The sequence below is a fragment of the Chrysemys picta genome, chromosome 17 (assembly GCF_011386835.1).
Source record: "Chrysemys picta bellii isolate R12L10 chromosome 17, ASM1138683v2, whole genome shotgun sequence".
Classification (NCBI taxonomy): Eukaryota; Metazoa; Chordata; order Testudines; family Emydidae; genus Chrysemys; species Chrysemys picta.
In genome coordinates, this window is record NC_088807.1 from 13,434,278 (window position 1) to 13,505,260 (window position 70,983).

General features: G+C 51.8%; 2 long non-coding RNA genes across 2 annotated transcripts; both read right to left on the reverse strand.

The window, feature by feature from the left end:
* Positions 1–16,956: 16,956 nt before the first annotated feature.
* On the reverse strand, positions 16,957–31,201 carry LOC135976290 (uncharacterized). The gene is made up of 4 exons (XR_010593451.1): positions 30,988–31,201; positions 28,757–29,239; positions 27,704–27,748; positions 16,957–18,819 (listed from the first exon to the last, which is right to left on the reverse strand). It is a non-coding gene; the product is annotated as an uncharacterized LOC135976290 (long non-coding RNA).
* A 12,385-nt stretch (positions 31,202–43,586) lies between these two features.
* Positions 43,587–56,187, reverse strand: LOC135976297 (uncharacterized). The gene is made up of 3 exons (XR_010593457.1): positions 56,047–56,187; positions 46,128–46,242; positions 43,587–46,031 (listed from the first exon to the last, which is right to left on the reverse strand). It is a non-coding gene; the product is annotated as an uncharacterized LOC135976297 (long non-coding RNA).
* Between the last annotated feature and the right edge of the window lie 14,796 nt (positions 56,188–70,983).

Consider the following 70,983-nt stretch of genomic DNA (forward strand, 5'->3'; position numbering starts at 1 on the left):
ACCCTATATAGATGTGAGACATCCAAGGAGACATGAGCTATTCCAGTGGTGGGAAACGCCCCCACAACCACCCACAGATTAGCCCCCGTCACTGTTATCTGGCCTGTCATCCTGTGACTCCCCTGATGGGAATTTTACACTGATCTGAAAATAAACACCAAGGAAACTAACAAGAGAAACCCAAATAATTAACAGGAGATGGGACCTTTCACTCAGACACTCTGCACTCTCTGATTTAACATTTCCATTGTGGTAGCACCTAGAGACCAGCTGGGCGCTGTACAAAGAGAGCAAATGACAGCCCCTGCCCCAAAAAGCTCACAGTCTAATATCTGAATCCCAAGCATCCACTGGAGACAGAAGAATACCCAAGTCGGGTACTGTTGACCAATATATGCTGGCTAGCATCTGTATCTCTCATATTAATAACATGTATTATCCTCACCATATTGTGACGAAGTGGGACAGTTCTTAATGTTTCCTCTGAATACTGTTGGGTGCCTTAGTTTTCCCTATGCATTTTTTAAGTCTTTAGGTGGTGGGGAAAGGCCAGTGTGCATAAATTACTGACACTTTGTTTTCCTGGCAACAAATGGCCAGGGCCCCTTTTCCCCCTGCAAGTAAATAGCTAAAGGTGAACAAAGAGGTCAGGTGACCTCCTGGCCCAGGAAAGAGACAAAGCCGAGATATGGAGGGGCTGGAGGGGGTTGGAGTTTGGAGCTAGTTGGGGACTGGAAGGGAGGGCAGATGGGGGTTTGCCTCGCTGGGCCCCAGAATGGACGCGGCGGAGGGGTCCCGTTCGCTGGACCTACAAGCTCTGTTTTAGACCGTGTTCCTGTCGTCTAATAAACCTCTGTTTTACTGGCTGGCTGAGAGTCATGTCTGACTGCGAAGTGGGGGCTGCAGAACCCTTTGGCTTCCCCAGTACCCCGCCTGGGCGGACTCGCTGTAAGAAGCGCATGGAGGGGCTGTCATAACTATAAAGGGAAGGGTAACAGCTGTCCTGTGTACAGTACTATAAAATCCCTCCTGGCCAGAGACTCCAAAATCCTTTTCCCTGTAAAGGGTTAAGAAGCTCAGGTAACCTGGCTGGCATCTGACCTAAAGGACCAATAAGGGGACAAGATACTTTCAAATCTTGGGGGGGGAAGGCTGTTGTTTTGTGTTCTTTGTTTGGGAGTGTGTTCGTTCTCGGGACTGAGAGGGACCAGACATCAATCCAGGTTCTCCACATCTTTCTAAACAAGTCTCTCCTATTTTAAACTTGTAAGTAAATAGCCAGGCCAGGCGTGTTAGTTTTCCTTTGTTTTCTCAACTTGTAAATGTACCTTTTACTAGAGTGTTTATCTTTGTTTGCTGTACTTTGAACCTGAGACTACAGGGGAGTCCTCTGAGCTCTTTAAGTTTGATTACCCTGTAAGGTTAATTTCCATACTGATTTTACAGAGATGATTTTTACCTTTTTTTCTTTAATTAAAAGTTTTCTTTTTAGAACCTGATTGATTTTTCCTTGTTTTAAGATCCAAGGGGTTTGGATCTTGATTCACCAGGAGTTGGTGGGAGGAAGGAGGGGGGATGGTTAATTTCTCCCTGTTGTAGATCCCAGGGGGGTTGGAACTGGATTCACCAGGAGTTGGTGGGAGGAAGGAGGGGGAATGGTTCTCCTTGTTTTAAAATCCAAGGGGTTTGGATCTGTATTCACCAGGGAATTGGTGAAGGTTTTTCAAGGCTTCCCAGGGAGGGAAAATTGATGGTGGCAGCGGAACCAGAGCTAAGCTGGTAGTTAAACTTAGAAGTTTTCATGCAGGCCCCTACATTTGTACCCTAAAGTTCAAAGTGGGGATCCAGCCTTGACATGGTGGTAGAGCGGTGGGATCATTTTAAACCCAAAAGCCAGTGAGATTTTTTTTTCCTTCTAGCTGCTTGGAAAGCCGAGCTGGAGGTAGATAGATGCATATCTTATCTCTCCTTGCCTGAAGGCAGAGGTGTTAAGTTTTTTTTAACAGGTCCTTTGTTAAGAGAAGTGTTCAAATGAGCAAACTTGACTGGTAAAAGGAATTTACAAGCTGAATTGTTTTTTTTTTCTTTTTACATCCTCGGGAGTAGCTAGTTAGAAAGTCTCTGTTAACTCAGCAGCAGCCAGAGCTGAGAGCTTCCCAGTTTCAGTCAACTGCAGAGGGGGTGACCCAGCACAAGAAAACAGGAAAATGACTACAAAAGAAGAAAAAGCCAAAGAGGAGGCCCACAAGAGAGAGATGGAGCTAAAAGAATAAGAGATGAAGATGAAAGAAAAAGAGATGGAGATGAAAGAAAAAGAGATGGAGGAGAGAGAAAAAGAAAGGAAGCATGAACTGGAAGTAGCAAAGGCTAAGCAGGATGCACCAGCCAATGCTAACAACCCCCCTCCAGGTACCACTTCCCATCCCAGAAAATTCCCCACCTACAAGGCAGGCAATGATACTGAGGCCTTCTTAGAAAATTTTGAAAGGGCCTGCCTTGGATACAGCATCGCTGCAGACCAGTACATGGTAGAGCTGAGGCCGCAGCTCAGTGGACCCTTAGCAGAGGTGGCGGCTGAAATGCCTAAGGAACACATGAACAGTTATGAACTTTTTAAAAACAAGGCCAGACTCAGAATGGGGCTAACACCCGAGCATGCCCGTCGGCGGCTCAGAGCCCTAAAGTGGAAACCCGATGTGTCATTTACCCGGCATGCCTACCACATTGACAAAAATTGTGATGCCTGGGTGTCAGGAGCAAATGTTAAATCTCTGGAAGATCTGCTTTCCCTAGTAAAAATGGAGCAGTTTTTAGAGGGTGTTCCTGAAGAAATAGAAAGGTACATCCTAGATAGGAAGCCCAAAACTGTAACTGAGGCGGGGGAGATTGGAGCCCAATGGGTGGAGGTGGCAGAAAAGAAAAAAACTAGTAGCAGTTGGAGCGAATATCAGAAGGGGCAAGCCGAAACAAAACCTTACCACTGGGGACAACCCAAGGCCCCACCCACATCCCAAGGGAAACCCCAGACGCCTTCTCACCCCACCACACCAGTCTCCACCAACCAACATCGTCCCGGTGATACCTTAGCAGGGCGATGTTTTAAATGTAATGAACTGGGACATATAAAGGCTCACTGCCCCAAGAACCCCAACCGATTACAGTTCATTACACCCCAATCACACCAAAGATCCCCAAACCCAGATGCCTCTCTCATACCCTCGGAGCGAAGGGAAACCTTGAGAGTGGGCGGAAAGAAGGTTATCGCTTGGAGGGACACTGGGGCACAAGTGTCAACTATCCACCAATCCCTAGTGGACCCCAAACTCATCAACCCGGAGGCTACAGTGACAATTCAACCCTTCGTGTCACAGTCTGTAACCTTGCCTACAGCCACATTGCATGTCCAGTACAAAGGCTGGTCAGGAATGTGGACTTTTGCAGTCTATGACAATTATCCCATTCCCATGCTGCTGGGGGAAGATTTGGCCAACCATGTGAAGCTAGCCAAGAGGGTGGGAATAGTCACCCGCAGCCAGGCTAAGCAAGCTTTCACCCCCATCCCTGTTCCTGAGCCGTCCACCAGGGCCCCGTGTGTGTTACCAGAGACCCAGACAAAGGTGGTGGAACAGGATCCCCTGCCAACGACTGCAACAACCGTTGTGGACCCAATCCCAAAGACCCAGCCAAAGCCAGTCCCAGACCCGGAACTGGCAACGCAACCAGCACCAGAACCATTGCCAGCACTGAGTCCAGCGCTTGCAAACCCGTCTACAACTCCAACACCAGAGGGCACCAGCGAGCCTGAACTGGCAGAAGCAGCAGATAACCCTACCCAAGAGGCTCAGCCAGAGCCTGAGATACCACATAGTGCACCAGCGGACAGCGGTTCACAGTCAATGGAAACAGCCCCAGCACCTGCATCACTTCCAGAGGGACCAAGCCCCAGTCCACAGTCCAAGGAGGAACTGATGTCTCCAGCATCAAGGGAACAGTTCCAGGCTGATCAGGAAGCAGATGACAGCCTTCAGAAAGCTTGGGCGGTGGCGCGGAGCACCCCACCGCCTCTCAGCTCTTCTAACCGATCCCGGTTTGTTGTAGAACAAGGACTTTTATACAAGGAGACTCTTTCTGGTGGGCACCAGGAAGACTGGCATCCTCAAAGACAGTTGGTAGTTCCCACTAAGTATCGGGTAAAGCTCTTGGGCTTAGCCCATGATCATCCCAGTGGCCATTCTGGGGTGAACAGAACCAAAGACCGGTTGGGGAAGTCCTTCCACTGGGAGGGAATGGGCAAGGATGTTGCTAATTATGTCCGGTCTTGTGAGGTGTGCCAACGAGTGGGAAAGCCCCAAGACCAGGTTAAAGCCCCTCTCCAGCCACTACCCATAATTGAGGTCCCATTTCAGCGCGTAGCTGTGGATATTCTGGGTCCTTTCCCAAAGAAGACACCCAGAGGAAAGCAAGAATTAAACGTTTGCCAGTTTACAGCCCAGGAAACAGATGACGTGGAGTGGCCTGAAGGTGTCTACTACGAAGGAAAAAAGGATGGTGGCGTGGAAGAGGTGAACCTCTCCACGACCCTTGGACGTCTGCAGCGACAGCAGATCAAGGAGCTGTGCACAAGCTTTGCACCAATTTTCTCAGCCACTCCAGGACGGACCGAACGGGCATACCACTCCATTGACACAGGTAATGCTCACCCAATTAGAACCCCACCCTACCGGGAGTCACCTCATGCCAAAGCTGCTATACAAAGGGAGATCCAGGACATGCTACAGATGGGTATAATCCGCCCCTCTAATAGTGCATGGGCATCTCCAGTGGTTCTAGTTCCCAAACCAGATGGGGAAATACGCTTTTGCGTGGACTACCGTAAGCTAAATGCTGTAACTCGTCCTGACAACTATCCAATGCCACGCACAGATGAGCTATTGGAGAAATTGGGACATGCCCAATTCATCTCTACTTTAGACTTAACCAAGGGGTACTGGCAAGTACCACTGGATGAACCCGCTAAGGAAAGGTCAGCCTTCGTCACCCAGGCAGGGGTGTATGAATTCAATGTACTCCCTTTTGGGTTGCGAAATGCACCCGCCACCTTCCAAAGACTTGTAGATGGTCTCCTAGCGGGATTGGAAGAATCTGCAGTTGCCTACCTCGATGATGTGGCCATTTTTTCTGATTCATGGGCAGAGCACATGGAGCACCTGGAAAAAGTTTTCGAGCGCATCCAGCAGGCAGGACTAACTGTTAAGGCTAAAAAGTGTCAAATAGGCCAAAACAGAGTGACTTACCTGGGGCACCAGGTGGGTCAAGGAACTATAAATCCCCTACAGGCCAAAGTGGATGCTATCCAAAAGTGGCCGGTTCCAAAGTCTAAGAAACAGGTCCAATCCTTCTTAGGCTTGGCTGGATATTATGGGCGATTTGTACCCCACTACAGCCAAATCGCCGCCCCGCTGACAGACCTAACCAGAAAGAAACAGCCAAATGCAGTTCAGTGGACTGATGAGTGTCAAAAGGCCTTTAACCAGCTTAAGGCAACACTCATGTCTGACCCTGTGCTAAGGGCCCCAGACTTTGACAAACCGTTCCAAGTAACCACAGATGCGTCCGAGCGAGGCGTGGGAGCAGTTTTAATGCAGGAAGGACCGGATCAAGAATTCCATCCTGTCGTATTTCTCAGTAAGAAACTGTCTGAGAGGGAAAGCCATTGGTCAATCAGCGAAAAGGAATGCTATGCCATTGTGTACGTGCTGGAAAAGCTACGCCCATATGTTTGGGGACGGCGTTTCCAACTACAAACAGACCATGCTGCGCTACAGTGGCTTCATACCGCCAAGGAAAATAACAAAAAACTTCTTCGGTGGAGCTCTCCAAGATTTTGATTTTGAAATACAACACATTTCGGGAGCTTCTAACAAAGTGGCTGATGCACTCTCCCGGAAAAGTTTCCCAGAGTTAACTGATTAACAATTGTTCTTGAAATAAAACATATTGTTAGTTTTTATATAATCAGTAGTATGTCTAAAGGTACATGTGTCTTATTAACTCTGTTTTCTCCTAGAACTCCAGGAAGAAATCACAGCCAGTGTGGAACCGAACGTCCAACACTATCTGTGATTTGGGGGGCGTGTCATAACTATAAAGGGAAGGGTAACAGCTGTCCTGTGTACAGTACTATAAAATCCCTCCTGGCCAGAGACTCCAAAATCCTTTTCCCTGTAAAGGGTTAAGAAGCTCAGGTAATCTGGCTGGCATCTGACCTAAAGGACCAATAAGGGGACAAGATACTTTCAAATCTTGGGGGGGGAAGGCTGTTGTTTTGTGTTCTTTGTTTGGGAGTGTATTCGTTCTCGGGACTGAGAGGGACCAGACATCAATCCAGATTCTCCACATCTTTCTAAACAAGTCTCTCCTATTTCAAACTTGTAAGTAAATAGCCAGGCCAGGCGTGTTAGTTTTCCTTTGTTTTCTCAACTTGTAAATGTACCTTTTACTAGAGTGTTTATCTTTGTTTGCTGTACTTTGAACCTGAGACTACAGGGGAGTCCTCTGAGCTCTTTAAGTTTGATTACCCTGTAAGGTTAATTTCCATACTGATTTTACAGAGATGATTTTTACCTTTTTTTCTTTAATTAAAAGTTTTCTTTTTAGAACCTGATTGATTTTTCCTTGTTTTAAGATCCAAGGGGTTTGGATCTTGATTCACCAGGAGTTGGTGGGAGGAAGGAGGGGGGATGGTTAATTTCTCCCTGTTGTAGATCCCAGGGGGGTTGGAACTGTATTCACCAGGAGTTGGTGGGAGGAAGGAGGGGGAATGGTTAATTTCTCCTTGTTTTAAAATCCAAGGGGTTTGGATCTGTATTCACCAGGGAATTGGTGAAGGTTTTTCAAGGCTTCCCAGGGAGGGAAAATTGATGGTGGCAGTGGAACCAGAGCTAAGCTGGTAGTTAAGCTTAGAAGTTTTCATGCAGGCCACTACATTTGTACCCTAAAGTTCAAAATGGGGATCCAGCCTTGACAGGGGCATATGCTGAATGCTCCCAGGAGAGACCCAGGAGGTAAAGCCGTGTGAGCTTCTTGCCCTGAAGACAGTCTGCTCCAAGGGACAGGAGGCTCCCCAAAGTCCTAACAGGCTTTATGGGGAGCAGTTCCAGAGCATCGCCGGGGGACTCCGTGACACATATATATATGCATTAAACACAAATAGTATTAAGCACAAATATTAGAGCAATTATATAGCCTAAGTTGACCTACACCTTTATTATAGTCCTGTTCACTTGTGCTAAGTATCCGATCACATCTTGCATTTGCTGAAGTAAGCTTTGGCTTATAAATAGGAAAACTGTCAGGACCAGGACATGTGAGTGTTTTATCATAGCAACAGGTAGGGAGTTACTCTTACAGGTCTGTATTCAAATGTCAAAGGAAGAGAACAAGACATATGATTATTCCAGCCTAGTACAGACCTAGGTGTTGCCGTCACGCCCTTAAAGAAATAAGGGGTACACCATGGTACCAGAAAAACTTGGGGAGCACACATTTTGTGTAAGGGGAATGTAACAACGCTGCACAAGAGGGCTTCCCAGAGACTGGTATCGTATTGAACCTTTTCCCTATGTTTTATTATGGTTGTCTTAGAGCAATAAACCTGACTGATACTGGTTATTTGGGCTCCTGAATACATTTCATAATGAACCGAAGTGTGGTCAAGCCACTGACTTTACAATTTATCCACAGGACAGAATATCAAATCAGAAACAGAGACCTCGTTCCTTAGCTCCTGTCCACCGAGCCCCTTTCTGCAGTTTCCTGTGACTATATATGTTACAGCAGCACCTGGAGACCCCAGCCAAGGTCAGGCCCCTTTGTGCTGGGTGCTGCACAGACATTAACGGCTTCTGCATGGGAAATTGACCAGCAGAACTATGCTGCTTAGCTAAACCACTACAGCTATCCCAGGATAACTCCCGGTGGAGACACTCTTACTCCAGTGTATGAGGGTTTTTTCCCAGTTTACCTCATGGTGAAAATGGTGTAAATTAACCCTGACCAAGGCTCTCTAATTCCAGAATAAGGGTGTCCCCACAGGGGCTTATCCCGAGATAACTGCAGTGATTATTTACAGTATAGTTCTGCTGGTCAATTTCCTTGTGCAGACAAACCCTTAGTGAGAGACAGTTCCCGGCTGGAAGAGTTCACAGTCTAAGGGAGAATTTTCAAAAGCACCAGAGGGACTTAGGAGCACAAGGCAATGGGCACAGAGCATGATCATGCATTTTTGCCCCTAAATCCCTTAGGGGTTTTGAAAATTCTCCCCTGAGACAAGGCAGAATTATTGTCCCCATTTCACAGATGGGGAGCTGAGGCCCAGGGCGAGGAAGTTACAGGCCTAAGGATTCCATAGCAGAGCTGGGAATTGAACCTTAAACTTCTAGAAGTGCTAACTTGCTGCCTTAACCATTAGCTCATCCTCCTCCTCTAAATTTCCAGCCCCTCTGCAGGAGGGATTATGTGTACAGAAGGAAGGAACTGGTCTGGGCTGTCTGGCTGGGATAGTTCATGGCAGGGCTAAGATCTGACAGAGCTCGGCATGGCCCTGGCCTGGCTGGGAGTGAGCAGAGGTCTGCAGGCTGCAGGGCAGATGGTTGCCAATGCCAGGTGCCCAGTTATTCTCTGGAATGTCTGGTCTAAAAGGGGACCTAGCAGTGTCCAGTCAGGTGTATTGACCGACCCTGAAGGTCCAGTTACTGGGAGAGGGGGCGAAGTGCCAGGTCATCAACCCACACCAGTCCCTGCTTAGCCGGGGCTGCCTCCTACCTGCATAAGGAATGGATGTTGTCTGCATGCCAGCAAACACTGGGACCATACGCTGCCATACTTTGTTATGCAATGATTCCAGACTACGTGCTACTGGCCTGGCGTGGTAAAGTGTCCTACCATGGCGGACGGGATAAGGCAGCCCTCCCCAGAACCCTTTTGCAAAGGCTTTGGGAGTACATGAAGGAGAGCTTTCTGGAGATGTCCCTGGAGGATTTCCGCTCCATCCCCATACACATTAACAGACTTTTCCAGTAGCTGTACTGGCCGCGATTGCCAGGGCAAATTAATCATTAGTCATTAAACACACTTGCTTTTAAACCATGTGTAATATTTACAAAGGTACACTCACCAGAGGTCCCCTGTGTGCCCTCAAGGTCTGGGAGAACACCTTGGGTGAGTTTGGGGGTTACTGGTTCCAGGTCCAGGGTGATAAACATATCCTGGCTGTTGGGGAAACCGGTTTCTCCGCTTCCTTGCTGCTGTGAGCTATCTACATTATCTTCATCCTCATCTTCCTCGTACCCCGAACCCACTTCCCTGTTGTGTGTTTCTCCATTGACGGAGTCAAAGCACACAGTTGGGGTAGTGGTGGCTGCATCCCCTAGCATCGCATGAAGCTCCGCGTACAAGCGGCAAGTTTGCGGCTCTGCCCCGGACCTTCCGTTTGCCTCTCTGGCTTTGTGGTAGGCTTGTCTTAGCTCCTTAATTTTCATGCGGCACTGCTGTGCGTCCCTGTTATGGCCTCTGTCCTTCATGGCCTTTGAGACCTTTTCTAATATTTTGCCATTTCGTTTACTGCTACAGAGTTCAGCTAGCACTGATTCGTCTCCCCATATGGCGAGCAGATCCCATACCTCCCGTTCGGTCCATGCTGGAGCTCTTTTGCGATCCTGGGACTCCATCATGGTTACCTGTGCTGATGAGCTCTGCGTGGTCACCTGTGCTCTCCACGCTGGGCAAACAGGAAATGAAATTCAAAAGTTCGCGGGGCTTTTCCTGTCTACCTGGTCAGTGCATCTGAGTTGAGAGTGCTGTCCAGAGCGGTCACAATGAAGCACTGTGGGATAGCTCCCAGAGGCCAATAACGTCGAATTCCGTCCACACTACCCCAGTTCCGATCCGCAAAGGCCGATTTTAGCGCTAATCCCCTCATCGGAGGTGGAGTAAAGAAACTAGTTTAAAGGGCCCTTTAAGTCGAAAAAAAGGGCTTCGTCGTGTGAACGTGTCCAAGCTTAATTCGATTTAACGCTGCTAAATTCGACCTAAACTCGTAGTGTAGACCAGGCCTTAATAACCTCCAACAATGGGGATTCCACAACCTGCCTTGGAAGCCTGTTCCAGAGCTTAACTTCCCTTATCGTTAAAAAGTTATCAAATCTAAACTTCCCTTGCTGCAGATTAAGTCCATTACTTCTTGTCCTACCTTCAAAGGGCACTGAGAACATTTCATCACCATCCATCTCCTAGGGAGGGGAGAGGGCTGGCTCAGTGGTTTGAGCATTGGCCTGCTAAACCCAGGGTTGTGAACTCAATTCTTGAGGGGGCCATTTAGGGATCCCAAGCAAATATTTGTCAGGGACAGTACTTGGTCCTGCTGTGAAGTCAGGGGACTGGACTCAACTCCATGATATTTTAAGGTCCCTTCTAGTCCTACATTTTTTATTTTTTTTTAAGGTCAGTCTTCACAAAGCCCTGCCTGGGATTATTTAGTTGGGGATTGGTCCTGCTTTGAGCAGGGGGTTGGACTAGATGACCTCCTGAGGTCCCTTCCAACCCTGATAGTCTATGATTTTATGATATCATTAGTGTCGCCCTGGCAGATGTCAGTAGGTGGTGCTGTTGCACAAAGTTTTGCACAATCTTTTCCTTGTCCTGTGAGCAGTGCACACAGCCTTTCAGACATATCCTGTAGGGGTTGGTTACGGATGCAGACGCTTTGTGGGGAGCTGGCGCAAACAGCCAGGTTTGGGTTCTGCTAAGGTCCATTCCTGGGGCTTGGTTGCTGCCTGGGAACTGGGCACTGGTGCTGGGCTGAGATTCCTGAACAAGGGGTTTGCCCACATGCGGTTTCTGACACCTCTGTTCCAGGACTGGAGCATAGAGCGTAAATAACTAATTACACAGAGAGAAAGAACTTGTGACCCCAGGTGTGATGATGTGTCTGGTGCCTCCTGCCAGAACAACACCAAATACAGTGAGTGGAGAGGGAGAAAAAAATTTACTGACTGCCAGTTTAACAGAGGGAGGGTCAGTGAACTCCAGATGAAACTTGCCCATCAGAAGGGTTTTTGGATTCCCTCTTTGAATGAGCCATTTTCCTGCCCTGCAAAGATGTTGTCTGGCTCTGCAATGCTGGTTAAAGGCTGGGAGAGCTGCAGGGAGAGAGCGAGCACTAGATTGGAGGAGCCCATCACCCTCTTGCATCAGCGTGTGTTTCCTCTACGTCCATTGTCCTGGTGTTCACACTAAGACTGGGGGTTGCCCAGCCTAGGACTTGCCTTTCCCCAAATATAGTCCCCTGAATAAAGAAACACTTCAGAATTATTTACCTAGGGGGAGCAGGGAATCCCTGATACCACCACTGCTACTACCCAGGCAATAAATACATAAGAGACCAAAGCCAGACCACGGCCCCACTCCTGGCCCATAAAGAGGATGAGGAAAGGATCATTTGTTCTCCATGTCCACAGAAGTTAGGACAGGAAGTAATGGGCTTAATCTGCAGAATGGAAGAAATAGGTTAGATGTTGGGGAAAACTTTCTAGCGATAAGGGTAGTTAATCAGCGGAGCAGCTTCCAAGGCAGGTTGTGGACTCCCTGTCTTCAAAGGTTATTAAGAACAGGTTGTCAGGGACGGTCTAAGTTTACTTGGTCCTGCCTCAGCGCAGGGGTTGGACTTAATGACAACTTGAGGTCCCTTCCAGTGAGACCTACCTATGATGTCCCCGTTCCCCACCTGCCTGGGCTGGGCTGTTTGAGCTAAGAGGGGTGAAAATGGGGGGTGGAAGGTTCACTGTGACAAATTTAGAACAAAGATGTCATGTGAGAAATTTTTCATTTCAGATTTTGAAAATTGATGAATTTCAGTGTTTGAATTTTCAGGGGGTTGTTATTTAATTGTCTGTTCACTCCCCTTTCCCATGATGTTGATTGGCTGGACAGCACTGAGATGGGATACGGACACACACACATGGGGACACACTCACACACCTTACTGGAGACGCCGAGGTGCTGGGCAGGGCTGAGCTGGGATCTGGTCACCTAGTTCTTGCTGTCCTTGATCTCGTACCCACAGGAGTAATTCCCGGAGCTACCCTCAGACACCACATGGTCAAAGTTGTAGGTGAGCTTCCCCAATAAGTTCCTCTGGGACGAAACCTCCTCCCCGTCCTGACAGGAGAACATGGAGCACTGGAGTCGCACGGAGTCCCCTGGCCGGGCAGACATCTGGCTCAGGTACAGGGCGGGGGTAGGGAGTGAGCCTGGGAAGGGGAATGGGTCTGAGCTGTCAGTGGGGCATTGGTGGTGCCCAGCATTGTTGGTGGGGCAGGAGATGAACAGCGGGTGGGTCTGTGCTATGTCTGGACTGGAGGCTCTGATTCCAGCCCAGCTGGGCAGACGGGGGGACGAGCTTTATTCCCCGGGATCATTGGGGTTGCATAAGAGCCTAAGGGCTCAGCCGGGCTGGGTTCCCGTTGTCTGGGGCTGCACACTGTCCTGGAACAGGGGGCCCTGAGTGGGCACCCCACTGACCCAGCTGGGGCAGTACGGCCGGGAGAGAGGCGACCCCTCAACGAGGGCGGCCACTGGGGGCTGTGTAGGGCCTGGCCAACAACTTGGCCTGTTCGTTCAGCCCATGCAGTGAAGTCCAGTCACTGCCCCAGGGAGCTCATCAGCCAGCAGCCAAGGAGCTGTGTCCAGTCCCTAACCCCTCTGACATCCACTCTAACATCATAGAATCATAGAATATTAGGATTGGAAGGGACCTCAGGAGGTATCTAGTCCAACCCCCTGCTCAAAGCAGGACCAATCCCCAACTAAATCATACCAGCCAGGGCTTTGTCAACCCTGTCCCTCCCTGTCCTTGTACCCCTCCGCCCCCCCAGTTGGCACAGCGGGCACCGGGAACAATTCCAGGCCCAGGTTAAGGGAATGTCCCAGAGAAGTGGCAGGGAGCAGATCCACCTTCCCTGCCCCAGCGGTGCCACCTGCTGGTGCCTTGGCCGGCAGTATCCCCTGCCCCTGCTGCTCAGGCAGCTAGCAAAAAACTGTGGCCATGACCAAAAGCCAAATCCTGGCTCCACCAGCCCCTTCTGGACTGGGCACAGGGTCACTGGGCGTGGCTTACTAGCCCGGCTCATATGGGAGCACAGCCTGGGTGATCTAATGGTCTCTTTTGGCCAATCCCTCATCCTTGCTCTGCTGTTCACCTCAACTCACCTTCCTGGGATGCTGAGTTGCTGGGCAGGGGTGGGCTGGGATATGGTCAAACGCGCACACACACACACACACACACAAACACACTGGCCTTACTGGTGCCAATGAGGTGCTGGGGAGGGCTGATCTGGGATCTGATCACCTGGTTGTCACTGTCCTTGATCTTGTACCCACTGGAGTAATTCCCCTAGCTGCCCCCGGGTACTGCCTGGTCAGAGTCATAGGTAAGTTTCCCCAATAAGCCCCTCAGGGATGAAACCTCCTCCCCTTCCTGATAGACGATGATGCAGGTGGCCAGGAGCTGGGAGATCACGGAGCACTGGAGCTGCACGGAGTCCCCCAGCCAAGTGGATGTCTGGCTCAGGTAGAGGATGGGGGCAGGGAGAGCACCTGGGAAGGAAAATGGGTCACAGCTGTCAATGGGACAGGAAGAAAATGTCAGGTGTGAATGTGCCACCTTTTGGATGGACCATGGGAAGGTAAATCCCTTGGGGTCAGAGCCATGGAGTTCTCTGCTTTCCAGGGCCAGTGACCTGGGGATGGGATGGGCCATGGATGTGACTATGTGTCTGCATTTCACACTGGCCTCAGGTCACAGGAGAGACGCAGGGAGGGGTCGGCCGGGAGACCTGTGAGCCCTGCTTGGATCCCACACAGCCCTGTCCACCTTCCAGTACCATTGATGCTGCACTGAGCAGGGTGTGGCCCAAGGGGTCGTGGCTGGATGCCCTGGAAGGGTAAATGCCATGGGTAGATTGGGGACAGACAGACAGACGGACTTAGCACTGGGAACAGAAAGGTGATGTGCCCAGTTCTAGCCCCACCTGTAGCACCAGGGGCACACCCGCCTTCTCCATGAGGCTGTGCCAGGCATTGTGCAGAGCCCTGACCTCCGAGTCCCCACTGGGACAGTGACTCCAATGGGGGCGACCTGGAGGGTTCCCATGGCCCTGGGGGATCAGCACTGAGCGTCTCTGTACAGGGCTCTGCTAACAGCCTAGCAGCACCTATGTTCATCCCCAGACCCGTTAGCTGAGCTCAGCCCCTCACTTGCCCAGCAGAGCCTGCAGCAGGGAACACGCTATGGATAGACAGAGGGTCGGACCCAGACCTGACGCAGGTGTTTGAGAGATAGGCCCAAAGCAGAACCCTCGATCCCAACCCCGTCCGGTTGGTAACAGGGAGCCCTGGGACTGGACCCCAATAATCTCCCACAGTCCAATGACAACGGCCCTCCCTGCTCTCTCTGCTTCCAGGCTCAGCTGACACCCCATGAGCATCCTGCCCCGAGCCCAGCCTGTCCTGACTCCATGTGCCTGGCATGGGGAGCTGGGCCCAGTGACATACCAGGGGTTTGAATACAGTCAAATGCCAGGTCACAGCTCTCAACAAGGAACGCCGGCCAGACCTGCAGCCTGGGGCCTGGGCCAGGACAGCAGGGACCCGGGGAAGGATTTAGGGGCCCCAGGGGACAAGTAACTCAGCTTGAGCTCCTAGGACGCCATGGGGGCAGCAGGGCTGACCCGGCCTGTCCACCCCCACAGCCCCCCCCAGTGTCCCCTCAGACACACTCCAGCCCCTCCCCTATTGCACTCCCCAGCCTGTGGCCCCTCACAGACCTCCGGCCCCTACCCAGTTCTGCCCCCCAGCACCTCTGTCCTGTGCCCCCCACATCCTCCCCAGTAGCCATGACTGCCAACTCCCATTGCTCCCCAAGGGAAGGAAGCCCCCAGCTGCCCTCAGTTATGATGGCCGCCCTATCGCCCCCCTACAACCCTCACACACTGCTCCCTGGCTACGATGGACACCTCAGCTGGTGGGGGGGAGTTAACAATCCTGCTCCCCCAGACTGTCTAGAGGGGCAGGGAGAGGGGGATGGGTGACTGTGGGGTTGGGGACATTATGGGGCAGGGTATGTGGGGTAGGGGGGCTGTAGGAGGGAAACTGAGCAGATAGAAAACAAAATGGGGGACCCTGAGGCTGGGGGGTCTGGAGCTGAGGGGGGTGATGATGGGGGCAGTGAGAGGGGCGGCTGCTGGGGGTATAAATGGCAGCCCAGGGGGGCACTCATGGGTGCAAACTCCCTCTTCGCTCCTCAGACCCCCCAACAATCCTGCCCCCCCGGCGCTGACCTTCTGGGGGGAGGAGCCTGATGCCCTCAAACTCCTGTCTCCCATCCCGGCCCCTCTGCTCTCAACTCCCCTCCCGACACCCCCAACCTACTTCCCCCAAACTCCTGATTCCTCCCATCCCGCTCCCCACAAACGGCTGCCATGGGGGGCCCAGAAGAGCTGGCAGCTAAATCACTCTGTGCCCTACTGTGTTCATGGAAACACCTCAGCCCCTGCCCGACACCGAACAGGGTTAAACACAGGCCGGGGGTGGGGTCCAGAGCCCACTCAGCCCCATGGCAAACTGCCCATTCACTCCTGGGACTGGCTGTTACAGACACAGCAGAGCAGGAACCAGGGGAGCCGTGGGAGGTGCTCTGTGAAACGAGGGGTTTGTTCCAGCCCCGGTCCCGTTCGCTGGAGTGAGTCTCTAGCCGGAAAACCCCCCGGTTTGGGCGTCTCTCCACTGGTCCTGGAGATGCTAGTGACTGTCCTGGGGGGGCAGAGGAGCCAGCAGAACTGGGCTGGAGCTGGCGTTGCCGCAGCGGCTATTAAAATCCAACCCCGTTTCCTCCTGGGTTGGGGGTTCTGGCAGAGGAGGGACAATGACATCGGGGTCCCTCTCCGGATGGTCCAGGGGGCCCAGGAGATAGGGGGTGGCAACCATGACAGTGAAGCGAGTCTCTTTCTTTAAGGCCCCCAAAGGGTGGTGGGCAGCACAGCCTGTCCCCACAATATTTTGTCCACCAGTGAGGCCTTTACCATCACCCAAACGTGGGTTCTGTCCGGCAGACACTTGGGCTGAACTAATCCCGTCTTTCTGTCCTGCTTTTGCAACTTTCCCCCCAACGTTCATTCATCCAGTTCTCATGACGCTGCCTGAACTTCTGACTCACCTTCTTTGGCTGAACCTACCACGAGGGGAAATTTGGAGGCTCCGTTATCACAGACGCCCCCTGAGGTGGGGAGATTTGCGGGGGCAGGGGAGAAGGAAGTTCTGGGGCTTTGTACAATACAAATAGAGGCAAAGGGAGGTCTAGGGAGAAAGGGGGAGAGAAAAGGGGCTGGGGGACCCCACTAGAGAGAGATAAGGGGGAAGGGACGGCTCCAGGCACCAGCTTAACAAGCTGAGTTCCTCTTGGGGCAGCCAATGAAGAGGGGGCGGCACGTCCAGGTCTTCGGCGGCAATTAGGCGGCGGATCCCTCACTCCCTCTGGGAGCGAGGGGCCTGCCGCCGAATTGCCGCTGCCAATCGCGATCATGGCTTTTTTTTTTTTTTTTTTTTTGCTTGGGGCGGCAAAAATGCTGGAGCCAGCCCTGGGAGGGGGACAGACATCCGGGGGGCAGTAAGTGCCATTATTCCAGGGCCAGATGCAGTGTCCCCACACTCAGGGGGCTGGGTGTTCCCAGCACAAAATTCTCTATTACTCACACTCTAAGGGCACCAAATTCCTAGGACTCAGGCGTAACCCTGTCAATTTAAGTACCCACTTGTACCCAAGTCCTAGGGCTCAGGGTGTAATTTTATGTAGGTTTGCAGGACCTTTTACCAGTGACAGAGCCTTACACAGTAATAGCCTTATTCTCTATTTATTCACAATCATGAAAAACAGACTGCACACGCTAAGCATACCACAACGCTCGCAACTTTCAATAAGACAGATGAACTTTTCTTGATGGTCAGTCAGGATCGGGTCCATCTGGGGGACTCCAGTTTCTGCACGGTGTCATTGGCAGAGTGCTGAGGTCTGGCAGCTCTGAGCTTGGTGCTCTGTCCTGGAGCTGGTTCCCAAAGCACTTCCTTTTGGACCCCAGTTTATATAGTGAAACTTGAGTCCTGCTTAGCTGTACCTTAACCAATCATTATACTAAAATTTTACTAACCAATCCTAACAAAATCCTCTAACCAGTCATACCCCACCACCTTAATTAATTTACACCTAGCAAAATGAATTATGTAACAAACAGAAAAAATCGAAGAACCAGACAGAGCTCATCCAGACAAACAATAGGGAAGTGGGGACCATAATGACAGAACAATAAAGAAATGAGGATTTCACAACCACAGCTATTGATAAGTGATTTCTTGCCAGACAGAATGCTATCAAACTAAGTTTTCTTTAACCATCTTAAGATCTGTTTGTTTATCTGGTGATAGTGTAGGGGCGGTTCCAGGCTCCAGCATACCAAGCACATACCTGGGGTGGCAAGCTGCGGGGGGCGGCCTGCCAGTCGGCGCGAGGGCGGCAGGCAGGCTGCCTTCGGCAGCTTGCCTGCAGGAGGTCCGTCACTCCTGCAGTTTTGACGGCAATTCAACGGTGGGTACGCCGAAGCCGTGGGACCAGGGACCTTCCGCAGGCATGCCACCGAAGGCAGCCTGCCTGCCATGCTTGGGGCGGCAAAATAGGTAGAACCACCCCTGGATAATGGGTGCCATTAGGACGGGGTCCCCTTCTTAACAGTCTGATATGACATTGTTTTAATATCATTGAATGTGAGGATGTGACTTCTGCTACTCAGCTAATGGCTGCTGCTCGGCTGCTTTTTTAATCTGGCAGCAGATGAAGGCTTTAGGCTACAGGCCAAAAAAAGTGGCTACAGGACAAGGCCTTATCCTTACCCTGGGCTCTCTCAGGGCGCTGGGATTCTGCGGGATGGGGGGCGATGAGCCCTGCTGGTACTGAGGGATTTAACTACCCAGCTGCCAGTTGCGAAAATGCTAGGTTGGGTGACTAAGTGTCCGGTTTTCGACCAGAGCGCCCTGTCAAAAAGGGATCCTGGCTACTCCGATCAGCACCACTGACCAGGCCATTGACTTCTGGGTTGGAAGCGCTGCACAGTGGGGCTGGCAGGCTCCCTGCTAGCCTCTGCACCACATGGCTCCCAGGAAGCAGCCGGCATGTCCCCCCTCCGCCTCCTATGTGTAGGGCCAGCGGCCAATGGGAGCTCGAAGGCAACGCCTGTGGACAGGGCAGCACGCAGAGCCGCCTGGCCGTGCCTCCACTTAGGCGGCAGAGGGAGGACATGCTGCTGCTTCCGGGAGTTGTTTGAGTTAAGCGCTACCTGGAACAGGCACCCCTGACCCCCTCCTGGGTCCCAACCCCTACCCCAGCCCCAGCTCCAGCCCTGATTCCCTCCCACCGGCCTCCAAACCCAGCAGTGAACCCCAGGGCAGAGACTGGCCCAATTGGACCAGAGAGTAAGACCCTGGCGCCTTCCAGGGACTGCTCTGTTGGGAGCCCAACACACCCAGCACAGAGGCTGGTGCTGCCAGGCCAGGGATCAGGGGTTCAATATTGGGGTGCGGCTGTCAGGTCGGGAGTGGTGGGGATCTCTGAGCAGGGGTTTGGGGACAGGGTGTTTTGTGCCAGCGTCTCAGCTCCCCGAGGGGAAGCGGCTCATTCCCTGGGGAGATTCTCTTCTCTGCACGGCTGGATCCAGGCTCCTGGGGGCACAGAAAGACGTTGGGTTAGAGTCCCTGGGGGAGCAAGGGGCACAGAAGGGGGGGCGTCACCTCACCTAGAGTGCCCCCTTCGGGTGGCTGTAATAGGCCTCAGCCAGGATCAGCCCCAAGATGAGCAGGACCATGGCGCTCAGCCCCAGACAGGCGATGTTGGCATGGGTGAAAACTGGGCACCCCAGGGAGGCTGCTGTGGGGGGAAGGAGAGAGTCACTCGGTGGCTCGAACGGGGAGATCAGCAGCTGGCGCTGCCCCAGGAGCGGAGTCCCCAACCCCCCTGTTCAGGCAAAAACTCTCCAAGAGCAGAGAGGTAGTTCACACCTCATCAGAGCAAAAATATGGGACAAACCCAGTCCAGCCTCACAGAAACAGAGGACGCTGGCCTAGGCAGCAACAAAAGAATCTGTTGGACTCTCAAGGGAGTCACCCCCCCCTTCCTTTGGTCAGTTTGGGACTGCAATGAGGTAATGTTCACCTGACTCTGAAGGTGGGGGGGCAAAGCCAAGAGGGAAGAAAGAACATGATAAAAGGGAGAGACATTTGCCATGCTCTTCCTCTCTCTTTCACCTCCATCTACAGATATCACCATCAAGCGACTGAAGCACTGATCAAAGAGGAGAGTCTGGCTGAAGAGAAACCAGCCAGCCAGTGGTGAGAAGCATCTAAGTTTTTAAGGGCACTGAAAGTGTTAAGATCAACTTAGAATGTGTTTTATTTCATTTGACCAAATTTGACTTCTTGTGCTTTGACTTATAATCACTTAAAATCTATCTTCATAGTTAATAAATCTGTTTGTTTATTCTACCTGAAGCAGTGCGTTTGCTTTGAAGAGTGTCAGAGACTCCCTTTGGGATAACAAGCCTGGTGAATATCAATTTCTTTGTTAAATTGACAAACTCATGTAAGCTTGCAGTGTCCAGCAGGCATAACTGGGCACTGCAAGACGGAGGTTTCTAGGGTTTTGTCTGGGACCGGAGATATTGGCTAGTGTCAGTCGGTTGCACTATCAAAGGAGCAGCTTACGTGCCAGAGGCTGTGCGTGAACAACCCAGGAGTGGGGGTCACAGTGGAGCAGGGTATGGCTGTCTCCCAGAGTCAAGGATTGGAGTGACCTAGCACATTCCTGGTCCAGATAACACCAGAGGGGACATCACAGTGGGGCGCTCCCTTCCTCCTGTTTCTCTGTAGTGGAGGCAGGCCAGGAGGTGCCATTCACACCTGGAGTTACTGCACGGTCTGGGCACGGCTATTCCTATTTCGGAGGACGATGCCCTGTGTCTATAGAGTTAAAGGAGAGCTTGTCTGCCAAACGGGACTGTATCTAAATAGGAGGCGCGAATTGTGACAGCCCAGACTCACTCTGAGATCACCAGCGGGGATTGGGAACTATACGAGATTTGTCATTTCCAGTCCAGTTTTTATATAGACAAGGTCTTAGTCCATCTTTCTATCCCTCATCAGACTCGCTCCCATCTGCCCACCACCCTACGTTCCCACGGACCCACATTCGTATGGACTCATGGCCATAGGTTTCCAGGGATCTATCCATCATCCTCTGTGTAGAAGAATTGAACCCATCAGTTCTGTCTGCAGGAACCACCCCCCTCCAAACGTCCTGAATGGCCCCTTGGGCATCTGAGTGGGGAGTAGGGTTGCCATGTGTCTGATTTTCAACCTGAGCAGCTGGTCAAAAAGGGACTCTGGCAGCGCCAGTCAGCACCACTGACTGAGCTGTTAAAAGTCTGGTTGGCGCAGGGCTGGAAGGTTCCCTACTCAGTTCGGTGCAATTCTCGGGAAGCAGCTGACATGTCCATCCAGCTCCTAGGCATAGAAAACCGTGGCCGGTGGGAGCGATGGAGCCGGCGCTCGGGGCAGCACCTGCAGGCTGGGGCAGCACACGGAACCCCCAGCCACACCTTTGTCTAGGACCCGAAGGGACATGCCAGCCACTTCCTGGAAGCCACCTGAGGTCAGCGCTGTCTGGAGCCTGCACTCCACACCCCTCCTGCAGCCACCCACCTGCCCCAGCCTGTAGCCCCCTCCTGCACCCTGAATCCATCATTTCTGGCCCCACCCTGGAGTCCCCATCTCCAGACAGAGCGCTGACCCTCTTCTGCACCCCAATACCCTGCCCCAGCCCGGTGAAAATGAGCAAGTGAGTGAGGGTGGGGGAGAGCGAGTGAAGGAGGGGGCGTTGGATTGACCGGAGGGTGGGGACTCAGGGAAGGGGTGGAGCTTTGGGGAAGGGGTGGGGCAGGGGTCCAGGCAAGGGTGTTTGGTTTTGTGCAATTAGAAAGTTGGCAAGCCGCTCCTGGGCTGTGTAAGGAGGGGAGCAGGGAGGGGATTTACCCCGGCATGTGGCCTTGGTGAGGCCGATACTGGATCCTATGTCCAGTTCTGGGAGCCCCAGTTTAAAAGGCTGTTCGAAAAGTGCAGCGGGTGCAGAACAGAGCCAGAAAAACATTGCGAGGGCTGGAGAAGAGGCCTCACAGGAGAGGCTGGGGGAGCTCTGTGTGTGGAGCTGGTCAGACAGCTGGGCTGGTCACGGTGTCCAAGCTCCTTCCTGGAGAGAAACCCCAGGTGCTGACGGGCTCCTCAGTGCAGCAGAGACAGGCAGAACCAGACCCAAGGGCTGGATATTGAGTCTGGGCAAACTCCAGTGAGAAAGGAGGCAGCAGTTTCTCCCCATGTGAGGGATTAACCCCCAGCACCAGCTCCCAAGGGAAGTGGGGGAGTCACAGGGAGGCCGGAGGCCTTTCCGGGAGATGCTTTAGTCAAACACAAGTGACAGCGCTCAGTGCAGGGGAGCTGGGGGAAGTTCTCTGCTCTGGGCTATCAGGGGGTCAGACTGGATGGGTTAATGGTCCCTCCTGGCCTTCAACTCTGTGAAGCCATGACTGTAACCCCAGCCTGGGCTGACTGCTAGCCCCGGCCCATCCCCATCCCCAAGCACTGGCCCTGTGCTGGTTTGGGACAGTCCCACTCCCTCGCACATCACAACAGCGCAACCCTCTCTGCTGCTAATGGGATTTGCTGACTCCCTGGGCCAGGGGCTGCTCTCGATCAGCGGGGCACAATCCCCAGTGGCACCCAGATCCCACCTGCTCCCTCTGCCCTGTCCAATTTCAGGAGAAGGGAAGTTCTGGTGTCTCTCTGCTCCGATCTGCCCCCGTCTGCTCCCCAGGGATGGATACTCAAGCCAGGCCTTCTCCTGTTCCTCATTCTGGGCTCCCGAAGGTTCTGCTGTCCCTGCTGAGAAACAGGAACCAGGGCACAGCCGAATGGGGAAGAACACAATGGAGTTGAGAAAGAGCATCCAGAGGTCACCTCTGAGCAGCTGGGGACCTGGAATCAGTGTGACTAAGCAAGTGGGGGAACCAGGGCAAAAGGCCAAAGAAACATGTGGGAGTCTTGTGAACAGACCTTAACACCTCTGTGGGAAGCCAAACAGCTGAGGGCCTCAAGGGAAATGTGTCAGGAGCACCAGTTTTGCAGACCAACCTTTCATAGTAATTGCACAAGTGGATTGTCCTGGGATGGTGGCTGGGCACATTTCACCCCTGGGATGGAGTCAGCTTAGCAGAGCAACTGGACAGGGGATGTTCAGGTGAACTCAAATGCTCAGGTGAGGGTCAGAGGAGCACAGTTTGAGACTCCCTGTTATAAGCAGTGCCCAGAAGACGACAGAGTGAAAAAGGGTAAATATTTGTTGCAGTTTTAAAAAAAATTATTGTTCAAAAAATGTATGTGAAAAATATTGTTTCCCCATTTTTTCCCCTCTCTCGGTGGCAAAATGGTAAAAAGGGAGGGAGAGGAAACCAAAACCTGAAAACTTTAAAAAAATTCTCTGGAAAAGTGGGTTTTCAAATGTAAATTTTTCTTTTATTTTTAAATTTTTCAGTTCTGTTTTTATAAAACCTCAAAAAGAAAATTTTCTTTGTAAAAATGGAAACTTTGAAAATACTGAAAATGACAAAAACTCTCATTTTGAAAACTGCGTCCTTTTTAGATCACAACATTTTGGCAGCCCTAATCCAGAGTGATCGCCAGGGCTGTGGTTCAGGCTGAGCTACTGGCAGCAAAGGATGGCAGGTATTCACTGTTTGTAGCTCTCACAATGTTGCCCAGAAAAGGCCTGATCCAAAGCCCATTAGTGTCAAAGGAAAGACTCCACTGACTTCACTGGCCTGGGGATCAGGCCCCTGTGTAAGAGGGTCGGTTCTCTTGTGACAGAGAAATGACTCCGGAGCTTTAACTTGGAGTGACTCCAACCCAGACCTGCCAAAGGAACAGGAACAAGGAAAGTCTCCACCAAGGGAGGGTGAAGGGGAGGTTGATGACAGGATCATGAACAGTGCAGCATAGCAGGATGTGAAGAAGGGGAATTCACCCATCCCCCAGAGAGAGCTGCAAGTGCAGCTAAGAAGTGAAGCAAGAGCATCCAGAGATTGAGTTCCTTCTGCTGCACAGACCCTGCAGCTGCCTCATTCACACAGACCCTGAAAGGAGCAGAGAGACGGCTCCACACAGGGAAGAAATGACCAGGGCTCCTCTCTACGCTAGTGCTTTAACAGACACTTGAAAGCGTCAGCTGCACAGAGCCGGCAATACAAAGATTGATAGATAGGTTGATATATAGATAAATGGCTATGTATGTGGATAGAGAGAGGGAGATAGTCGGAGGGTGTATATAGAGGTAGATAGATATAATATTGTTTTTACCTACCATGCTTGGCTTATCACATTGTTAAGCACAGAGACCAAGGCTTTCAAAAACTATTAGTGATTTTGGGGGCCCCATTTAAACCACCTTAGAGGATGATTTTCAGCAGGGGCTGGGTCTCAGTGTAGTTTGTCTGTTATCCCTTAAGGTGTCTCATGCTGGGCTCTCAAAAGCACTGGCCTTTTTGGAAGGTTTGGCCAGAAGTGTTCATGCTAATTACGCATGTGCCAAATCTGTGTGTGAGACCAGCTGTACGGGTGTGAGGGGCTGCGTCCCCATGGCCCATTATGTCCTTCACCCTCAGATGAGACTGCATTTGAGGGTAATCAGTGCCAGTTGTGACAGGGATTTTGTGATAAAGCTACTCTGGCCCAACCACACTGCGCGGACACTGAGCGGCCAGTCCAGTTCTCAGCTGCCCCAGCATTCCCTGCAGAGTGAACATTGATCGTTTCCTGCTGAGGCAATAGAGGCAGCTGTGTGAAAGCTGTGGGCACCCTGACATGTTCCCAAAGCAGATGGACTCAATCCAGCACCTACCCCCATGAACAACCCAACCCCTGCCACTATGGTACTTCCCGGGAAGTTAACTTGTATCAGCTCCAATGTGTACAGCTCCAATTACACCAATTACACCAGTTTATCTGGTTTAATCTTATGTTGTTTTATAAGCAATATAAATTATGCAGTGTATATTTTTGACAGTGAGGATAATTAATCATGGTACCTGCCTTGAGGGCCAATGACCCCAGGCTATTTCGTCCAAAGAGGGGAAGCACCTGGAGACTGGGAAATGGGAAATGTCAGAATCACAGGCTGGGAACTCTTCCACAGCGGATTTAATTGATCTCACAGAGCGTCCCACCCCCTATTGCTTCTGGGCTAGATCCTGCCTCTCTCCCACTGGCCCAAACCCCAGGGCAGGCAGGGCAAAATTAGACCCGTCTCTCCAGCCCTGATGGGAATATTAATGGAGCCAGAGACTGCGGGACTAGAGAGTGACTGGCTGCTGCTCAGAAGAGGGAAAATAGAGGAGAGTCGGTGCCGGGAGCAGTGGCTCCTGCTCAGCGACTCTCTGCAAACACAGTCCAGCTGCTCTGTGCAGCGAGGGAACCACAGGGCTCCAACACCCTGAGCATCTGCAAATCCTCTGTGCAGACCCATCTTCCCCCTTCCAGCAGTGAGCTCTCCCCAGGTCTGACCCTGAGCTAGCAGCCCAGCGGGGTGGGAGTGTATCACACGCTCTGATGTGGGATTGAATAAACCACTTACAGTGTTATTTTTGTCTTCACACGCTAACCTGCCTCATTCTCTCTCTCTCTCTCCATTTAGTCTGTTCTCACGAGGTTTCCAGGGGAATTTATTTTCAGAGTTGTGCATTTAAAGGCCAGAAGGGATCAATGGGACCATCTAGTCAGAGTGTCTGTAAAGCCCAGGCCAGAAAATCTCCTGCAGGGATACCTGCATTGAGCTGCTAACTTCTGGCTGAGCTGGAGCCTGTCTGGTAGAAAGAGACATCCCCTCTCAGTTTAAAGACTCCAAACTGGCTCCCATTTCTAAATACTGAGATGGTTGTGGCTGATCAGTGAAGAGGGGACCAGGGGCAAGGGAGATGCTGGACTGGGACAGCGCAACTGGAGATGGGCCCTGAGGTTTAGCTCCAGCTGTGGGTTCTAATCTGACCTTCCCCAGAGTTTGGGGGTGTGGATTTAGGGTTCTGGTTTGAGCCTATTATAGAGACAGCCCCAAAGTCTGGGTGTGGGGAGTCTCCCTCTGAGCAAAAGTGCACTAGGTACCAGATAAGATGATCCAGAGTCTGACTGAAGAGGGGAAGAAGATGCTCAATTTTGGGTAGCTGAGGCACGTAAGGGTAAGTGGGCAAGAGGGATGAGGTGGAGCTGTTGGTCTTGGCAGAGATTTCAGGTAGCTCAGTGGAGCATCTAGATCTGGTATGTAGCTAAGGCCCGACACTGACAGACTGACTGGGCAGCTAGGCCAGGCCACAGACATACACGAGATAGACTGTAAGAAAGGATTTTGGAAAGTTTAACACTCCAGTTCAGAGTATAATCCACGGCAGATTCTCAGGGCAAGGATTGTGCTGTATGAAATCTGACTGTACTGTGCCAGCCAACCAAGGGTACTGAGGAAACAACACATTCGTAATGATGCCTGCACCAGGGCCTGCTGAGAATTTTACATCAAGGTCTTTTGTTGATAGAAAACTAGATTTTGACTGAATGATTTTTTTATTTTTATTTGTGGCAGTCTCTGCTTTCTTTGAACATTTTAAATTTTTCGTTGGAAAACCAAAAGCCCCAAAATATTTTTGGTTTTGGAAGTTTTCAGCTGAAAATTTTCATCGTTCATTTGTCGAAACCTAATGTTTCAGGTTATCAGTTTTTCAATGAAAAGTTAACATTTTATTGCTGAAAATATCAATGGAAATTCATTTAAATTTTCCACAAGGAAAATAATTCCATTCTATTCCCTGCTCTAAAGTGCACCATGTTTAAGCCCTCCAGGGTCACAGGTGGAATCTACCAATGCTTTGTTCCACCCTTTGTCCACATGACTTCCCTGTGAAGTTCTAAAAGTTAATTCAGATTAGCCTGAAGGCCTCTGTGACTAGTGTGGGAATGTGGGTGCAGGCCCTTGTTGGAGCACTAGGCATAACTAACAGTATGAAGCAAAGGCTGTGAACTGAAGTAGGCCTGGCCTCCGGAGAATAGCAACACACTGGGTATTGGCTAACCAAGTAATCACACTACTGACCTGAGAGAATGGTTTAGGGACACACAGAGGTCTCAAGTAACACCATAAATACAGACTTAAGAAATGGCACAGAAACATACCTACTGCTCCTATGGATAAAGAGGGATGACAAAATAATGGATAAGAATGCTTGTTCAAACTAGCAGGAACAAGTAGAAACAGTGGTGATAAGGGTGTGATGTTGCACTCCATATGGTTATGGAAATATGCTGATGAGTGTGAATATAATGTAACTGGAATATGCTTCATGCAAAAGGTCTCTTCTAAGGTATCATTACAAAGTTTATGATTTACTGAGTGTGTTCATCCTATTTGTTTGCATGTAATATTTCTATGTCAGGAGTTAGGAAAATAAGATATAAACTTGTATTACTGATGTAAACATGTTAAGTGGAAGCCATTAAGAGTGCTTCAGAATCAATGAACTGTGAATGGGTTTGTTTCCCTGCAAGCCATTCTGTGTACGTACATTCTGGCCAGCTCCTAGGTAATGAAGAAGGAGGTCTTACAGTGACATGTGACCATGTCACCTGAACTGGAATCGATCTTAAACCTGGTGCTTTTCCATTTAGAAGGAGGGGTGGGGATCCAGAGCGACAAAAGATTCCCGCCTTGTGCCAAAGATATAAAAGGGGGTGAAACAGAACAAAGGGAGCTGCCAGTCATGAGAACACCCCTAGTTTCCATCTAAGATGTCTGCTAACAAGTATTGTACCAGGGGAAAGGATTGGGCCCAGACTATGAAGGAGTCTAGTCTGTGAAAAAAGCTTATTGGGAAATCTCTAAGGGTGAGATTTACCTGTAAACAGTTCCTTAATGTATTAGGCTTAGACTTGCGTGTTTTTGCTTTACTTTGCTTGATGATTTACTTGGTTCTGTCTGTTATTACTTGAAACCATTTAAATCTTACTTTTTATATTTAATAAAATAACTTTTGTTTATTAGTAAACCCAGAGTAAGTGATTAATACCTGGGGGAGCAAACAGCTGTGAATATCTCTCTACCAGTGTTATACAGGGCAGACAATTTATGAGTTTGCCCTGAATAAGCTTTATACTGGGTACATGGCGCACTCAGGAGAGGAGGTGGAGGTGGGGCGGTAGTGGAGGTGAGGTGGGGGCAGGGCAGGGAGCATGGTGCAGAGTGCCAACTAATTTTTCCCCATGGATGCTCCAGCCCCGGAGCACGCATGTAGTCTGTGCCTATGCAGCAGAACTATGTTGACTGGGGTGTGTGAATTTTTCACTTTCCTAGCTGAGATGGCTGTGCCGGCAGACCTTTGTAGTGTACACTAAGCCCCAGAATGGGCTGCAGCCTCTTAGCCCACAATAAAAATTACCAACTGTGTCAGAGGAAATACAAATCAGTTACCTTGATAAGGCGGATTCTCGGTTGTGCTGCTCCTGGAATTGGCACCTGCGCAGATAATGCAAAAGCAGAAAATAGTTGGCACAAGAACAAATGGGGATAAAGTGGCCAGGAACAAATTCAGGCTGGAAATGTGAAGAATGTTTCTAAGCATCAGCGGAGGGAGCCTCCCAATGAGAAGAGTGGAGGGCAAACACGGTCACTAGTTTGAAGACAGAGCTTGGTAAACTTATAAAGGGGATGATAAGATGGGATTACCTGCAATAGCAGGAGCTAGATTTGCTGTGGAAGGAGGCCCCTTCTAGTCCTGTGCCCCATGATCCTATGAGTGACCCTCCTTGGAAATACTGAGCCAGCCCCTTAATCCTCTCTTTATCTTAATGGGGGTGTTTCCAGATGCGACAGAGGAACTGAAGAAATGTTTTGTAGCCTCAGGCCATATTAACTTTATACTGGATTTCCCACAGGGCTCAGAGCAACAGGGGGAACTGCCCCCTCAAGTCAGAGAGTCAGAGTTGCCGGAATTGGCTAGATTTTTAAAACAGCACAGCTCCCATTTAGACACAGTAATAAGTGGCCTATTTACCAAAAGACTGAAGCTTATTGGGAGCACACTGGTGTTCCCCATGTTACTAACGTATGTTCCTAAACATCCACATTGACAACATGTTAGAGCTGCTCTAATGTTATTTCCCTGAAAATGTTTTTCTTCATGAAAAATGTCTTTGCGACCAAAGTGAACATTTTGAAAGTGAATTATTTCTTGGTTTTCCAATGAAAATTTCTGTAATCATGTTTGAGTTTTGGTAGAAACTGTCATTATTTCATTTAAAAAAAAAAGATACCTGAAACCAAAAAATGTTACTAACAAAATCTTTGATTTCTGTTTTTTCATCAAAAAAGTGGAAAAGTTTCACAGGAAATTTTGAAAGAACTGCAAAGTATTCAAAACTTCCTGTAGAAAAATAGTCCACAGATTTTTGTCTCTAGTCATTTTAATTTCTAATAACAAACAAGTGCAATGTTTTATCCTTTAAGTAGTTAGCACCCTCTTACCTGTGACCTTCAGGTACCGAGCGACGCTCAGCAGAGAATTTAACACCTGGTTATTGTCCTTTCTGTACATGTATCCACAGGAAATATTGCCTGAGCTGCCAGCCACACTGTAAGCTAAATCATAAGAGAATTTTCCTCTCCTGGCTTCCAGCCTTGAAATTTCCATCCCATCCTTACAAAAGAAAACAATGGTGACAGGGGCTCCTGCAGGGATTAAACATCTGCCGCTAACAGTGTCCCCCTCATTAGCAGAGATTGTCCCCAGGAACATCTCAGCAGCAGGAAGTGTGCCTGGAAAAATAAAAACTCAGTGACTCATCATGCTTAAGTGGCTCATTTTCACATCATCAAGGACCCATTGACATGAATGAGTGCAGGATGAGATTCTGCTAGAATTACTGAACCAATTGTCAGAGAGAAAATGTTTAGACTGAGATTTTCAAAGTAGCCTAATGGCTCAAATTGCCTAATGCCTCAAATTGCCTTTAAACAGACTAAAAGAAGAACAGGAGGACTTGTGGCACCTTAGAGACTAACAAATTTATTAGAGCATAAGCTTTCGTGGACTATAGCCCACTTCTTCGGATGCATATAGAATGGAACATATATTGAGGAGATATATATACACACATACAGAGAGCATAAACAGGTGGGAGTTGTCTTACCACCTCTGAGAGGCCAATTAATTAAGAGAAAAAAAAAAAAAAAAAACTTTTGAAGTGATAATCAAGCTAGCCCAGCACAGACAGACAGTTAGATAACAAGTGTGAGAATACTTACAAGGGGAGATAGATTTCAATGTTTGTAATGGCCCAACCATTCCCAGTCCTTATTTAAACCGGAGTTGATTGTGTCTAGTTTGCATATCAATTCTAGCTCAGCAGTTTCTCGTTGGAGTCTGTTTTTGAAGTTTTTCTGTTGTAATATAGCCACCCGCAGGTCTGTCACTGAATGACCAGACAGGTTAAAGTGTTCTCCCACTGGTTTTTGAGTATTTTGATTCCTGATGTCAGATTTGTGTCCATTAATTCTTTTGCGTAGAGACTGTCCGGTTTGGCCAATGTACATGGCAGAGGGGCATTGCTGGCACATGATGGCATATATCACATTGGTAGATGTGCAGGTGAACGAGCCCCTGATGGTATGGCTGATGTGATTAGGTCCTATGATGATGTCACTGGAATAGAACCAGAACATAGAACATAGAACATAGTACCCAGAAGTCACCTCCTACAAGACAGGCCCAACAAAGAAAATAACAGAACACCACTAGCTGTCACCTTCAGCCCCCAACTAAAACCTCTCCAGCGCATCATCAGAGATCTACAACCTATCCTGAAAGATGATCCTTTACTCTCACAGATCTTGGGAGACAGACCTGTCCTCGCTTACAGACAACCCCCCAACCTAAAGCAAATACTCACCAGCAACCACACATCACTGAACAAAACCACTAACCCAGGAACCTATCCTTGTAACAAACCCCGATGTCAACTCTGTCCACATATCTATTCCAGTGACATCATCATAGGACCTAATCACATCAGCCATACCATCAGGGGCTCGTTCACCTGCACATCTACCAATGTGATATATGCCATCATGTGCCAGCAATGCCCCTCTGCCATGTACATTGGCCAAACCGGACAGTCTCTACGCAAAAGAATTAATGGACACAAATCTGACATCAGGAATCAAAATACTCAAAAACCAGTGGGAGAACACTTTAACCTGTCTGGTCATTCAGTGACAGACCTGCGGGTGGCTATATTACAACAGAAAAACTTCAAAAACAGACTCCAACGAGAAACTGCTGAGCTAGAATTGATATGCAAACTAGACACAATCAACTCCGGTTTAAATAAGGACTGGGAATGGTTGGGCCATTACAAACATTGAAATCTATCTCCCCTTGTAAGTATTCTCACACTTGTTATCTAACTGTCTGTCTGTGCTGGGCTAGCTTGATTATCACTTCAAAAGTTTTTTTTTTTTTTTCTCTTAATTAATTGGCCTCTCAGAGGTGGTAAGACAACTCCCACCTGTTTATGCTCTCTGTATGTGTGTATATATATCTCCTCAATATATGTTCCATTCTATATGCATCCGAAGAAGTGGGCTATAGTCCACGAAAGCTTATGCTCTAATAAATTTGTTAGTCTCTAAGGTGCCACAAGTCCTCCTGTTCTTCTTTTTGCGGATACAGACTAACACGGCTGCTACTCTGAAACCTTTAAACAGACTGGAAATCGAGGGGCCTGAACCCCCAAGGACCCTTTAATGGGATTTCTTTTGATAGCAGGGGATTGGAGGCCATGACCCAGGAGGATCTTTCCAGTCGTATGTCCAGTGTTACTAAATACATTTGCAGATCGGGCCCTTAGGTTCTTTGCGAAATGCAATATTCTACTTTAGTTTTATGTCCCGATCTTGCAATGAGTTGTGCAGGGGCAACCTTCTGCACCGTGTGGAGTCCATTGACATTAATGGGACTCCATGAACTACACAAAGTTCACCGCAGGATCCAGAGCTTGCCTGCCCCTCAGTCAAATTTTATTCTCACACTGGAGAAACCTCACTGAGGTTAACTGAGTTTCATTAGTTGGTTTTCTTCTGCCCTTGCTTTGAGCAAACACTCACCAGAAGAAGTGCAGCTGGAATCCTGCTGTTGCTGTGAGGCAAAGCTCAGAGCTTGGGAAAGAAAAGCAAATGTATTTTAGGGAAAAGAAATGAAATAAAAGAATAAACACTTTATTTTATTTTGCAAAGTAGAACTTCCCTGAAGTGCAAATGAAATGAAGTTTATGAGTGAAACTAAGATTCACTAAGATATTTCACCCCATTGGCTGCTCTTTAGGAAGTGTAGCTATTAAACTACATCTAGAATTGGTCACATTTTATACATGATCTTTTAAATTAAATGTTCGGTCTTGTTTTTTAGAAAGAGAAATGCAAAGTTTCTCCTCATCCTTGTCAACAGCAAATTTCTCGTGATAATGTCCAATGAGTTAATCATATTGTCAGTTAAACTGAAAAGACTTTAACTGAATAAGAATGATATCACATCTGTGTAGGTACTTAGGTTGAAAAATTTCCATCAAAACTATTCAATGGAAAGTTGGGATTTTAGCTCAGTAGAATTTTCTTCTGAAAATGTGTCATTTTGGTGGAAATTTTTGACTTTCATGAAAAACCCAAAAAGCTGAAAAACCAGTACTCTTTCAGATAAACCTTTTTGGTGTTGGTGTTTTGTTTTTCAATGAAAAAGGTGATATTTTACATGGAAACTTTTGACAAAAAATACACACACACACATATATATATATATATATAGAGAGAGAGTTTCATTTTGTGTGGAATTTCCCACAAAAAACGAAACAACCCCCCAGCTTGTGTACTTCTATAGTGCTAATCACCATGGTACTAGATTGCTTCACCTCCACCAAAAGCACTCTTTTAAGGAAGGGAAGAATTCTTGTGTAGCCTCTGGTCTTTTTCCTTCCCTTGCTCTAGGGAGCTCTGCTGGGAGTATAAGATATTTTCTCCTTCATTTTGGTTATGGTGGGAAAGTTTACCAAAGGGTAGGGGCCCAAAGGTGATCAGACTTTGTATTTTCTCTGATCTCATCCCACAGAGTCCCATCGCCAGACTATGCCATGTCTCCAGCTCTCCTACACCCTGCCCTGGGCTAGTTGTCCCAGGAAGCATGGCTCCCCTGGAGGGTGATGGATGGAGAAGCAGCCGAGGATGTAGCTGGGACCTGCCTCCATTAGTGGCTTTGAAGACAAGCCCGTGGCAGGCACTGAATGCAGGTTGGGAGCCGGGGGGACTGGAATGGAGGTGATGTGCCCACCCCCAGAGGAGGCAGATGCTCTAGTCTGCCCAAGCTGGAGCCTTTGCATTTGGCTTGAGGGTCAATGGAACAAATAGACTGAGCCAGGCCCATGTGAGCAGCTGTATCCAGCCTGTTCAAGCCTCACCTCACTTCTAACTGGTGACTCTTTAAACTCTGCATCGCAGAGCGTCCCAGTCCAGGGTGCAGGACTAACCTCTCATTTACACTATGGCCCTCTGGCAGGGCACAGGGGCCCCAGAGAGATGCACCTACGGCAATCTGAAAAAGGGCCTGCGTCTGCTCTCACTCACAGTAGTTCTGCTCTAGTTTAATTCCACTGGGCCCGATCCTTCATCACTCTGCACCTGGTGGGGTTCCCGTCCTGATTCGGTGTAAATAATCCCACAAAGGGGCAAGGCAGCTGCTGCTCCTGGATATCAGTGGGGCGAAGGAGAGGGGAACCAGGCTGAAACTCACCATGCATCGTTTCTCAGAGCTCCACACGCACACAACACAGCCAAGTATCACGATACTCACAGAGAAGCCACAGACACGGTGAGAGAAGCCCTGTGGGATTCGCCATCGGCTGCCCAGACTGAGAACTCTGGAGTGGTCTTTGCTCCCCACGGCAGGGCCTGCGTCCTGCTCCGGCTCCTCCAGAGCATCACAATGTGGAGAAAGTGCTGCTGCTCTGAGCCTTGCTCTGATCCCTTTTGCTCTTCCGGTCATGGGTGGATAAGGTGCACGTCAGCTCTCTGTTCTGCACTTCCCTCTTCTCCTGGAGGCTTGTGCAGCTCAGCAGCAGCCTCTCTGCCCTGCTCCCTGAGTAGGTGCAAGAAAACCCACAGTTTCTTCCCACGCTGACCTCTCTCCTTCTCCTTGGGGTGAGGCAGTGGGAATGCTGCTGCAGGCCTGAGCTCTGAGCCTGCTCTTGCTTATAGCAGATCGGGAGGAGAATGTGCAGTTTCTCTCTCAATTGCAGGTCACTCCAGATATCAATGTGAGTTTGCAGTGCCAAGAATTTGGTCCAAAATGGCACAAATTTCACAAGAGGAATTGGACTTGAGAAATTTCTGATCTCTCGGGCCAAACCTCTAGCAGATCCCCCTTCTGGATTAGATTCGTTCCTCAAATCAAAGATGTAGGGATAGGTTCCAAGCTGGCGATTTGCGAGCAAGTTACTTCACCTCATTGTTCCAGTTCATGTAGATTGCAGTATGCTTTATGCAAAAGGCCTCTTGTAAGCTTATAATCGATTGAGTTGGTTTATCCTATTTGTATGTATGTATCATTCTTGTATCTAAAACTAGAAATATGACGTATTACTCTGAGGTCCTATTGTAATTATGCAAAGTGTGGGCCATTAATGGTGGCTCCGGATCTTGATGGCTCCCATTAACTAGGACAACTGGTTGTAAATGGCTCTGTTTACTTGTAAGCTTTCCTGTGTTCCTGTGAGTCAAGCCAGGAAGAATGGAGGCTTGGGGTCTCACAGGACATGTGAACTTGCCACCTGGTACTGGAATCAATCATAAACCTGGTGCTTTTCCATTTAAAAGGAAGGGTGGGAACCCAGAGAGAGACAGAGGATTCCCGCCTTCTGCCAAAGATATAAAAGGGGGTGGAACAGAACAAAAGGGGCTGCCAGTCATGAGAAATACCTGAGTTACCACCTGAGCTGGAACTAACAAGAACTGTACCAGGGGAAAGGATTGGGCCCAGACTAGGAAGGAGTCTAGTCTGTGAAAGAAGTTTATTGGAACATCTCTAACGGTGAGATTTACCTGTATTCAGATTCTTAAATGCATTAAGCTTAGACTTGTGTGTTTTGTTTTATTTTGCTTGATAACTTATTTGTTCTGTCTGTTATTACTTGAAACCACTTAAATCCTACTTTTTATACTTAATACAATTACTTTTGTTTATTAATTAACCCAGAGTAAGTGATTAATACCTGGGGGAGCAAACAGCTGTGTATAACTCTGTATCAGTATTATAGAGGATGGACAATTTGTGAGTTTACCCTGTATAAGCTTTATACAGAGTAAAACAGATTTATTTGGGGATTGGATCCCATTGGGAGCTGTGTGTCTGGGTACCGGAGATGGGTGACTTGGTGAGCAGTTTTTGGTTAAAGTCTGCAGCTTTGGGTGTGTGGATAAGACCTGGGTCTGTTTTGCAGCAGACTAGCGTGTCTGGCTCAATAAGGCAGGTTTCTGGATTCCCAAGCCATCAGAGAAAACTGGTTCAGAGGTAATTCCAGCACATCAGGTGACAGCCTCAAGGGGGTCTCTGTGACCGAACCCATCACAAAGGGTAGTAACTGACAAGATCTAAAGTGGAATACAAGACTTCTTTATATCAATGTATGAAAGAAGAACTCATAGGAGAGGCATCTTTGTACTAGTCTAGACACAGCATTCTGGTGTCCTGATTGAACTGGTACCTTGTCACAGGCATACATGTGTTAGTGGATCTGCAGCTCCCAGAGGGCACTAGGACTGTGCTTTGTTGACAATCAACCTGGCCACGCGCCTTCACCACTGAACCGAGCCTGTGGTCTTTCTTTGGAGTAACATTGAGGACTGCTGAATCAACACACTGCACCATCTGCTAGTGCAGCTGACATCAGAGAACAGCAACACTAGCAGCATTACCAATGCTGCAGCACCAGCAGCACTTAGCAACACAAACAACAGGTGATAATTGTACAATCATAGACATGTCAGGCTGGAAGGGTGTCACATTACTGACTTGAACTGGGTTCATATAGAACATGGTTGCAACCAAGGTCCTGTAGTGGCACCAAATCTTGTATAAAGGGAGTCAAATAAGGTGTCTAAGACAAGGTTATGGTTTGCTGGTTATGATTATGTGATCTGTATGCATGTATCATTTTTGTATTCAAAGTTAGAAGTATTGGCTCTATACTGTCTGTATTTCAAACTTGTGCTATGCTTCTGGGTGACACCGTAGACAAGTTGGTGTCAGCTCTTCCTAGCCTGCTTGATGGTCCATTAAGGACCATCAGCTATACAACTGACCCATTGACAGAAAGCAGATACGCCTTGTGACTTAGCAAGGCATGCAGGGACATGCCTAAGGACAGAACTCTGAGGTTTTTCCATGCCATGTGCTCGACAGCTTGTTTTTGGGACAAAGAAAGCAGAGACCACATGGCAAGAGACTATAAAAAGCTGGTGCAGCTCCTCCATCTTGTCTCCAATCCTGCTTCATAGCTCTGGAGGGACTTTGCTACAAAAGGAAGCGCTATACAAAGGACTGATGACCCATCCCAGCTGTGGATGTACTCCAGTGACTTGATTTGAACCTGCAGTTTATTCTATCACTGCTGCAATCCTGAACCAAGAACTTTGCCATTACTGTATGTAATTGATTCCATTTAACCAATTCTAGCTCTCATCTATATCCTTTTCCTTTTATGAATAAACCTTCATATTTTAGATTCTAAAGGATTGGCAATAGCGTGATTTGTGGGTAAGATCTGATTTGTATATTGACCTGGGTCTCAGGCTTGGTCGCTGATCTTGGTCAGGGATCGAGAGAACCTTTTTTCTTTTACTGGGGTTTTGGTTTTCATAACCATTCATCCCCATAATGAGTGGCACTGGTGGTGATACTAGGAAACTGGGGTGTCTAAGGGATTTGCTTGTGTGACTTGTGGGTAGCCAGTGGGGTGAAACCAAAATCCTCTCTGTCTGTCTGGTTTGGTTTGCCTTAGAAGTGGAAAAACCCCAGTCTTGGGCTATAACGGCCCCACTTTAAGCAATCTGTCCTGAATTGGCACTCTCAGTTGGGTCCCACCAGAACCAGCATCGTTACAAAGGGACCTCAAGAACTCATGAAGTCCAGCCCTCTGCACTGAGGCAGGTTGTTCTTCTCTGGATTTTCTCTAATTTGTTCACATCTTTCCTAAATGCTGAGTTCAAAACCCTGCTCCAAAGTGGGGTTCCAAACATGGGTCTCCCACATCCCAGGCAAATATTGAATTCCTGGGCAAAGATTGGGAGGGGCAGGCACTTGAGCTTTCATGAGTCAGGGCCAGAGGTCTGTATGGCATGCAGAGATGTGTGCCGAGCTTGCCAAAAAATACTCAGTGGAAGAGTTTTCAGTCAGAAAATGCTATTTCTTCAAAATTAAAACCTTTTGACAAGGGCGTGACCGGGATCCTAGTGGGGAGCCAGCTGTGGTCACTCAATTATGGAGAACTGCAAAGAATGGGGCAGACAATCCCCAAAAACCTGGTGGATATTCCAATACTTAGATTTCCCAAGCCAGCATAAAACAGCTTCTTTATTTCCTCACTGGTTATTCAGAAGTCCAAACAACACAGTTCCCTTAAAATGATCCAGCCTCAGGCCTCCATCTAGGCACCTAAGTCAAATATGATGATTTCTGAAAATCTTATTTCATCATATAAAAGAAAAGGTTCTTCCAATCCCAAAGGATCAGACACATTATCTCTCAGGTTCTTGAATATTCCAGATCTTACCCAAATACATGCTACAGCCAATTCTTATTAACCAAACAAAAATGTGTTAAAAAAACGACACAGAGAGAGAGAGAGAGAGAATGGTTAAAAGATATATACATACAGACATGAGTTCAATTAATTGAGGTTCAGATTCATAGCAGAGATTGTGAGCTTTGTAGCTGCAAAGAGTTCTTTCAGAAATAGTTCTTAGGTTATAGTCCAATGTCCAAATATCATATTCAGGGTGTACCAGCATAACTGGGACTTCAGTCTTGCGACTCAAACTTCCCCCGAAGAAGCCTAAGCAGATCTGAGATGACAGAATCAGTATCCAAGGATCTTTTATACAATTTCATGTCTTTTGACAAGTTGGAGATCCTCAGGGAACAAAAGGTAAGTAGGATGACTTTGAAGGAGGTCCATACTTGGTACTTAGCTATACAAATTAACATAAGGCCATTTGCTTGTTCCTCCCCCATTCACAGTACATGTCAAAGAGAGATGAATACTGAGATATCCTGTGTTTACAAGTAATTTAAATTATCAAATCTTCTTTTGACCTCTGAATTATCAGAATACAGCATAGAAAGGGACTGTGGATTACATTGTCCACCCTACTCATACATATGTAAATAGACAAAAACACAAACATTATCTCCCCACATGTCTTTTGAGGGTTATTTATTTTGCAGGATGTTTAACCCTTTCTATCCATGTGTCACACAAGGCTCTTCAGTCTTCCAGAATTGAAATGCTGCTGGATTATTGTTCCTTGCAAAATCTAAAATTTTGACTTTTCATCCTTATTCAGGATGTGAAAGATCAGAATTTCTCACAGGACAGAAATACTGTGTCCCCAGGAGCTCTTGAAGCACAGATATCATTAGTATCGCTCTGGCAGGAGTCAGTAAGTGATGCTGTTACACAAAGTTTTACATCAGCTTTTCCTTTTCGTGGGGGGGGTGCACACAACCTTTGCAGACATTCTGTGTAGGGTTTGTTTGCTGATGCAGACGCTTTGGGGGAAGCTGGCACAAACAGCCAGGTTTGGGCTCTGCTAAAGTCTGTTCCTGGGGCATGGTTGCTCCCTGGGAACCGGGCACTGGTGCTGGGCTGAGATTCCTGAAAGAGGGGTTTGCCTGCATGCTGTTTGTGACACCTCTGTTCCAGGACTGGAGCACAGAGTGTAAATAACTAATTACATGGAGAGAAAGAACTTGTGAGCCCAGGTGTGATGATGCATCTGGTCCCTCCTTTCAGAGCAACAAATACAGTGAGTGCAGAGGGAAGAAATAATTCACTGACTGCAGGGTTAGCGGGGGCGGGGGCGGGGGGGGAGGTCAGTGAACTCCAGATGAAACTTGCCCATCAAAAGGGTTTGGGATTCCCCCTTTGAAAGAGCCATTAACCTGCCCTGCAAAGATGCAGTTCGGCTCAGCAATTCTGGTTAAAGCCTGAGAGATCTGTAGGGAGACAGAGTACCGCATTGGATGAGCCCATCACCCTGTTGTGTCACCGTGTGTTTCTGCTACATCCATTGTCCTGGTGATCACACTCAGACTGGGGGTTGCCCAGCCCAGGACTTGTCTTTCCCCAATTAGAGACCCATGAATAAAGAAACACTTCCGAATCATTTATGTTGAGGGAGGGTTCCCTGTGACAAATTTAGAACAAAGATGTCATGTTAGAAGTTTTTCATTTCAGATTTTGAAAATTGATGAATTTCAGTGCTTGGATTTTCAGGGGGTTGATATTTAATTGTTGTCGGTTCACCCCCTTTCCCGTGATGCTGAGTTGCTGGGCAGCACTGACCTGGGATACAGACACACACACACATGGACACACACACACACACACGCACGCACGCACCTTACCAGTGATACTGAGGTGCTGGGCAGGGCTGAGCTGGGATCTGGTCACCTGGTTCTTGCTGTCCTTGATCTCGGACCCACTGGAGTAATTTCCACATGGTCAAAGTCATAGGTGAGTTTCCCCAATAAGCCCCTCTGGGACGAAACCACCTTCCTGCTTGACTCTCCCCTGCTGTGAGACACCCTGAATAGCTGATGGGTCCTCTGCTTCCCCCATGTCCCTGCTCCCGAAGTGACAGTGCCCTCTGCAGATACAGGACGGCTCTGGAAGTGTAACACCGCATCACCTTCCCCAGCCCCATGCACCGAACAGGATTCACATGCAGGCACCTGGGAACCAGGGCTCCCCTCTCTCTTCAACACACAGGATCATGGGGCATAGTTCCAGTCCCACACATCCCACCAGGGACACCCCTGCCTGCTCCATGAGGCTGTGCCAGGCACTGTGCAGAGCCCTGATCCCCCCCCAGGTCCCCTCTGGGCTGGTGAGGCCCATTTGGGTGGCCTGGAGGGTTCTCATGCCCAGAGGGGCTCAGCACTGAGCGTCTCTGCACGGAGCTCTGCTAACAGGCCGGCAACACCTACGTTCATCCCCGGCCCTGTTAACTGAGCTCAGCCCCTCACTTCCCCAGCAGAACCTGCAGCAGGGAACGTGCTACAGACAGACAGAGGGTCGGGCCCAGACCTGATAGGGACGTTTGAGTGTCAGGCCGAAAACAAAACCCTCGATCCCAACCCCATCCGGTCGGTAACAGAACCAGAGCCCAGCCTGTAGGGTTACCATATTTTAATTTAAAAAAAGGAGGAGACTTCACGGGGCCCCGGCCCCACCCCAACTCCGCCCTTTCCCCGCCTGCCCTGCCCCTTCCCCAAAGTCCCGGCCCCAACTCTGCCCCCTCCCCTGAATGCTCCGTCCCCTGCTCCTCCCCCTCCCCTGCTTCCCGTGAATCAAATGTTCGCGGGAAGCCTGAAACAGGGAGGCAGCAGGTAAGCTGGGGATGGGGCAGTGGCGGGGCGTGAGGAGGCGCGGCCCAGTCCAGCCCCCCCGTCCGAGTGGCTCCCTCCGGCGGCCAGCCGGCCCCGGCCAAGATGCTCTGGTCCCGGCGTCTTCCGCCCGTCTCGGCTCAGGCCCTTGGGCACCGGCCCTGGCTCTGGCAGCTCCGGCCCAGTTAGGCTTGGGTCCCAGTTCCGGCAGAGTGTCTCCGGCCTGGCACCGGCCCTGGCCGAGCACCGCCGGCCGGCGGCTCTGGCCCGGCACCAGCCGAGCACCACCGGCCAGCGGCTCCAGCACGGCACCGGTCCTGGCCGAGCACTGCCAGCCCCAGCGGCCCGGGCACCCCTGGCCCCAGAGGCTCGGGCACCCCCGGCCCCGGTCCCAGTTCCGGCAGAGCGGCTCCGGCTGAGCGCTGCCGGCCCAAGCGGCTCGGGCACCCCCGGCCCCGGTCCCAGTGGCTCCGGCCGAGCGGCTCCGGCCCGGCACCGGCGCCAGCCCTGACCGAGCACCGCAGGCCACAGTGGCTCCGGCCACAGTGGCTCCAGCCCGGACCCAAGCCCCATGACCCGTCCCTCCCTATTTTCCCGGACATGTCCGGCTTTTTGGGATTTCCTCCCAGACAGGGATTTGAGAACCAAAAAGCCCAACATGTCCAGGAAAATCCGGACGTATGGTAACCCTACCAGCCTGGATCCCAGCTTACTGTCGCTGGCCCCTCAGTAACAGGGAGCCCTGGGGCTGGACCCCAATAATCCCCCATCCCGCAGAGGCAGCAGCCCTCCCAGCTCTCTCTGCCTCCAGGCTGAGCTGACGCCCCATGAGCACCGTCCCCCAAGCCCAGCCCATCCTGACTCCATGTGCCTGGCGTGGGGAGCTGGGCCCAGTGACACACCAGGGGTTTGAATACAGCCAAATGCCAGGTCACAGCTCCCAACAAAGAACGCCGGCCAGACCTGCAGCCTGGGGCCTGGGCCGGGACAGCAGGGACCCGGGGAAGGATTTAGGGGCCCCAGGGGACAAGTAACTCCACATGAGCTCCCAGGGCACTGCTGGGGTAGCAGGGCTGACCCAGCCTGTCCCCCCTCACAGCCCCCAAGTAGCCATGGCCGCCAGCTCTTGGTACCCTTTCCCCTTCCCCTATTCTGCCCCCCCCTGCTGTGTCAGCCCCCTGCCCCGGCCCCTCGCCCGTTCTGCGCCCCCCACCCACTGCCGGTGTCCCCTCACAGACCTCCGGCCCCTCCCCCATTGCACCCCCCAGCTTTTCTCCCCTCACAGACCTCCCGCCCCTCCCCCGTTCTGCCCTCCAGCACCTCTGGCCTTTCCCCCTCACACACCCCCAGTAGCCATGGCTGCCACCTCCCACTGCTCCCCAAGGGAAGGAAACCTCTGGCTGCCCTTAGTTACCATGGCTGCCCACTCAGCCCCTGCAGCCCTCACATGCTGCTCCCTGGCTAAGATGGACACCTCAACTGGGGCGGGGGAGTTAACAATCCTGTTCCCCCAGACTGTCTAGAGTTGCAGGGAGAGGGGGAGGGGTGACTGTGGGGTTGGGGCCATTATGGGGCAGGGAATGTGGGGCATGGGGGGCTGTAGGAGGGAAACTGAGCGAATTGAAAACAAAATGGGGGACCCTGAGGCTGAGATGGCTGGAGCTGAGGGGAGGTGAGGAAGGGAGGCTATTGGGGGTAGAAAATGCGCCCAGGGGCATTCAGTGGTGCCAGCTGCCTCCTCGCTCCTCAGACCCCCCAACAATCCTGCCCCCCAGCTCTGATCTTCTGGGAGGAGAAGCCTGTCTGCCCTCAAACTCCTGTCCCCCATCCCGGACCCTCTCCCCTCAACCCCCCTCCCGACACCTTCAACCTACTTCCCTCAAGCTCCCGGCTCCCCCCATCCTGCTCCCCACAAACACCTGCCCTGGGGGGTGGGGGGGAGGCAGACGAGCTGGCAGCTAAATCACTCTGCACCCTGTTGTGTTCATGGAAACCCCCAGCCCCTGCCCCACACTGAACAGGGTTAAACACGGGCCGGGGGCAGGATCCAGAGCCCGCAGCCTGCTCAGCCCCACTGCAAACCTGCCATTGATTCCTGGGACCGGCTGTTACAGACACAATAGAGCAGGAAACCAGGGGAGCCTTGGCAGGCGCCATGTGAAATGAGAGGTTTGTTCCAGCCCCAGCCCGTTCACTGGAGCAAGTTTGTAGCCAGAAAATCCCCCAGGTTTGGGCGTCTCCCCACTGGGCCCGGAGATGCTAGTGACTGTGCTGGGGGGCCAGAGGATCCAGCAGAGCTGGGCTAGAGCCGGCATCACCGCAGCTGCTGTTAAAGTCCGAACTCGTTTCCTCCTGGGTTGGGGGTTCAGCCGGGGGAGGGGCGATGGTGTTGGGGTCCCTCTCTCCAGCCGCTCTGCTCAAGACATCTCCGCGGAGCAGGGTCCAGATGGCTTGGGGGGCCCAGGGGACGGGGGGTGGCAGCCACGATGGTGAAGTGAGTCTCTTTCCTTAAGGCCCCCAAAAGGGTGGTGGGTGGCAAAGCCCATCCCCGCAATATTTTGTCCACCAATGAGGTCTCGTTTCTGACACCCCAATTTTGAGTCACAGATTTCCCTTCCCCGCTTCTCCCGTGTCCCAGGCGTACTCCTGACCTGGCCCGTGCATTCCTTCCAGTGGCCGCTCGAGTTGGACTAATCCCATCTTTCTGTCTCACTTTTGCAACTTTCATTCTTTCGGGGTCTCATGATGCTGCCCAAAATTCTCACTCACCTTCCTCAGCTGAACCCACCACGAGGGGAAATTTGGAGGCTCTGTTATCACAGATGCCCCCTGGGGTGGGGAGATTTGGGGGGGGCAGGGGAGAAGGAAGCTCTGGGGGTTTGTTCAATGGACATAGAGGCAGGGGCAGGTCTAGGGAGAAAGGGGGAGAGAAAAGGGGCTGGGGAACCCTGCTGCAGAGAGAGGAGGGGGACAGACACCTGGGGGGGCAGTAAGTGCCGTTATTCCAGTGCCAGAGCCAGATGCAACGTTCCAACACACAGGGGGGCTGGGTGTTACCCCCACAAAATTGTCTGTTACTCACATTCTAGGGCACCCACCCTTACCCTGTTCTTAGGGCTCAGGTGTAACCCTATCAATTTAAGTACCCACCTGTACCCAATTCCTAGGACTCAGGCGTAATTTTCTGCGGTTTTGCAGAACCTTTCACCAATGACAGAGCCTTACACATTAATGGCCTTATTCTTCATTTATTGACAATCACAAAAAACAGACTGCACTTGCTAAGCATATAACAATGCTCATCACTCCCAATAAGACAGATGAACTTTTCTTGATCAGGTCCATCTGGGGCATCCCGTTTCTCCACGGTGTCATTGGCAGAGTGTTGAGGTCTGACAGCTCTGTTCTTGGCACTGTGTCCTGGAGTTGGTTCCCAAAGAATTTCCTTTTCGATCCCAGTTTATATAGTTGTCATAACTATAAAGGGAAGGGTAACAGCCCTCCTGTGTACAATACTATAAAATCCCTCCTGGCCAGAGACTCCAAAATCCTTTTACCTGTAAAGGATTAAGAAGCTCAGGTAACCTGGCTGACACCTGACCCAAAGGACCAATAAGGGGACAAGATACTTTCAAATCTTGGGGCGGGGGGGGGGGGGAAGGCTTTTGTTTGTGCTCTTTGTTTTAGGGGAAGTTTGCTCTTGGGACTAAGAGGGACCAGACATCAATCCAGGCTCTCCAAATCTTTCTGAACAAGTCTCTCATATTTCAAACTTGTAAGTACAGCCAGGCAAGGCGTGTTAGTTTTATCTTTGTTTTCTCAACTTGTAAATGTACCTTTTGCTAGGGTGTTTACCTCTGTTTGCTGTACTTTGAACCTAAGGCTAGAGGGGGGTCCTCTGGGCTCTTTAAGTTTGATTACCCCTGTAAAGTTATTTTCCATCCTGATTTTACAGAGATGATGTTGACCTTTTTCTTTAATTAAAAGCCTTTTTAAATAACCTGATTGATTTTTCCTTGTTTTTAGATCCAAGGGGATTGGGTCTGGATCCACCAGGAGTTGGTGGGAGAAAGGAGGGGGGATGGTTAATTTCTCCTTCTTTTAAGATCCAAGGGGTTGGATCTGTGTTCACCAGGGAGTTGGTGGAAGAGTCTCTCAAGGCTACCCAGGAAGGGAGTTAGCCCATTGGGAGTGGTGGCAGTGGACCAGATCTAAGCTGGTAGTTAAGCTTAGAAGTTTTCATGCAGGCCCCCACATCTGTACCCTAAAGTTCAGAGTGGGGAAGGAGCCTTGACAATAGTGAAACTTGAGTCCTGCTTAGCTATACCTTAACCAAACATTATACTAAAATTTTACTAACCAATCCTAACACAATTCTCTAACCAATCATACCTCACCACCTTAATTAATTTACAACTAGCAAAATTAATTATGTAACAGACAGAAATAGTCAAAGAACCAGACAGAGATCATCCAGACAAACAATAGGGAAGTGGGGACCATAATGACAGAACAATAAAGAAATGAGGGGTCCACAACCACAGCTATTGATAAGTTTCAGAGGGGTAGCCGTGTTAGTCTGTATCAGCAAAAACAACTAGGAGTCCTTGTGGCACCTTAGAGACTAACAGAGACCTTGATTACATTGAATTCATTAGCACTACAAAAGTGATTTTTTCCTCCCTTGGTATTCACCTCTTCTTGTCAACTGTTGAGAATAGCCCACTTCCACCTTATTGAATTGGCTCATTAGCACTGACCCCTCCACTTGGTAAGGCAACTCCCATCTTTTCATATGCTGTATATTTACACCTGCTTACTGTATTTCCCACTCCCACAGAAGCTTATGCCCAAATAAATGTGTTAGTCCCCAAATAAATTTGTTAGCTATTGAGAAGTGATTTCTTGCCAAACAGGATGTTATCAAAGTAAGTTTTCTTGAAACATCTTAAGATCTGTTTCTTTATCTGGCGATAGTGGGTACCATTAGGACAGGGTCTCCTTCTTAACAGCCTGATATTACATTATTTTAATATCATTTAGATGGAATGTGAGGATTTGACTTCCTGCTTCTCAGCTAATGGCCGCTGCTCTTTTAATGTGGCTGCAGACAAAGGCCTTAGGTTTTAGGCCTTACAATATAGCTACAGGCCAAAAAATATGGCTAGAGGACAAGACCTTATCCTTACAGTGGTCTCTCTCGCGCGTTGCTGGGATTCTGTGGGATGTGGGGGCCCAGATCGGGCCTGGGCGATGAGCCTTGATGATACTGAGGGATTTAACTACCCAGCCGCCAGTTGGGAAAACGCTAGGTAGGGTGACCAGGTGTCCAGTTTTCGATTGAAACACCCAGTTGAAAAGGGATCCTGGCAGCTCTGGTCAGCACTGTTGACCAGGCCATTGACTGTCCGGTTGGCAGTGCTGCACAGGGGCTGACAGGTTCCCTTGTAGCCTCCACGCCATATGGCTCCTGGGAAGCCGCCAGCATGTCCCCCTTCCGGCTCCTACATGTAGGGGCAGCCAGGGAGCTCCGCAAGCTGCCCCAGCCCCAAGTGCCACCCGTGCAGCTCCCATTGGCCGGGAACCACAGCCAATGGGAGCTGCAGAGGCAGTGCCTGCGGATGGGGCAATGCACAGAGCTGCCTGGCCGCGCCTCCGCATAGCAGCTGGAGGAAGGACATGCTGCTGCTTCTGGGAACTTTTTGAGTTAAGTACCACCCCTGAACCCCAACCCCTGCCGGACCCCAACCCTCTGCCCCAGCCACAGCCCTGATCCGCCCCCCGGACCCCTCAGTCGACCCCGGGACAGAACTGGCCCAGCTAGGCCAGAGAGTAAGACCCCGGCGCCTTCCAGGGTCTGCTCTGTTGGGAGCCCAACATGCCCAGCACAGAGGCTGGTGCTGCGGGGCCAGGGATCAGGGGTTCGATATTGGAGTACAGCTGTCAGGTTGGGAGTGGTGGTGGTGGTGGGGACCTCTGACGCAGGGGTTTTGGGGGGCAGGGGGTTTTGTGCCGGCATCTCAGCTCCCTGAGGGGAAGCGGCTCATCCCCTGGGTAGATTCTCTTCTCCACATGGCTGGATCCAGGCTCCTGGGGGCACAGAGAGACGACAGGTTAGGGGGGCCTGTGTCGCCCTGGGACCAGCCATTGGGGGAGCAAGGGGCACAGAAGGGGGGGTCACCTCACCTAGAGCACCCCTTTGGGCGGCTGTAATAGGCCTTTGCCAGGATCAGACCCAGGACGAGCAGGACCACGGCACCCAGTCCCAGGCGGGCAATGTTGGCATCGGTAAAATCCGATGCTGTGGGGGGAAGGGGAGAGTCACTCAGTGGAGGGACATGCTGGCCACTTCCCAGGAGCTGTCTTAGGTCAGCGCTGGCTGGACCCCGCACCCCTAACCCCCCTGCCACACTCAAACTCCCTCCCAGAGCCTGCACTCCGCACCTCCTCCCACGCCCCAACCCCTGACCTAACCCGGAGCCCCCTCCTGCACCCAAACCCCTCAGCCCCGGCTCCACCCCAGAGCATGCACCCCAAGCCAGAGGCCTCACCTCCTCCAGCAGCCCATCCACCTGCCCCAGGCCAGATCCCCCTCCCGCACCCAAACCCCTCAGCTCTGGCCCCACCCCAGAGCCTGCACCCCCAGCCAGAGCCCTCACCCCCTCCTGCACCCCAATTCCCTGTCCCAGCCCAGTGAAAATGAGCGAGTGAATGAGGGTGCTGATGGGCTCCTCAGTGCAGCAGAGACAGGCAGAACCAGACCCGAGGTCTGTACGCTGAGTCTGGGCAAACTCCAGTGAGAAAGAAAGCAGCAGTTTCTCCCCGTGCGGGGGATTAACCCCTGGCACCAGCTCCCCAGGGAAGTGGGGGAGTCACGGCCAGGCCAGAGGCCTTTCTGGGGAATGCTTTAGTCAAACACAAGTGACTGGGCTCAGTGCAGGGGAGCTAGGGGAAGTTCTCTGCTCTGGGCTGTCATGGGGTCAGACTGGATGGGCTAATGGTACCTCCTGGCCTTCAACTCTGTGGAGCTGTGACGGTAAACCCAGACTCTGCCGACTCCTAACTCTGGCCCATCCCCAGCACCGAACCTCCCAGGGTTGGATTCTCCAGACAGCCCTTCTCCCTGCTCCCAGGACCCCTCGGGTCTGTAGCGCTAAGGCAGCAGAGATGTCACAGCTTCTGCCTGACCTGCTCTGTCCCTTCCTCAATCTGATATTTGTCACCGCTCCCCATTTCCTGCTCTGCACCACCCCCCTTCCCTGCCCTGGCCACAGCATCTCTATTTAGGGCTGGAGGACTGAGAACTGAGGGGGCCTGGTTTACTTGTTTGTCTAAACATATCACTGAGGAAACGCCTCCTGTCCCATCTCTCTGCCTGGGGCCGGAGACAGCCCTCTGGCTAAAGGCACAGCTGGGTCAGAGTGAAAGGTCACTGGGTGATTGCTGGACCTGGGATGTTGGATGAGCCTGAAACTTTTGCCTCCACCCTGGTCTCTAGTCCCTGGTGATAGGGACCCAGCTCCCCTAGGGAGAAATTCACCCGCTGGGCTTAAGAAGGACATAAATGGGGCCTGGGCCTCATTTGGGATCCTCTGCATAGAGGTGAATTCCTCCCTCCTGCAGAGAACACCCACCATGAGACTGCTTAGTCTCCTCCACCCCGTCCTCCACACCCAGCTCCAGCCACTTCTGCCCTGACTGCCCCCACTCCCATTCTGGACTCCCGAGGGGTCTGCTGTGCCTGCTGGCAGGGGAGTACCAAGGCACTGCCGGATGGGGAAGAACACGAGACGGTTGAGAAAGAGAAGTGACCTCTGAGCAGGTGGGAACCAGAATCAGTGTCACTAAGCAAGTGGGGGAACCAGGGCAAAAGACCAAAGAAACATGTGGGAGTCTTGTGAATAGACGTTAACACCTCTGCGGGAAGCCAGACAGCCAAGGGTCTCACGGGAAACATGTCAGGAGCACAAGTTTTGCAGAGCAACTTTACATAGTAATTGATGCAGTAACTGATTGTCCTGGGATGGTGGCTGAGCACATTTCACCCCTGGGATGGAGTCAGCTCTGCAGAACAGCTGGCCAGGGGATGTTTGGGGGAGCTCAGCTGCTCAGGTGAGGGTCAGTGGAACACATGGTGACTCTACCTATTCTAAGCAGAGCATAGAAGGCGACAGGGTAAATATGTTTTGCATTTTTAAAAATATCATTGTTTCAAGACTATTTGTGAAGATTTTTTTTTTGATATTTCCCCCCTTTTTTTTTGCCAAAAAGCTGAAACTTTAAAAAAGTTCTCTGCACACATTTTTTTTAAATGTAATTTTTTTTCTTTTAAATTTAGTTTTTATAAAACTCCAAAAAACAGTTTTATTTTTGTGTTTGAAAAATTGGGAACTTTAGAAAAAATGAAAATGTTTGACAAAAACTCTCATTTTCAAAAGTCTGTCATTTTTACATCACAGCATTGTTGCGGCTCTGCCCAGAGTGACCCCTGGGGCTGTGGGTCAGGCTGAGCTGCTGGCACCCTTGGATGGCAGCCAGGCCCTGCTTGGAGCTCAGACAATGCTGCCCAGAAAGGAGCTGATCCAAAGCCCCTTGGTGTGAATGGAAAGACTCCACTGACTTCACTGGCCTGGGGATCAGGCCCCTGTGTAAGAAGGTCGGTTCTCTTGTGACAGGGCAGGGCAGAATTAGACCCGATTCTCCAGACCTGGTGAGGATGTTAATGGAGACAGACGCTGCAGGATTACAGAGCAATCGGTTGCTGCTCAGAAGATGGAAGAGAGGGGAGTGTTGGTGCCCGAAGCTGTGGCTCCTGCTTAGTGATTCTCTGCTTACCCAGTCCAGCTGCTTTGTGCAGCTGCACAGGGAGGGAACCGCTGGATGAGCCGACAGGTCCCTGAGCATCTGCAGAGTCGCCTGATCAGACACCTCTTCCCCCACCCAGCAGTGAGCTCTCCCCGGCCTGACCACGAGTAGCAGCCCAGCGGAGCGGGGGCGAATCACACACTGTGATGTGGGATTGAAGAACCCACTCACATGCTATTATTTTTGTCCTCACACTTTAACCTGCCTCATTCTGTTTTTCTCTCCATTTAGTCTGTTCTCATGAGGTTTCCAGGGCAGTTTATTTTCATAGTCGTAGATTTAAAGGCCAGAAGGGGCCAGTTTAACTAGTCAGAATGTCTGTACAGCCCAAGCCAGAGAGCCTGCCTGACGGATCCCTGCATTGAGCTGCTAACTTCTGGCTCAGCCAGAGCATGTCTGGTAGCAAGAGACGTCCCCTCTTGGTTTAAAGACTCCAAACAGGCTCACATTTCTAAATGTTAAGGGGGGAGGGATAGTTCAGTGGTTTGAGCATTGGCCTGCTAAACCCAGAATTGTTAGTTCAATCCTTGAAGGGGCCATCTGGGGTAAAAATCTGTCTGTGGATTGTTTCTGTTTTGAGCAGGGGGTTGGACTAGATGACCTCCTGAGGTCCCTTCCAACCCTGATATTCTATGATTCTATGACTGTGGTTGATCAGTGCAAGAGGGGACCAGGGGGAAGGAAGATGTTGGACAGGGACAAAGTAACTGGAGATGGGCCCTGAGGTTTCGCTCCAGCTGCAGATCTTCATCTGACCTTCCCCAGAGTTTGGGGGTATGGACTTGGGGTTCTGGTTTGGACCTATGATAGAGACAGCCCCAAAGTCTAGGTGTGGGGAGTCTCCCTCTGAGCAAAAGTGCAATAGGTACCAGATACGATGATCCAGTGTCTGACTGAAGAGGGAAGAAGACGCTCTATCTGGGGTGCCTGAGCCACCTAATGGGCAATGGGCAAGAGATGTGTAGATCTGGTGTGTACCCAGGGCCTGACACTGACAGACTGACTGGGTAGCTAGGCCAGCCACAGACATACGCAGGACAGACTGTTGCAAAGGATATTGGAAAGTTTAACACTCCAGTTCAGAGTATAACCCACAGCAGATTGTAAGGGCAGGGATTGTGCTGTATGATACCTGACTGTATCATACAGCCCACCAAGGTACTGAGGAAACAACACATTCGTAATGATGAGTACACCAGGGCCCACTGAGCATTTTAAATCAAGACCGATTTTCAATAGAAATGTAGATTTTTGACTAAACAATGTATTGTATTTTATTTTATTTATTTGTGGAGTCTCTGCTTTCTTTGAACATTTTTTATTTTTCGTTGGAAAACCAAAAACCCCCAAATATTTTTGTTTTTGGAAGTTTTCAGCTGAAAATCTTCAGCTTTCAGTGGCTGAAATCTAATATTCCCCTCCCCCTCACACACACTTTTCAGGTTATCAGCTTTTCAATGAAAAGTTAAAATTTTATTGTTGAAAATTTCAATGGAAATTCATTTAAAGTTTCCACAGGGGGGAAAAACATCCATTTTCTGCCCTGCCCCAGAGTGCGCCATGTTTAAGCCCTCCATGGTCGCAGGTGGAATCTGCCAATGTTTTGTTCTGCCCTATGCCCACAGGACTCCCCTGTGAGCTCCTAGAGGTTAATGCACATTTGTCTGAAGTTCTGTGTGACGAGTGTGGGAATGTGAGTGCAGGCCTTGCTGGAGCTCTAGGCATAACTACCAGTATGAACCAAAGGCTGTGAACTGAAGTAGGCCTGACCTTGAGAGAATAGTAACACACTGGGTATTGGCTAACCAAGTAATCACACTCCTGACCTGAGAGGATGGTACAGAGACACACAGAGTTTTCAAGTAACTCCTTTAAATACAGGATTAAGAGATGGCACAGGAACAGACCGACTGCTCCTAAGGATAAAGAGGGACTGACAAGATAATGGATAAGGATGTTTGTTCGAACTACAAGGAACAAGGAGAAACAGTGGTGATAAGGGTAGTAATGATAAGATCTAAAGTGGAATATGTGACTTCTTTATATCAGTGTATAAAAGGAGAAGTCCTAGGAGAGGCATCTTTGTACTAGTCTAGACACAGCACTCTGGTGTGCTGATTGAACTGGTACCTTGTCACAGGAATACATGTCTTAGTGGATCTACAGATCCTATGGGGCACTAGGACTGTAGATCAGGGTGCAGGGAGAGTGTAACTCAAGGGGCAGGCAGGGGGGTTGCTCAGGGTGCAGGGATGGGGTAGCTAGGGCCAGTGTCCAGGCAGGGGGGTAGCTCAGGGTGCAGGGATGGGGTAGCTAGGGCCAGTGTCCAGGCAGGGGGGTAGCTCAGGGTACAGGGATGGGGTAGCTAGGGCCAGTGTCCAGGCAGGGGGGTAGCTCAGGGTGCAGGGATGGGGTAACTCATTGGGAAGGCAGGTGGGTAGCTGAGGGCGCAAAGAGAAGGGCAGTTAGGAGCTGTGTAGAGGCAGGGGGGAATCTCACCGTGAACAGAGAGAGATAGCTAGGGGCTGTGCATGGGAATGGGGGTAGATCAGGATGCAGGAAGGGGGTAGCTAGGGGCTGTGTGCTAAAGGTCAAGGAAAAACTTTTTCACTAGTTGGGTGGTGAAGCACTGGAATGGGTCACCTAGGGAGGTGGTGGAATCTCCTTCCTCAGAGGTTTATAAGGTCAGGTTTGGCAAAGCCCTGGCTGGGATGATTTCGCTGAGGATTGGTCCTGCTTTGAGCAGGGGATTGGACTAGATGACCTACTGAGGTCCCTTCCAACCCTGATATTCTATGCTTCTATGATAGGGTAGCTCAGGGTGTAGGGTGGGGTTAACTGGGGGCTGTGTAGGGGCAGAGGGTAGCTGAGGGTGCAGGGAGGGGGTATGTCAGGGTGCAGGGAGGGGGTAGCTCAGGGTGCAGGGAGTAGCTAAGGGCTGTGTGCAGGCAGGGGGTAGCTGAGGGTGTAGGGAGGGGGGAGCTCAGGGTACAGGCAGGGGGTAGGTCAGGGTACAGGAGGTAGCTAGGGTGTGTGTGCGGGCAGGGGGTAGCTGAGTGTGTAGGGAGGGGGTAGGTCAGGGTGCCGGGAGAGGTTAGGTCAGGGTGCAGGGAGGGAGTAGCTAGGGGCTGTTTGTGGGCACGGGGTGGCAGGGGGTAGCTGAGGGGGTGGGTCAGGGTGCAGGCACGGGGTAGCTCAGGGTGCAGGGAGGGGTAGCTAGGAGCTTTGTGCTGGCAGGGGGTAGCTGAGGATGTAGGGAGTGGGTAGCTCAGGGAGCAGGGCGGGGGTAGGTAGGGGTTGTGTGCGGGCAGGGGGTAGGTCAGGGTGCCGGGAAGGGTAGCTAGGGGCAGTTTGTGGGCACAGGGCAGCTAAGGGTGCAGGCTGGGAGTAGCTGACAGTGTAGGGAGGGGATACGTCGGGTGCAGGCAGGGGGTAGCTCAGGGTGCAGGGACGTGTTGCTAGGGGCTGTGTGTGGGCAGGGGGTAGCAGAGGGTGTAGGCAGGGGGTAGTTGATGGTGCAGGGAGGGGATAGCTGGGCGTGTAGGGAGGGGGTAAGTCAGAGTGCAGGCAGGGGGGTAGCTCAAGGTGCAGAGACGTGTAGCTAGGGGCTGTTTGCGGGCAGGGGATAGCTCAGGGTGCAGGGCAGGAGTAGCTAGGGGCTATGTGCGGGTAGGGGGTAGCTGAGGGTGCAGGGAGGGGGTAGCTGTTGGTGCAGGGAGGGGGTAGCTCTGGGTGCAGGCAGGGGGTAGCTAAGGGTGCCGGGAGGTGGTAGGTCAGGGTGCAGAGAGGGGTAGCTAGGGGCAGTTTGTGGGTACAGGGCAGCTGAGGGTGCAGGCTGGGGGTAGCTCAGGGTGCAGGGAGGGGATAGCTGAGCGTGTAGGGAATGGGTAGGTCAGGGTGCAGGCACGGGGGTAGCTCAGGGTGCAGGGCAGGGGTAGCTAGGGGCTGTTTGCGGGCAGGGGCTAGCTGAGCGTGCAGGGAGGGGGTAGCTCAGGGTGCAGGGCAGGGGTAGCTAGGAGCTGTGTGTGGGCAGGGGGGTAACTGAGGGTGTAGGGAGGAGGTAGGTCAGGGTGCAGGCAGGGGGGTAGCTCAAGGAGCAGAGATGGGTACCTAGGGGCTGTTTGCGGGCAGGGGGTAGCTGAGCGTGCAGGGAGGGGGTAGCTCAGGGTGCAGGGCAGGGGTAGCTAGGGGCTGTGTGTGGGCAGGGGGGTAACTGAGGGTGCAGACAGGGAGTAGCTGAGGGTGTAGGGAGAGGGTAGGTCAGGGTGCAGGCACGGGGGTAGCTCAAGGAGCAGGGATGAGTACCTAGGGGCTGTTTGCAGGCAGGGGGTAGCTGAGGGTGTAGGGAGAGGGTAGGTCAGGGTGCAGGGAGGGGGTAGCTAGGGGCTGTTTGTCGGCAGAGGGTAGCTGAGGTTGCAGGGAGGGGATAGGTCACGATGCAGGGAGGGGGTAGCTCAGGGTGCCAGGAGGTAGCTAGGGGCTGTGTGCGGGCAGGGGATAGCTGAGGGTGTAGGGAGGGGGTAGGTGAGGGTGACGGGAGGTGGTAGGTCAGGGTGCAGGGAGGGGGTAGCTAGGGGCTGTTTATGGGTACGGTGTACCTGAGGGTGCAGGCAGGTGGTAGCTGAGGGTGTAGGGAGGAGGTAGGTCAGGGTGCAGGTAGGGGGTAGCTCAGGGTGCAGGGCAGGGGTAGCTAGGGGCTGTGTGTGGGCAGGGGGTAGGTCAGGGTGCAGGGAGGGGGTAGCTCCGGGTGCAGGGCAGGGGTAGCTAGGGGCTGTGTGTGGGCAGGGGGGTAACTGAGGGTGTAGGGAGGAGGTAGGTCAGGGTGCAGGCAGGGGGGTAGCTCAAGCAGCAGGGATGGGTACCTAGGGGCTGTTTGCGGGCAGGGGGTAGCTGAGCGTGCAGGGAGGGGGTAGCTCAGGGTGCAGGGCAGGGGTAGCTAGGGGCTGTGTTTGGGCTGGGGGGTAACTGAGGGTGCAGACAGGGAGTAGCTGAGGGTGTAGGGAGAGGGTAGGTCAGGGTGCAGGCACGGGGGTAGCTCAAGGAGCAGGGATGGGTACCTAGGGGCTGTTTGCAGGCAGGGGGTAGCTGAGGGTGTAGGGAGCGGGTAGCTCAGGGTGCAGGCAGGGGGTAGCTCAGGGTGCAGGGCAGGGGTAGCTAGGGGCTGTGTGTGGGCAGGGGGGTAACTGAGGGTGCAGACAGAGAGTAGCTGAGGGTGTAGGGAGAGGGTAGGTCAGGGTGCAGGGAGGGGGTAGCTAGGGGCTGTTTGTCAGCAGGGAGTAGCTGAGGTTGCAGGGAGGGGGTAGGTCACGATGCAGGGAGGGGGTAGCTCAGGGTGCCAGGAGGTAGCTAGGGGCTGTGTGCGGGCAGGGGATAGCTGTGGGGGTAGGTGAGGGTGACGGGAGGTGGTAGGTCAGGGTGCAGGGAGGAGGTAGCTAGGGGCTGTTTATGGGTACGGTGTACCTGAGGGTGCAGGCAGGTGGTAGCTGAGGGTGTAGGGAGGAGGTAGGTCAGGGTGCAGGTAGGGGGTAGCTCAGGGTGCAGAGAGGGGGTATCTAGGGACTGTGTGTGGGCAGGGGGTAGCTGAGGGTGCAGGGAGGGCATAGCTAGGTGCTGTGTACGGGCAGGGGGTAGCTGTTGGTGCAGGCAGGGTGTAGGTGAGGGTGCAGGGAGGGGGTAGCTGGGGCTGCGTGTGGGCAGGGGGTAGGTCAGGGTGCAGGGAGTGGGTAGCTAGGGGCTGTGTGCGGACAGGGGGGTAGCTGAGGGTTCAGGAAGGGGGTAGGTCAGGGTGCAAGGAGGGGGTAGGACAGGGCGCAGGGGCTGTTTGTGGCCAGGGGGTAGCTGAGGGTGCAGGGAGGGGATAGCTGAGTGTGTAGGGAGAGGGTAGGTCAGGGTGCAGGCAGGGGGGTAGCTCAAGGTGCAGGGATGGGTACCTAGGGGCTGTGTGCGGGCAGGGGGTAGCTGAGGGTCTAGGGAGCGGGTAGCTCAGGGTGCAGGCAGGGGGTAGCTCAGGTTGCAGGGCAGGGGTAGCTAGGGGCTGTGTGTGGGCAGGAGGGTAACTGAGGGTGCAGACAGGGAGTAGCTGAGGGTGTAGGGAGAGGGTAGGTCAGGGTGCAGGGAGGGGGTAGCTAGGGGCTGTTTGTCGGCAGGGGGTAGCTGAGGTTGCAGGGAGGGGATAGGTCACGATGCAGGGAGGAGGTAGGTCAGGGTGCAGGTAGGGGGTAGCTCAGGGTGCAGGGAGGGGGTATCTAGGGACTGTGTGCGGGCAGGGGATAGCTGAGGGTGTAGGGAGGGGGTAGGTGAGGGTGACGGGAGGTGGTAGGTCAGGGTGCAGGGAGGGGGTAGCTAGGGGCTGTTTGTGGGTACGGTGTACCTGAGGGTGCAGGCAGGTGGTAGCTGTGGGTGTAGGGAGGAGGTAAGTCAGGGTGCAGGTAGGGGGTAGCTCAGGGTGCAGGGAGGGGGTATCTAGGGACTGTGTGTGGGCAGGGAGGGCATAGCTAGGTGCTGTGTACAGGCAGGAGATAGCTGTTGGTGCAGGCAGGGTATAGGTGAGGGTGCAGGGAGGGGATAGCTAGGGGCTGCGTGTGGGCAGAGGGGAGGTCAGGGTGCAGGGAGTGGGTAGCTAGGGGCTGTGTGCGGACAGGGGGGTAGCTGAGGGTTCAGGAAGGGAGTAGGTCAGGGTGCAGGGAGCGGGTAGGACAGGGTGAAGGGAGGGGGTAGCTAGGGGATGTGTGCGGGCAGGGGGGAAGCTGAGGGTGCAGGTAGGGGGTAGCTAGGGGCTGTTTGTGGCCAGGGGGTAGCTGAGGGTGCAGGGAGGGGGTAGGTCAGGGTGAAGGGAGGGGGTAGCTAGGGGCTGTGTGCGGGCAGGGGGGAAGCTGAGGGTGCAGGTAGGGGGTAGCTAGGGGCTGTGTGCGGACAGGGGGGTAGATGAGGGTTCAGGGAGCAGGTAGGTCAGGGTGCAAGGAGGGGGTAGCTAGGGGCTGTGTGCGGGCAGGGGGTAGGTCAGGGTGCAGGGAGGGGGTATCTAGGGGCTGTGTGCGGGCAGGGGCTAGCTGTTGGTGCAGGGAGGGGGTAGCTAGGGGCTGGGTGCAGGGAGGGGGTAGCTGAGGGTGCAGGGAGGGGGTAGCTCTGGGTGCAGGCAGGGGGTAGCTGAGGGTACATGGAGGGGGTAGCTGGGGCCATGTGCCAGGAGGAGTCCCCTGCCAGCGACAGACCAGGGTCCCCCTGCCTGGGCGGCTCTTACCGGCTGCGGGAGCTGAGGAGCAGCCGCATCCCCGGGCAGCAGCAGCAGACTGGGGACGTTCTGACCGCCCCGCTCCATGACACCAGCTGCAGCAGCAGCTTCCTGCATTGTGGGACTCCAGCGTCCCGCCTCCGACCTGGCCAAGGGCTGGGGCTCGGGGGCGGGGAGAGGAGAAAGTGTGGGAGGGGTGGAGCTGCCCTGGGGACTGCCCCTCATTACACAAGGGGACACGAGGTGTTCGGGGTTTCAGCCCCGCGATGTGGGGGGCCGGGGACCCCCTTGAGAATTCCTGACCTTGAGCATCCCTGACAGGGGTTTGTCCAACCTGTTGTCAATAACCTCCGAGGATGGGGTTTCCACAACCTCCCTTGAAAACTATTCCAGAGCTTAACTTCCCTTATCCTTAGAAAGTTTTTCCTAGTATCGAACCTAAACCTCCCTTGCTGCAGATTAAGCCCATTAGTTCTTGTCCTACCTTCAGAGGAACTGAGAACAATTGATCCCCATCCTCTCTATAACAGTCCTTCCTTAACAGATTTGAAGATGGCTATCAGGTTCCCTTCGGTCTATTTTTCTCAAACCTTAACATGCCATGTTTTTTTAACCTTCCTTCATACTTCAGGTTTTTAAACCACTGGCAAAAGGTTGGGACGGGCAGGCACTTTTAGGAAGCTGCCCTGAATAAAACATTTTCTATGACCAGAAACAGACTTTCCCGATTAACTAACCCACAGGCCAAAGGGCCAAAGGGCCCCTGACTGTTTGCTCCCCTAGTGATGTCACCGCGCCCTGCAATGCAAACACGGGGGTTACGCTGGCATTGCTCAGTCACGGCCAGATGCCTGAGCAAGCGTGGGGAACAGACAGGCTCTGCCTGCTGAGGCGCCAGTGCTGGAGAGGCACCATGCAAAATTCCCACCTTTGTGAGCCGGCCTGGAGTCCAGCTGGCCCAGGGACTGTGGGGCCCCAGTTTATTGGGTGTGTCTGGTTTTTATTAGCCAGACAAGGCGGGTAAGGTAAAACCTTCTATTGCACCAACTTCTGGTGAGAGAGACACTTTCCAGCTACACAGCTCTGCTATCCTGGGACCTACACAGCTACAACAATTTTTATTTTTATGGTAAGAGATGCTGGGGTAGTGAGGGCCTGAAGAGGAAGAACCAGTGGCCACCACTGCCAAAGGAAAGGCTGGCTAGCAACAGAGGTGGGATTGAAACCCACCCAATACATGCCCAATACAAAGGATCAGCCTTAACTCCTCAGCCACCATTTTACCTACTGGGGCATCTTTCACATGAGCTGTGATTTCATTACCTGAGACCACACACCCAAGTGACTGTAGAGAAGGAAACATAAGCTGGCCTGCAGGCATACCAAGCCCATAGCCACATCATGCAAGATGGCCAAGTGGATAAGGCCCCAGACTACAAATCTATTGTGCGCTGCTGTCCCCTTTGGTTGTGAGCCATCATGTCTTCTTTTTGTGGAGGGAGTCACTGAGTCACTCTTCTGAACCTCTTCACCTAGCGAAGCCGTACAGTCACCAAAAGAAGACTAAAAGATCCCCACAAATTGGGTGCCAAAGGATTTCCTACAGCGGCTAGGACTCAAAACCATCTTAAAGTAATGGGAATCAAGCATGAAGCATCTACACCACTGGTCTGCTTGCAGGCCTCCCCTGCTATGTCTGCTCTACCGTGGCTTGGGTGCCTGGCATTGGCTGACCAAGGAACAGCTGGTGGAAAGGGGGCCTTTTGGTTGATAAAGTGACCAAGCGGTTAAGGTGCTGGATTAACAATCTGTTGTGCTCTGCATGCCTGGGTTCAAAGGGTACTAAGAGCGCCACAGTGGATCACAAATTGAATGTGAGTCAACAATGTGATGAGGTCACAAAAAAGGCTAATGCTGTTCTGGGGATTAACAGGAGTGTTGTATATCAGATATGGGAGGTCACTGTCCTGCTCTCCTTGGAACTGGACTGTGTCCAATTCTGGGATCAGTGCTGTTTTAATTTTTTTTTTTTTTTTTTGTATCTATGTTGCTTTTTCTGTACACTGGCTTGTTTAGGTTGTGGTTTTCTTTTGGTTGCTGCACACGGTACTTTGTTATTGTAGTGTCAGAAACTGGATCTGTGCACATACTGGTTTGTTCTGATTTCCATGTCTTATTTCATATTTGTGCTGTTTATTGATGCCTTTGTGAAGCACACAGATGTTATTTGCCCTGGTTTTAGAGGGGCAAACTGAGGCACTCAGACAGGAGGGGACTTACCAAGCTTATACTGTGAGTGAGTGCCACAGCTGGGAATAGAACCCAGGAACCCAACAAGCCCTGGGCGTTAGCCCCAAGATCCTCTTCCCACCCTGTACAATGGCAAGTCTCATGTCTTGTCAGAGTATGGAACTGATACCATTGGCCATGGAAGCAAAACATAACTGGGGGCTGGAATCTGTCTGGATTAGAGTGCACCGGTAGTTACACCATAGCTAGGGTTGTGTTAAAGATATTGGTGTTTTGACAGTGGAAAAGTATGGTGAATATTGTGTGTTTTGAATAAGTTTTAATGAAACAAAACTTGGGTTAAAATCTTTAGTCAGTGATGGACTGTTTGGTGTACTGATTGTGCAATCTGAGGTTCTGGAAAGTATGACATGCCATTGAAAATGGTTGTTTTAGTGATTTTTTTTCCTGGGGAATGTCTCACTTGTCTATATATTCCTCTAGCAGAAAGATCCAAATATGGCCCACATTTGAATATATCATTGCTTTATAATGGGAATTCCAAGAGTACCAATTTTAGGTCAATGCATGGCATATAAAATGTACTTAAAAACGGTAACGTTAAATTTGTGTGCCAATCTGAAGCTGCCGAGTTTTAATTTGATGACAAAAAATGTGGTATGGCAAAAAGGACTATAAAATGAGAAAGAAAGAAAGAGAGAGAGAGAGAGAGATCTAGGACCAGGGCCATAACCAGGGCAGGGCGAGTGGGGTGGTCACCCAGGGCACAAAGCCACGGGGGCGGAAAAATGGAGCAGAAATAGAGGTGACATGTAAACCTCTGTGCGTCAGGGGTCGGTCAGGCCAGCCTCATGTGGTCAGGCTAAAGGAGGGAGCACCACCTCCACCTCCTGACTCACCTCAGCAGGCCACCCAGCCTGTCTGGGTTGGGGCCACAACCAAAAAATCTGCGGGAGGGGCTATGCTCACCCCAGGTTCTAAAATTCCTAGTTATGGCTCTGCCTAGGACCCAGGTCTCTAAGGACAAATCCCATTCTGGTCATTTACTGCACCACACCGCTTTTCAGAGTGACTAACACTGATTTCCCTGTGCAGATGAATCCTTAATAAGAGACAGCCCCTGCCCAGAAGAGTTCACGATCTAAGGGGGAGATTTTCAAAAGCACCTGTGGGACTTAGGAGCACAAGGCAGTGGGCACAGAGCACAGTCACACACTTGTGCTCCTGAATCCCTGGGGAGCTTTGAAAATTGTTCCCTTAGACAAGGCAGAATTATTATCCCCATTTCACAGATGGGGAGCTGAGGCCCAGAGAGATGAAGTGGCAGGCCCGAGGACTCTGTATGTAAGTGGAAGAATGGTCCTGCTATTGTGGGGAACTTTCCTAGTGTATACACTACCCCGGTGAAATGGGCTAGTGAAAGGATCTGAGTCCTCACTCCCACTCCCTTTACCCAGAGACCTGCCTGACACTGAGGACTCCCCTTCCACTCTCCTGTCTGGCAGAGTCCTTGTAACCCCGACAAGGCTGGGCCCAGGATTCCTGGGGGGGATCAACCCCCAATCTTGTCGTGGTTACTTAGGACAGGGACTAGGGTGTCCCCACTCTGGAGTACTCTCTCTGCTCTGGATGCTTCCCTGACCCGCTGATCATTACATATAGTTCAAGCAAATACAATTTATTAAACAGCCACCAATTTAAAAATAAAGAAAAATGGGAAAGGTTAAAGGAAAACACATCACCCCGCTCTGTGGTAGGGGAACATCACAAACAGCCATTGCAGAAGTGTATGGGCACTTCACAGTCTGTTCCTCACATGTGCCAGGCCTCCCGCCCAGGCCCTGGCTGTACTGTAGAGATGCAGCAAGTTAGACACTTGCTCTGGCCACACACCCTCAAGCCAGCGGCGGCTCCAGGCACCAGCGCTCCAAGCGAGGGCAAAGTCAGGCTGCCTTTGGCGGCATGCCTGCGGGAAGTCTGCCGGTCCCGCGGATTCGGCAGCAATTCGGCGGCGAGTACGCCGGAGCCACAGGACTGGCGGAACTCTCGCAGGCATGCCACCGAATGCGCGGGACCGGGAACCTCCCGCAGGCATGCCGCCAAAGGCAGCCTGCCTGCCGTGCTTGGGGTAGCAAAAAAGCTAGAGCCGCCCGTCTCAGGTGGGGGCGAAGGACCTGCCTGGTTTTAAGATTAAGCTAGATAAGTTCATGGAGGGAATGGTTTAATGGGAACGTGATTTTAGTCAAAGGAACAACATGCCATAGCTGGTAAATAGTATAATGGCCAATGAGGGTCTGGCTGGAGAATCTTGCCTACATGCTCGGGGTTCTACTGATCGCCATATTTGGGGTCGGGAAGGAATTTTCCTCCAGGGTAGATTGGCAGAGGCCCTGGAGGTTTTACGCCTTCCTCCGCAGCATGGGGCAGGGATCGCTAGCTGGAGGATTCTCTGCTAATTGAAGTCTCTAAACCACAGGATTTGGGGACTTCAACAGCAGAGTCAAGTAGGGTTACCATATTTTGTGCCTCCAAATGGAGGACACTCCACGGGCCCCGGCTCCGCCCCCAGCCCCGCCCACGCCCCCGCCCCAACTCCGCCCCCTCCCCAAAGTCTCCGCCCCCTCCCCTGCTTCCCGCGAACATTTAATTCGCGGGAAGCCTGAAGCAGGTAAGGGGGGGGATAGGGGGAGGAGGTGCGGGCCCAGGCTGGCCCCCCGGCGGCTCCAGACTGGGTCGGCTCGGGCCCTGGGGTGCCAGCCCCGGCCGACCACCCCCGGCCCGCCCAGCACTGCCGGCTGGCCCCCGGCAGCCCGGCGCACCCCCCAGCCCCACGACCCCGGACCGGCTCCCGGACCGGCCCCCCGGCTCAGCGCACCCCCGCAGCCCGGCGCACCCCCGCGGCCTCGGACCGGCTCCCGGACAGGTGACACCGGCCCCCCGGCTCAGCGCACCCCCGCGGCCCGGCGCACCCCCGCGGCCCCGGACCGGCTCCCGGACAGGTGACACCGGCCCCCCAGCTCAGCGCACCCCCGCGGCTCCCGGCCCGGCGCACCCCCGCAGCTCCGCGGCCCGGCGCATCCCCGGCCCCGCGACCCCGGACCGGCCCCCCGGCTCGGCGCACCCCTTGGCTCCGCGGCCCGGCGCACCCCCGCGGCTCCGCGACCCCGGACCGGCCCCCTGGCCCGGCGCACCCCCGCGGCTCCGCGGCCTGGCGCATCCCCGGCCCCGCGACCCCGGACCGGCCCCCCGGCTCGGCGCACCCCCGCGGCCTGGCGCACCCCCGCGGCTCCGCGACCCCGGCCCGGCCACCCGGCCCTGCGCATCCCCGCGGCTCCGCGGCCCGGCGCACCCCCCGGCCCCGCGGCCCCGGACCGGCTCCCGGACCGGCCCCCCGGCTCGGCGCACCCCCGCGGCTCCCGGCCCGGCGCACCCCCACGGCCCCGGACCGGCTCCCGGACAGGTGACACCGGCCCCCCGGCCCGGCGCACCCCCCGGCCCCGCGGCCCCGGACCGGCTCCCGGCCCGGCCCCCCGGCCCGGCGCACCCCCGCGGCTCCGCGGCCCGGCGCAACCCCCGGCCCCACGACCCTGGCCTGGCGCACCTCCGCGGCTGTGCGGCCCGGCGCACCCCCACGGCCCCGGACCGGCTCCCGGACCGGCTCCGCGGCCCGGCGCACCCCCGCGGCTCCGCGGACCCCCCAGCGGCCCGGCCCGGCGCACCCCCCAGTGGCCCGGCCCCGCGGGCCCGGACCGGCTCCCGGCACCGCGCCCCCTGCTCCCCGCCCGGCCCCGCGCCCAGCCCGGCCCGGCACTGCGACCCCGGCCCGGCCCCGCACCGGCCCCAGCCAAAGAGGCCCCGGCCGAGCCCTCCCTCCCTCCTGATTTTCCCGGACATGCCCGGCTTTTGGGGATTTCCCCCCGGACGGGGATTTGAGCCCCCAAAAGCCGGACATGTCCGGGAAAATCCGGACGTATGGTAACCCTAAGTCAAGGGAAAGGGTTGGGACGGCTTTGTGGCCTGCGTCATGCGGGAGGTCAGACTAGATGATCATAATGGTCCCTTCTGACCTTAAAGTCTATGAGTCTATGAGTCTAGGCTCCGGGTGACAGGGCCCTTCTTCCCAGTGTTGGCCCCCTGCATCAGGGTTACAAACCCCATCCAAGTCTGGCCTGCAAGGCCTCTTGACTTGTGGCATCTCCCTGCACTGGGCCCTCTGCCCTGGGCCCTCTCCCCAGCTGCTCACAGCAACTGGCTCCAGACTGCTGCAGCCCCAACTCCAGCCCCAGTGTTGCTGCTGCTCTGCCTCCAGCTACCTGGGCTGCTTTTCTGGCCCCTCTGACTCTGGTTGCTGCAGCTCTGCTCCCTGGGTTGCTTCTCTGGGTCTCTCTGGCTCCGGTTTGTGCAGCTCTGCTCCCAGCTCGGCTCAGCTCCTTGCATGGGCGGTGGGTATCAGAGGCAGGGGAAGGCTAAGCCACCCAAACTGCCTGTGTGGCCCCACCCACACTCCATGGCCAGGGCCCCCCTCCTGCTTCCCGCCACGCTTTGCTGCCGGGGCCCTGGGCCAGTGGCACCGGAATTGGGGAGGGGGCCATAGTCCTCCCATGTTTTGAAAGTGGACAGGCCTGACCCATCCACTTTTTACCGGGTTAGATCCTGCCCACTTCCTCTCCTCTTCCCTGCCTCCCCCGTGGAGGCCCCAGCCCCAGCCAGGCTAGCGTTGAGTCCTGCTGGGGAGCCGGGGCAGCTATGGGGAGCTGTGGCAGACCTTCCACCTGCCCGGGGTGTGAGGGGTCTGAGAGCAGCCCCGAGCCTCTGTCCTTGACCCCTGGGCTCCCTGGCCGCCCGGGACAGGAGGAGGATACACAACTTCACAACCGCTCCCACAGCTGCCCGTGCAGCTCTCCCTGACCCGGCTCCGGACGGGGTTGGGTCTTCGGAGCTGCAGCCTGGCCATGGTAAGAGTCATGCACGGGCAGCGGTGGAGTCGTGGACCCTCCTCCTGCCACCTGCCAGGCGGGTGGGGAGCCCGGGTGGTGGGGACACAGGCTGGGGGCTGCTCTCAGCCCGCATGCCGGGCAGGTGGAGGGGCTGCCAAGGCTCCCCACGGCTGCCGACTGGCTCTTATCATGGCCAGGCTGCAGATCCGAGACCCCCTTCCCCCTGGCCAGAGCCAGGTCGGGGAGAGCTGCACAGGCAGCTGTGGGGACCTTCGGTCCCTCCACCTGTCCCGGGCGGGGGTGCCTGGGACAAAGGCAGGGGGCTGCCTACCTTCACCTCCACCTCAGGCGAGGGCCCCTGGCCCCCATCCACTTTTGGGAGGGCTCTGGCACCCTTGCCCCAGGCTGGGGCTACTGGGGGCCGGCCTGCAGCCAGAGACGCCAGGCGGCTGGAGCCACCCGACCACACGGCGCTTCAGGGCTGGGGGCCGTGCTGCCCACCTGCACACAGGAGTGGGGGCTGTGCCCAGCTGCCTGCCTTCCCGCCGCTCTGTGGCTCAGGCTGAGGGCCGGTGCTCGGGCAGCCTGAGGCTGACAGGGAGACCTCTGGGCTCTGGCCGGGGAAGAGGGGGAGTGGCAGAGCCCCAGGCAGAAGGGGTGGGCTGGCCGGGGCTAGCCTCCCCAAGACCTTGGTCACCCACCGACCATGGCTCCTTGCTCTCTCCTTAGCTCTGTCCCACTCTGGCCCAGGTAGCTCCAGCTCACACGGAGGATGGGACCCCCTGGCCTCCTGACTCCCTCATCGGCCTGCTTGCGCTGTCAATCAGGCTGACCTGGAGCACTGGCCTCTGTCCATTGCCCCTGGGGACTGTCAGTCTCAGGGTCCTGATTTCCCATTGACCCTTCCACTTGGTACTGGGAGCTACCCAACCAAAAAATCTCCACTAAATTTTATTAGGGAACCAAAAGTCTCCTTACATGTAGCCGAGCTGGGAATTCAATCCCTGTCTACCAGAAGTCCCATGCTGGTGCCTTAACCATGAGCCCATTCTCAGAAGGAAGGAGCCGGGCTGGGCTGGGCTGTCTGGCTGGGGCATTCATGGGGGCTAAAATCTGACAGAGCTCAGCTTGGCCCTGGCTGGGAGTAAGCAGAGGTCTGCAGGCTGCAGGGCAGAGTGACTGACAGCATCACCGTCCATCCGGGGAAGGAAGGGGGAAACTGAAGGAGGCTGCAGTAGTTACAACAGGGGCCTATTGTGCAGCACTGAGCAATGGTATCTCCTTAACATCCTGCTTTGAGCTGCTCAATAGTATCTCCCCAGGCCCCTCTTCACTCTCCCACTCACAGTTTAGTTCACTTTGGAAGTGAGTTTAGCTACCAGTTGAATTAAGAGTTTAATTTTGAGTAAGAGTGTCCACATAGGAATTTAATGCAGTTTAACCAATCCACTTTCAATGCATATCTTTAGTTAATTCGGATTAATGTTCCTGAGCATTACTGTGTAGATAAACCTTTAAAGGCTCCAACACCAGGAAGCAAATATAAAACCCAACACCGATTATTTCTGAGAGTCTCTTGTTTTTTAAGCCAATCTCATGATTTGGGTGGCCTGACTTCTGGAGGTGGCAAAGCTAAATTAAAGCCAGCTGACAGGGAGGAAAGCAGGTGGGTTCTCATCTGCATGAACCTGAAGCAGAAAAGTCCGATCACAAAGAAGATGATGCTTTTTCCCATGACACAATTCATTTTCTTAATTACCTGAAAGTTGAAAGCTGCCCGAGTCGCTATGGAAATGTGCCAGAGAGCTCAAAGCCCGGCAGAAAAGTGCTTCTCTGGATAGTTAAACACACTCACAATGGTTCAAAGAGCTTGAACTAGCAACACAAAACAAAGGTACAAGGGGGAAAGAACGATTCCCAAATCCACCAGTGTCTGCAGCATGATCCAGAGACATCGCTCAGGTGTGATTGTACCAGCAGCAGGGGCAATATCACTCATTTCAAAGCTCACAACATGGCCAGATTTTCCAGAGTTGGGCTCTCAGGCACCTAAATGCAGTGGTTAGATTTTCCAAAGCACCCAGGACCCAGCAGCTGTCAAATCATTGTTCTCAAATGCGATTTTTTATCAGCTGCTGGGTGCTGGCACTTAGAAACCTGGCCATCAGTCTAGAATTCCTGCCAAACATCAGCTCAAACCCAGACACCAAAGCGATGTAATTGCTTCATGCAGTGACTGCTTTCCAGGGAGCCAAATACAGGCATGATGTTCTCTTGCATCCACATGGCTGCACTCTTTGGAGGAGGCTAACAAAGTTTCACAAAGCCATACCTTGTGACTAATATTTTTTGCTTGACATTTATATTTCATCAAATCCCTACAAACCTACATGACATTAAACAGACCTGCAAATTCAAAGGGGACCCTGACGCTGTTGTCAGTTCTCATCATTCACAGCACATCTCATAACATTGACTGCTTTTTTAAAGACCAGCTGCTGAAGTGCTGGGATTATGTGAGAATCTTGGGTTTTGTTGAAATGCGTACGTTTCTAGCCCTCCTGGTTGCGAAGAACACCTGGAAAACCTGACCTCCAAAAGATCAAATACCAGAAGTCAAATAGATGCAAGCAAAATGCAGAATTTTTTTAAAAAATCTCATGAATTCTTAAGGCAATATTGGGATTTTGGGGTGTCTGCCTCATGATTTTTGTATACTTTGGGTTGGCAATGGAGTCTCTGAACAGAGCTGAGAGGACTTGGGAGCTGAACTGTCGATATAAAGAGTCAGGGGGCAGGAATACAGAGTTTGGGTATTTTTTCCAATTTTATTCAGAAGAAACTTTTTTTCCAAAAGGCAAACAGGCAGCATTTGCCCTGAGAATATTCCAACATCCTACAACACTTTGGGTGCTGTGCATTGTCCTGCTGTGGTACCAGAGAAGGTCCCACATATCCTTGCTACACGGACCCTTTGGAGGTTCTGTGATGCGGCTGCGCACTGACGAGTCCTGCATTTCAGCAAGTGGAGCATTAATGACATCTGTCCCGCTGCAGACCGATGGTCGCATATGTCGGCGTCTCTTCTCTCTGGGACCGTGGATGCTTTGAGATAAAACACAGTAATGTTACTTTTCTGCTAAGCCAGCCTAAAGCCAGAGAAATGAAGCCAGAAAATGTCCGTCTGACAGCACTGCTGTACACACATCAGGGGCTGTTCTAATGGGCATCTAGGCTGGGAAACACCAACGGCCTCACTTCCTATAAAGCCCTCTGAGGCAGGCAGCTCAGATTTCCCCCTCCCCAGCCTTGGTCTGGCCCTTTTCTGCTCCCCAGTTAGGACAGCTATGCTTAGCCCTGACACCTGCCAGCTGGGCAGAGGAGCCCTTCTCCCTCTCTCCATGCCAGCCGCCCTATTGAGGTAGCACCAGGTTCTCCCTGCGATGGGCTCTTTTAAGGTCAGGAGGGACCACCATGATCCTCTAGTCTGACCTCCTGCATATTGCATTCCATAGAAACTCACCCACCCTCTCCTCTAATGGTTAGAAACTTTCATCTAATTTCAAGCCTAAACTTGTTGATGGCCAGTTTATATCCATTGTTCTTGTGTTCACATTTGCTTCCCATAAATAATCCCTCTCTCTCCCCGGTATTTATCCTGCTGATGTATTTATAGAGAGCGATCATATCTCCCCTCAGCCTGCGTTTGGTTAGGCTAAACAAGCCAAGCTTTTTGAGTCTTCTCTCATAAGGTGGGTTCTCTGCAGCTGTTCCAGTTTGACAGGGCCGGCTCCAGGGCTTTTGCCACCCCAAGCGGCAGAAAAAAAAAAAAAGCCACGATCGGCAGCACTTCGGCGGCAGCTCTACCACCTCTGCTTCATTCTTTGGTGGCAATTCGGTGGCAGGTCCTTCCCTCCGAGAGGGACTGAGGGACCTGCCGCCAAATTGCTGCCAAAGAGCCGGACGTGCTGCCCCTTTTCGTTGGCCGCCCCAAGCACCTGCTTGCTGTGCTGGTGCCTGGAGCCGGCCCTGCAATTTGAATTCATCTTTCTTAAACGTGGGAGACCAGAATTGCACACAGCATTCCAGATGAGGTCTCACCAGTGCCTTGTATAATGGTAATAACACTTCCCTGTCCCTACTGGAAATAGCTCGCCTGATGCATCCTAGGATTGCATTAGCCTTTTTCACAGTTTATCTTATCTGAAATAAGGATTCTTCTGTGCTGCAGGCAGTGTCCTTTTTTCCTATCCAGTTTGGTATCTTAATAATTGATGTTATTAATGGCGATATTTATAATGGTTCCAAGCACTTTTTATTATTTTATTATGTTGGAGATTGGGTGGCTCCCAACAAGCGTGTCTTTGATCGATGGGCAATCGCAGCACCTTGCTGAAATTGTTGGCTGTGATAACCACCTTCTATTCAAGCTAAATAAGGGAACCACTAAATGTTCCTTTATTTGGTTTCAGCTGAAGCAATGGAAAACCACCGCCCAAGGAGTAGACCACAGAAAAGCCTGGGCATGGCAGGGGCGTGTGGTCAGGGTTCCTCAGGGTCAGGCTGTGTGAGAAAAGCAGCAGAAACATCTCAGAAGCAACCAGAGGAAGCAACAAGAAAACCAGACACAGACAGAGGAGAACTTGTAGCAGGACACTGAAAGCTGAGAGAGCGAGCGAGAGCTTTTGGGCAGAGTGCTGGCTGGAAAGAGGCTTGAAGCTGGGATCAAAGACAGTGCCTCCTGTTGTTTGGTTCCTGTTGTGTTCAGGGAAACAGGACTTTTTAGATGTTATGTAAATAAATGGGGTTGCATCAACAAACATACCTGACTCTGTCATCACTTTTTCCTCTCAGTGTAAGTATGCACAAGACCCAGAATATTGACTAACTGCTTGGCTCAAAGAGAAACCTATATATATAATTTTGATAGGATTAAACCAGCTTCTGAATTCACAAGAATCATAAATATCTCTGTAAGTAGTACCCTGTCCGAAAATCATTTACTAAAAGCTCTAAAGGATAAATCAGCATTTGTTAGTATAAGAACAGCCAAAGTAATACTAGGAAAATCTCTGAAAAGTGAATGAGACTCCAACTCTCTGAGATCACTTGAGTCACCCAAACTCCTCCCATGCATCTTTAGAGGAGGAGAAATAAAAATCCACGGTTATTATTCATTGCCAGTATCAGCTGGAGTAGGACAAATAATTATCATAAGGAAGCAGTTGGAGGAAGGAAGCTCTGTGTTAGCAGCTTTCCCTGCCACTAACATGATACCCAGGGTGTGTGCACCACTGACTGGCCAGGCTAACAGTAGAAGTGGGAGGCAGCTACCTGCTCCTGGATGGAGATCTGGGGCAGCAGCAGTGAGACCAGGGTAACAGACACAACCAGAAGCCTGGGAATCCTGAGTAAATCCATGTCCCAAGCCCACGGGTCACTGCTGAGCTGGAACAGGCAAACGAATCACTCTTTTCTTTCACTTCACTTTCTTGTTAATAAAAGCTGAGACTCACCCTGATGCTTCCCACCCAATTCACGGAGGCATCTGGGGAGAGAATGACAGTTGCACTTTGTCACTTGGGTGTAAATGCCTTTAAGGGAAGGCACCTCGCTGGGCACGAATTATAACACCCCAGTTCCCACCTCTCCCCCAGCCAGGACAGGGCTCCCCTATAGGCAGCACCGAGCACAATGGAGTCTGGCCCTGATCAGGGTCGCTAGAGGATACAGGAACAGAAGGATTTAATGCGTCTGTTGAAGATGTTCAGTGGAAACTGTCTGGGTTTCCACAGAGCTATTTTGTCACAAACAGAGGTGGCTTTCAGCAGAAAATTTCAAAATTTTGTTCAAAAAATGAGTGTCCCCAAACTGAACTATTTTGCCCAAACCCAGAAATATTCTGGTTCAGAATACCAGCATGGTTCCGCATGGGACTTGTAATTCAGTTGACTCATGCTCATATTCTCCTCTACAGGCTGGACTGGCTGTCTGGGCTTCATCTCCCATGATGCACTGCAACCAGGGACTCCCATGATGTACTACCAAGAGGGGAGAAAGTGGTGCATCATGGGAGAGTCAGAGAGCCTGGCTCAAAGAAGAGAGCAGGAGCATGAGGCACCTAAACAATGCCTATGAGGCACTCTTGTACCCAGCTCCCAGTGAAGGGGGTGGAACACTTTCCAATGGGAGCTTTCCCCAGGATGTGCCCTTTCCATGAAGGATGGGTCGTGGTAACACTTTGGCTCAGTCCCCTAAGCCATGGCAGTGCAGGACTGGGGATTACAGCCAAAGGGTGGGACAAAGGAACCTCAGGGACTCAGATGCATGAACCCTGGGAGCCTGAGAACTTTTTCTCCTCATTCACTTTGATCACAGGCAGTTTGTTGTTCTAACTTTTGGCCAGACAGTCTGAGCTGGGATCTGTCCATCCCCCACCAATTAACACATTTACTCCCAGCCCCTGCATTTCTTCCTCATGTGCAGGTGACCCCAGTAATCCCAATACTCTCCAAAATCTCTTACATTCAATATGATCTTCGTGAGTGTTGCTGGTGTCATGCTGGACTTGTTCCCTGTGGGGAGTAATAAGGACAGTGGGTATCAGTGATGCCGTGTGCTCTCTGTGTGTCACCTTGGTGACACTGAGTCTGTTTTCAGAGATCCATCTGTGAGGAGATTTCTTCCCATGGTTGGTTCTCCTGCTAGAACCTTACATCTCCATTCAGCTCACACTCAGGGGAAAGGCAGCAAACCCTACTTCTGGATAATTAGGGAAGGTAGCAGCTTCACCATTTATGAAGGGAAAGTCTAATAAAGATAGGAGTACTTGTGGCACCTTAGAGACTAACAAATCTATTTGAGCATAAGCATTGGTGGGCTACAGCCCACTTCATCGGATGCATAGACTGGAACATACAGTAAGAAGATATTTATACATACAGAGAACATGAAAAGGTGGAAGTAGCCATACCAACTGTAAGAGGCCAATCAATTGAGATGAGCTATCATCAGCAGGAGAAAAAAATTTTTTGAAGTGATAATCGAGATGACCCATAGAAGGTGTGAGGATACTTAACATGGGGAAATAGAGTCAATTTCTGTAATGACCCAACCATTCCCAGTCTCTGTTCAAACCTAAGTTAATTGTATCTAATTTGACTATTAATTCATGTTTAGCAGTCTCTCTTTGGAGTCTGTTTTTGAAGTTTTTTTGTTGCAAAATTGCCACCTTCAGGTCTGTAACTGAGTGGTTAGAGAGGTTGAAGTGTTCTCCCACTGGTTTTTGAATGTTATGATTCCTGATGTCAGATTTGTGTCCATTTATTCTTTTGTGTAGAGACTGTCCGGTTTGGCCAATGTATATGGCAGAGTGGCATTGCTGGCACATGATGGGATATATCACGTTGGTAGATGTGCAGGTGAACAAGCCCCTGATGGCGTGGCTGATGTGATTAGGTCCTATGATGGTGTCCCTTGAATAGATATGTGGACAGAGTTGGCATCGGGCTTTGTTGCAAGGATAGGTTCCTGGGTTAGTGTTTATGTTGTATGGTGTGTGGTTGCTGGTGAGTATTTGCTTTAGGTTGGGGGGCTGTCTGTAAGCGAGGACTGGTCTGTCTCCCAAGATCTGTGAGAGTGAGGGATCATCTTTCAGGATAGGTTGTAGATCTTTGATGATGCACTGGAGAGGTTTTAGTTGGGGGCTGAAGGTGATGGCTAGTGGCGTTCTGTTATTTTCTTTGTTGGGCCTGTCCTG